The sequence below is a fragment of the Gobius niger genome (assembly GCF_951799975.1).
Source record: "Gobius niger genome assembly, chromosome: 24".
NCBI classification, from domain to species: domain Eukaryota; kingdom Metazoa; phylum Chordata; class Actinopteri; order Gobiiformes; family Gobiidae; genus Gobius; species Gobius niger.
The window spans coordinates 11,159,710-11,231,587 of record NC_136875.1 but is presented as its reverse complement, the minus strand read 5'-3'; the positions used below and the strand labels follow the sequence as shown (position 1 = coordinate 11,231,587).

Sequence of the window (71,878 nt, the reverse complement as noted above, 5' to 3'; positions counted from 1 at the left end):
TTAGGCTTTTCCTGGTTGTCAGCGTCGGGCGAGGTACTAAAGCGGGGGGAAAGGAAACTAATCTGCGCAAAAGACGTGTTTTAAACGGAGTTGACAAAGTATTGGGTCGAAGCTAAAGCGGTTATAAAGCTACGAGGAAGATGCCAGTTCCCAGGGGCGAGGCGTTCTCGGCTTGAGGGCGGAAGGGCATCACTATGGGCTCACCAGCTCGCGTTTATGTTTCTAAAATACACATTTATACCACAATCCGAGTCAGTTTATCTATAGTAGACCTAAATAAAGTCACATCAATCTTAAATGATGTAAGTTTGACTTGTCTAATGGCTTGTTGGCTCATATTTGATTCTCTAGTTGCCCCCAAAAGTTGATCTCTACTAATAATGTAAGTTCTGGCTTTGTAGTATAATCGTAAATAGTGCTTGATAATAATAAAAATCGTATATAATCATGTATAGTGTCTGATCGATTGAATTAGCTGGACTTTCCTGACTCACACTCACGCTTTGCACAGATGTTTACGATCAGTCATCAGGCCACTTGAGTGTGTCAGCTGTGTTTAACCTCTGAACCCCCACCTGAGCCGAGAACATTTTCTCTAGTTCAACATTGACCGAAGCTAAAACTTCTTGGAGAAAAAGTGTCCGAAAAGTGATGGCAACAAAAACACAACAAATACGTGACAAAAAAGCACCAAAAGTACGACCACGCAAGGAAAAATCTTATTTGAAAGCTAAGACCGACAAAGAAAAACTCATCTGAGACGTTACACTGGCCTACAGGCTGTAAGATCCAGTTATGAAGCTTTTAGATTTGGGTAAAGCTGAACTGGAGAAAATGTTTAAGGCAGGGGGTTAAAGCAGTACTAAGTAACTCTTGCCCCTAGAGGCCATAAGCACAACTGCAGGTGTCGTAGCAAGCGATTTTTTTTACTTATTAATTGTCCGTGAGAGTAAATACTACGCTGACAGGAAAGACATTGGGACAGAGGGATATTGTACATCTAATTACACAATGGAAATATTTTTTTTCACTCAAACTTGGCTGTAAATACTGTTAAAGTGGCGCTAGCCCGCAGTTAGCTTTGCCTGTTAGCTTCTTCGTGATTCTATTAGTGTGTATTGGTGACTCTGGTCCGGTGGCAGTCAAGTTGCAATTGTGGTTTTCTGGCCAGAGACACCAGGGGGAGATGAAAGACCCCCTAATCATCCCATAAACACTTGTATTACCCCCAGAGGGACTACGGGAAGGATTTATTAAGAGGTTAAACTTTTTTGAGTCAGGAATGAGGCTGGTATGATAATTACTGTCACGGTTAATCGACTTATTGTTCAATAAATGACACATAAACAATGTCATTTTGGGCTCAATATTTATTGTCAGTACATTTTCCTAATATCTTTTTTACCCAAACTAAGTTGTGTTGTATTGTACTTCATGTTCATTGTGGGATAGTTTAAGATTAAGTACTTTCCTAACAGACCTTAAGCTTTAGCGTTAGTTTCTGCGGTATTGTAAGGTTTTCAATGACATCGTTTAGCCCAATAGTTTCCGGCCGCGATATATCGAACTTCACACTTTGTTATTGTGACTGGCCTAGTGAGGAAGGTCGAGCTAACTTTACAATTTATCAGCCTGGATCTTTTTGAGAAAGCATTGCTTCTCCATATCACATGATCAGTTCTCCCCTTGTCTAGTTTTATTATTCTGCGGATGATATTGGTAGGAGATAATTAATGCCAGCGTACTATGTTAAGAAGTATCAGAATGAGTTTTTTTTGCCTTTGCAGTGTAACACCACGTTGGACTGAAGGTGTGAGTGCCCTGTTAGACATTCAGACAGATCAGCCATTGTCTAAATTACGCAAATGTCACATTATAAAGACCATGAGCTCATTCAAAACATTGTTCATATGCTTTAAAGAGAAAAGATCATTCAAAGGATATGAAGTTAAAATTATATGACGATAATAAAGGAATACATTGAGCTATTGCTATAAACAGTAGCATCAATATTATTGTAAAAAGCCACACATTTTTGCATATTTCTCTTTTAACTTCTGTTTCCGTTTTTATAAATGGGCAGAGCCTATTATCTACAACAGCCGCTACAAACCCTTCTTTATGGCATATCATATTACGGACGTGGCTGTGGTGGTTAACCTCCTATTATGAGTGTCCATTATTATCTCCGTCTCCCTCTGGGCTCATGATTTCACACTTCTGTTTGTGTAATATCCCAAAACCGTGAATGAAAAAGTAAAATCCCAAACTAGGTTCAGTGTTGAGCAGGGCTGGGTACCGTTAAACAATACCAGTTTGGTATCGGGGGGAAAAAAGTGTAGATACTAAAAAAAATTATACTATACTATAAAAAAAAAGGTACATCTTTAGGTCTAAGTTTTGTAATCCCCACCTGAACCGAGCACATTTTCTCTCCAGTTCGGCTTTACCTAAATCTAAAAGTTTCTTACAGCTTATTGGCCTGTACCTCCTTTGAAAACCTAAACAGATCTTTTTCCCTGCATTGTTGCCATGTTGTTGTCTTCATACTCGTTTTCACCTCGTTTTTGTCACTATTTGTTACTATTTTTGTTGCTCTTTTGTGGCTTTTTCGGTTGTGTTTTCATCTTCATTTTCCTTTTTTGTCGCTATTTTGATGCTTTTTATGAATACATTTCTATTTGGGTAATGCTGAAGTGGAGAAAATCTGCTCGGTTAAGGAACAGGCCACCGTTTTTACATTCTGAGATATGTTCTTACCTGAGCTTAGACGAGTTCATGTGTACCTGTCTGGTCTTCACGCGTGCCCTCAGTCACGTAAACACAGCACAGACGGCGTTAGCATTTAGCCTCTCCTCCTCTATAGCTCCAAACCAGGTGAAGATAGAAGCTACCAAGCTCTTCCACGTTTTTCCTATTTAAATATGTTTACGTGAAGTGTTACATGATAAAGTATAATTACACAAAAGTAAACAATGTGGATTTTCTAAGCGTTTAAAGTCTAAAAGAATGGGACGTGTGCGGGAGCTTTTGTTAGTTAGTAAGTTAAGTTGCCCTGCACTTCTGCGGAGTGTTCCTTAGCCACTCAAATACAAGTAAAAGGTAGTGACCCGCATAAATACTCAAGCAAATATAAAAAAGTACTTTGAAACAATGTCCATTACTGTGACTGTTTCTGCTCCTTGAGGCGTTGCAGCCCGTCCTGTGGCGATGCTGTGTCATAAGGAGCACAGAGAAACCGGTGAAGGTCTGCACTGGGACTCTTGTTTGCAGTAGAGATCTCGGAGTGAAATCATCACCGACAAAATATCCCCACAAGAAAAACACTGAGATTTGACCCTGGAGGTGCTCATGTGCTGCGTGTTTGGAAGTGTATGCGTGGAATGCAGTAGTATCTTCACTTTACTGTGCGGAGAAGAAAATCCACATTGTAATTATACTTTATAGTGTAACACTTCACGTAACCATATTTAAATAGGGAAAACGTGGAAGAGCTTGGTAGCTTCTATCTCCACCTGGTTTGGAGCTATAGAGGAGGAGAGGCTAAATGCTAACACCGTCTGTGCTGCCTTTACGTGACTGAGGGCACGCGTGAAGACCAGACAGGTACAAATGAACTCGTCTAAGCTAAGGTAAGAACATGTCTCAGTATGTGAAAAGAGGTTTTAAGACATCCAACATTATAAATTTAATGTTATGGGCAAAATCTGCCACGATTGTTGACATCAATCCACGCAGCCAGTCTATCCTAAATATTGTGGTTTTGACTCTTAGTCAGTGGTCACGTCACATTCATATTGAAGTGACTTTCTGTTTTTTTCTTGTGATTAAATTTACCTTCGAATAATACCCTTGCTGAAATCATAAATTAGTCTTAATATAATTTACGTGTTTCCCCATGAGCAGCCGCCACATTGACTGCTGTGACTTGGTTTATGACCGAAAGGCAAGCAGAACAGCGTGTTACAATAGGGTCTATCAGGTACACACCTTGCTCTCTTGACTTTTACCTTTGTATCCTAGCAGCAGTATGCTAACGTTAGCCTCTCATGGGGAGCACAACTAACCGGGCTGATTTTACTCTGTAATTAAAAAGAAGTGAGGGGAACGACATCCATATAATAGCTTTACAAGTGCTTTGTTTCCATTTCCATTGGCTTCTTTTTGTTAGCTGACATTTGGATATTCCACAACCTTCTTACTGGAAAGCAGGAGTCATTTCGTTTAGTAATAATTCATGAGCAGCTTGTTGTGGTAATGGCGCGTCGCTCTCGTCACTGTTTTGTCTGTGCGTGTCCATTTTAAAGGGCGCTCCTGTCAGCTGTTTTCTGTCTGTGAGAATGTGACGCAGTGGCACTATCTCTTCTATCAGTCCGATTACGCAACTTTAGCGTCAACATGTGAGCCCGAATATTGCATGTTGCAGATTCGGGCTGTCTTAAAGGGACTGTACGGAGTTTAAAAATGTTGAAATTTAGTATTTTCCTCCCCAAACATGCACAAGCAATGTCCAAATGTGACCCATTCACCATAAGTGCCTCTAAAACCCTGCACTGTCACTCAAAAAGGTGTTAATTCGGGTCCGAAGTGCAGTTCCGCTTAAGGCCTGAGGTGGCAGTAGTGAGCATAAAATGACCAACTCGCATCTAGTCCCTTTAAGATCGAGATTCTGCTCACAAAAGGCAAGGCAAGTTTATTTGTAGAGCACAATTCATACACAAGGCAATTCAAAGTGCTTCACAGTTGCATAAACATAGGAAAACAAATGCAATCAATAAAAACATCAAGATAGAATTAATCAATTACAGTAAGAGGCAAGAGTGCAGATAAAATACTTTCAGTTATATGCATTTTTAAGTCTTGTTTAGATTCGCTCTTTTGAGAACTATTTTTAAGTCTTGTTTTGACTCCCTCTGTCTTGAGCACTATTTTTAAGTCTTGTTTAGATTCGCTCTGTCTTGAGCACTATTTTTAAGTCTTGTTTAGATTCGCTCTGTCTTGAGCACTATTTTTAAGTCTTGTTTTGACTCGCTCTGTCTTGAGCACTATTTTTAAGTCTTGTTTTGACTCGCACTGTCTTGAGCACTATTTTTAAGTCTTGTTTTGACTCGCACTGTCTTGAGCACTATTTTTAAGTCTTGTTTTGACTCCCTCTGTTTTGAGCACTCATTGAGAACTCATTTTACAACATGTTGAGCGGAGTATCAGGTTCCGCCTCTCACCTTAGAAGCTCCACCAGCAGCTTTACCCAAATCTACAGCCTACAGGCCAGTGTTTGAAAGCTAACACCTACACTACTGATCTAGTAGACTAGTAGACTAGTAGACTAGAGACTTTTTCTTGCTTTTTCATTACTTTTTTTTCCGCCTGTTTAGTTGCTTTTTTTGCCACGTTTTCATTGTCATTTATGTCTCTCGTTTTTGTTGCCATTTTGAAGCCTTTTCAAGAAGCTTTTAGATTTGGGTAAAGTTAAAAAGCTCGGTTAAAGGTGGGGTTCAGAGGTTAAACCACTGGACTAAAGTACAAATGGGTGATAAGACTAAAAAACTTGAACTGCTAAAAACACACAAGAATCTCATGTGTTTCACAATATATTTGTAAGTAAAGTAATGGGATTGAACTAGAGCTGGCGTAACATTATTAGAACCCGTGGAAACATGATAGTAGTTTTAGTAGTTTTTTTTAGTAGTTTTGTAAAAGCCTAAACAACTGCAGTATAAACCTGATTTCATAAAGTAAGTTTTTGTTTAATTTGAGTCATCATTATTTATTTTAGTTGAGTATTTTTCAAACCCTTTCCTCACATTGTTTCTGAAATAAATCTTTCCTTTAATCTCTTGACCCTCACCTGAACCAAGCGCATTTTCTCCAATTTGGCTTTACCCAAATCTAAAAGATTCTTGAAAAAAGCGACTAAATAGTGACCAAAACGAGGATGAAAACCCAACAAAAACCCGACAAAAAAGAGACAAAAACTCTTCCTTAATGCGACAAAGTTATGATCTATTCATTTAGGACTTTCAAATGGGACGGTACACTGGCCTATGTGTAAGCTCCAGTCAAGAAACTTTTTAGGTTTGGGTAAAGTGGAACTGGAGAAAATGCGCTCGGTGAAGGCGGAGGGTCAGAGGTTACACTTGTCATATAGGCCTTTTCCACCAAGGTGTTGGTTCTGGGCTGGTTCAGAGCCGGTTCTGGTGCCGAGTTGGTTCCATACTGACTTGGTTTTCCACCAAAATGAGAGCTGTGCCTATTGTCATAGCAACGCTTTGGGAAGTCAACATCAAAAATGGATAGTAACATCTTACTACAGCCACTTCTGGTTATAAAATACAGAAAAATAAGTTTATGTTCCTGTCACAGCAGCCGTTAACATTTTGATTTCTTCTTTCTAACTGTTCCCTCTTGTTTTAGCTGAAGAGCATAAAGCAAAGCAACAGTTGGTTTCCTCCACAGAGACTGTTTTGGCTTCACCAGGAAGTTCTAAGCACAAACTAACTAATATTGATTGTTTGTTGGAGGAGAGAGCCACACCCCCAGCCGCTGACATCACTGGTGCTCGTTTCTTGGTCCAGCTTTTAATTGGTTCCCAACCGGCACCAGATTTTGGAACCAAGAGCCAGCGTTTTTTTCAGTGGAAAACGGAGAACCGGTTCTGAAACTGGAACTGGCCCAGAACCAGCACCAGCTTGGTGGAAAAGGGCAGAGACCTCATTAAAAACCAGTTTGAAAGTCTTGTTCGAGAGCTGACACAAGAGCTGACACAGAGTAAACAGAACAATCCCCGGGAGCACGGTGTCGTTTCGGTTTACCACACAGAGCAGCGCTGTCAAATAATAGGCCCTTCTCCCGGTGTCTGTGCAGTCCCACGTCACTCCAGATGCCCTGTTTCTGTTCCTGGTTGTAGGTCTATGGGGAAATGGCTCTTTTGAAGCCGGTGCAGAACATGGATGGTGGAAAATCACTGCTTCATAAAGCTCTGGAATTCAGTTACTGAGCTTTAACTTATATAGGTCTGCACAAGCACCAAGTTGGACTCGATTGGAGACAGATGCTGGGATCTGGCGACTGGCCTGGGCCGATTGCAGTCAGATTAGTGCATGTAACCGCTGAGTTGAATCAGATCGGATACGGGTGATTTTACGTTTTAAAGAGGGGGTATTATGCTTTTTTCAATCACATAGCACCAGTCTATATCACACTACAATGATGACCAAACCTTCTGTTGGTCTGTAAATGCAGTAAATTAGAATAACTGCCTTGTATAAAATGTCTCTCTCAAAATGGCTGTAGTGAATGTCTTGAATTAGGCCTCTGTCTCTTTAAGAACCTCTGACCCTTTCCGACACGCCCCCTCCACACGCTGTCTGTGGCATCAGTGGGGAGGGGGTTCTGCTGAGGAGCAGTGGTTGGTTACTCGGCTGGTGACGAAAGCTCGGAGGCGTCTCCAGGAGGTGGGGGCGTTCCTAGGAGGACTCGGGCAAACCTATCCCTAAAATGGCCGCCATCAGAGTTTTTACAGATGACTCAAAAATACGTGAATGTGCCAAGGCAACACTTCAGGCATGTTTTTAATGAGGGAGTGACATAATAACATGATGTAAAGCTTGAAAAAGTCGATTTTGCATAATACCCCCCCTTTAATATTTGATTAAAAATTTGATTAAAATCCTATGTTCGGCAAAAACAATTTCCATAAACGGGGCATTGCTTCTCTTGAGCTGTAACAGATCTATCATGTTATAAAACCGAGTCAGAGGCCTGGATGCATCCGCTGTTGCCGACCATTCACCAAAACATCCGGCGAAAATTGTGGAGGTAAACAATAACAGCGATCGCTCATATTGGATTGGGTTAGGCTGTAAAAAAAAAATGAGACGAGGATAAGAGGAGAGCTAGCTTTTGTGGCTGTATCAATGCAGAGTGTTTGAGGGTCCATGAGACACAGCTGAGATTAGCTCCGATCGATCACATGAAAACAAATAATAAGCACCAATAAAGTCACTAAAACTACCAGCTACATCTAAAGCAGCCCTTTAAACTGTGCTTGTCAAATTTGTAGTTTATTACACAATTCTCTTCCACAAAGAGCCGTTGTCTGTCGTTGCATTGTGTCATACAACGTTAGCCGTTAGCCGCAAAGTGCTAATCGGCCTCTTTATTAGAGTTTTAGGTGGATTTGAGCTTAATTACTGTGAGAAACCATGTTGTAAACTGTGGGTGTTTAGTTTACCTCTTACCACCCGCCAAAACCAAATGCATTCTGTCCTCTTTGCCATTGTCGTCACTTTTTGTTTCCCTTATGTGTTATTGTCACTTTTTTATGGCTCTTTTGTTACTTTTTTTGTTACTTTTTTGATGCATTTTTGTCACATTTTTGCTGGATTTTGGTCACTTTTTTGTTGAATTATTGTCACTTTTTTGTTGCTCTTTTGTCTTTTTTTTGCTGTTTTTTTGTCATTTTTTGCTGTTTTTTGTCATTTTTTTGCTGTTTTTTTGTTGTCATTTGTTGCTGTTTTTTGTCATTTTTTTGCTGTTTTTTGTCTTTTTTTTGCTGGATTTTTGTCAATTTACATCCTCATTTTCTTCTCGTTTTTTCTCGCTATTTTGAAGAACGTTTTAGATTTGGAGAATTTGGAGAACGGGAGAAAACATGTTCAGGTGGGAGTTAAGAGGTTGAAGATCCTTCAGTTAACCCCAAAACAGCACCTTGAGCTAAACGGGGATAACTGGGCTAGCTCTTTGCTAAAAACAACATTGCAGCCAACGTCAACCTGAAATGGTGCACATGACCATCAGCTCTATGTGCACTCTATTTGAGTCTGTGTAAACCAGAAAACGATGAATAAATTGCTACAATAGTTTGTTGTTTCTGCCCCAACACACACAGTAAATACTTTATAAACATTCGAATCATTTTAGTAGAGCCTGTATTTTCTCGGTTTGAAACATCTTCCTATTCTGTCTTTCCTGCAGCGGCTCTCCTGGCCCTCAAGAGGAAAAAGCGCTTCGAGAAGCAGCTGGAGCAGATCGACGGCACGCTCTCTACCATCGAGTTCCAGAGGGAGGCGCTAGAGAACGCCAACACCAACACAGAGGTGCTCAAGAACATGGGCTTCGCCGCCAAGGCTCTGAAACAGGCCCACAACAGCATGTACGTACGGCGGTCTGATGAGTTATATCCCTGACTGTTGTTGTGTTGGAGAGTTGACCGTCGTCCCTCGTTTCTGACAGGAATGTAGACGATGTTCACGACTTAATGGACGACATCGCAGAACAACAGGAGCTGGCCAACGAGATCTCCACGGCCATTTCCACCCCCGCGGGCTTCGGCATGGACATGGACGAGGTCAGGCTCGCTGCACACACGCCGCTCTGGACCGGGTTTAGTCCTGGTTCTTTAGGAGCTGTTTTTAAGGGTTCGCACCAAGGGAACTTCAGGGTTACACCGGGTTTAAATTCTTAAGCACATATTCTCGAGTTTTTCCCAAATCTATAACCTTCTTGACTGGAGAGTTCACAGCCTACAGGCCAGTGTAACGCCTCATTTGAACGCTAAGACCTACAAAGCTGATCTAAACTGATCGTTTTCCTTGTGTTGTTGCCGTCACCTTTTTGCCTCTTTTTCAGCGCTTTTTTGACTCTCTTTTTTCACTTCTTTATTGCTCTTTTGTGGCTTTTTTATTTTGTTTTCGTCGCTTTTCTTCTTGTTTTTGTCGCTATTTTGACACTTTTTATCCAGGAAGCTTTTAAATTTGGGTACTGCCAAACTGGAGAAAATGTGCTCAGTTGAAGTGTGGGTTAAGAGGTTTACTCTTGATACTTCAACTCCCTTTATTTTACTTTATAATAGTTAGTGTAAAGTTTAGTCTCTGGGTGCTCACAGAGAACATTGGAGCTTTACAAGTACGCATCAGTTTTGAGATTAGCTTCACAATGTCTGAGTTATTATAAACACATAAAGAAGGAGATGCATCACATATGTTGATCTCTCCAGGTCCAAAAAAATCATTCAGTTTTAGATGAGAACTGTCCTTAAAGGCCCTATACCTGATATTTTGATTGCCAACAATGACGGGGGAAGCCACTAAATTAAAATAGTAGTTGTGGTCCAAACCCATTCGTAGCTTTCCTAATATCTTTGTAGCATCCAAATTCTTTACAGGGACAGGTTTAAAGGCACATTTCACAACTTGCAGGGTCACTTTTCAGGCTCACAAACATGCTTGAATAATAGCCTGAAAGTTCATGAAATTGATACAAATGTTTTATAATTTGATGCACGCCGTTTTCCCTACAAGGATTTGAGTTTGCAATATACTAAAGGAGGATAGAATAATTTTCATTCCAGTTCTAAAAATCAGGTATAGCTCCTTTTAAGTGGCATCAGACAAACACAAAACCCTGAGAAACCTTGAACAGACAAAGCTCTAATCACTTTAATCAGTGATATTATTTCAGGAAATGATATGCTTAACCTCTTAGCCCCCACCTTTTCTTCTACTACACCTTCTTTAAGTTCTGTCTGTGTTTCAGGATGAGTTGTTGGCTGAACTGGAGGAGCTGGAACAGGAAGAATTGGATCAGAACTTACTCACCATCGACACAAGCGTGGACACTCTGCCCAGTGTGCCCTCCACCTCACTGCCTTCAAAACCAGGTAACTGTTATAGTCACTTACACGGGCCCCCGGGGGAACCTAGATGTCATTTCTGTTTCCTAAAGTGGATGCAGCCTTTTGACACATTCAGGCTATAAAACCGAATGGAGGACGTTTTATAGGAGACGTCACACAGGGATCATTTCTTTGAGTTGCCAAAATTCCGTCATGAGCTATTTTTATCGGTCATGAATTAATATCTCACTATATGCTTTTTTTAGGTTTTTAATGAAATATATACCTATTATTTATGCAGAAACTTTGCAACAAAATTTTGTGTGTAAAAGTCTCAATCAATATTTGGGTATTTCACTTAAACAAATGCAAATTCCAAAAGTCAAATGCTGATCCCTGCACTGAAAGAGTAAGATCTTTTGTAAGAACCAGTATATCCATGTAGCACCTCCTGCATGTTTTAGTTTGCTTAAATGCAAATGATTATTTGCAGTTCCTCAATTTCAGCTATTGTTTTAAAAAAAAACGTTGGCGATCGGGGGAATATTCAGTGATTCACATCGTGCGTTTGCATTCCACACTCGCGCTCTGTGGCTTATTGTTAGGGACGCTCCGATTCTGATATCAGATATCGGAGCCGATACAAAAAAAATACGATATTGGCTACAAATATCTAATACTGAATCAATACCAGGTTTTGCTTTCACCAATTTCAAAACACAACTTTCACCGACTAAATCTGAGTGGATATGGACATGCTGTGTCTTTCTGAAGGGAAGAACCTGGAGAATTAAATCACTGAGTGAGTTTTAACCATAGACTGTAAAAATAATGGACGTCTTATGCTCACTCCTCCCCGTTTACCATAATGACCACGCTCGTGGGGGAATTCATGGAGGATTTACAGACTCCCCCTCCCCAGCTCTGATGAAGCATGTTCCTAAAAAGGGCATAAGGGCGGGATTTTCACCGTAAACTCGGCCCTTGCGTGACGTGTAGCTCGCGCTGCTCCAATGCTAACAGTCCGAGCCTCATTAAGTACGAGATTTCAAAAATTCTTCTTACGAAAACCAGCCTGGTTTCATATATTGTGATTAACCCAGCGTTATCTCAGGAGGAATATTTAGCCTAGTCTAGTGTTGAAAACATTGAAACCAGGCGTTAAATTTGTTTTTAAGGCGTCTAAACTCCAATGCTTTTCAATGGGGGCCTAGTGGCGATATGGAGGTACTGCAGCAATGGCGGCCCCCAGTGTCGTGGTCATAAAGCAGCGTCCATTGGTTTTAACTCAAAAAATGCCACAGTTAGCAACAGTATGCTAAAGCTAGCGGCCGCATGCTAATGCTAACATCAACTAATCAAGGCTTAGACAGAAACTATGACTGGATCACCTAAAGTAGCCTAATAAAATAAACGTCAGTGGCCAAGTGTTTGTATTTCAGTTTATTAAATGCTGTCTAACTGGTCTAACATATTTGTTGTGCACAAGTTATGCTGTTGTGCACGTAATGAACCTAACCTAACCTAAATAGCTGGTCACATATTTAGACAAGAATAATTGGACTTTCTACACTAGTGTTTTTCCATTACAGTTTATTAAGAGATAGCCATTATTGATAATTGATACAAAAAGTCAGACTTTATTGCCGATGGTGAAAAGAGGACCAATTGTTTCACTCACAGCAACTTCTTCTAAGAAAGTCTCTTGGTATCGGTTAATATCGGATATCGGCAGATACTCAAACCCCCGGTGTTGGTGTCGGATTGGGGTCCTACAGGACACAGCTCCACTGAGGAGAGAAAATGGCAACAAACTGGAGAATTCTTTAGTGGAAATACAACATAGAAAAAAAGTGTAGCCTACTTTATTCAAGGAAATGTAAAAGAGTAAATTAAGTAATTACTAACCAATCTGCTGTGAAGAAAATGCCTTGTACTCGTATCGTATTTCGGTATCGGCAAGCATCAAAGTACTCGTATCGGTTTTAGAAAAAGTGGTAACGGTGCATCCCTAGTATTGGAAGCAAAAGGGTTGGATCACCACGCCTCCTCCTCTCCCTCTCTGTTCTATGCAGATTTATCCACATCAATGCGCTCTCAGCTCCACAAGTGACTCATCTTTAATCGTAAAAATAATCAGCAGATTAGTCAATTACCAAAATAGTAATCGTTAGTTGCAGCCCACGATTTCGATTATTACGCTAGACGATCACAAAAATAGCATAATCGAGAACAAACGATTATTAAGGATGCCCTCCCGCTCGTCCATCCAAAGCGCAAAAAGTCCGTCCTGTGGTTTGTGTGAGGCGTCTGATCAGATGAAACACCAGCGCAGCGTGACAGAACTGTAAATAATATCGTACTAATATTTTTTATACCTAACTCTTGAGATAACGCCACTGTTAAGAGCTCACCTTGTGCTGAAAGGAGAACAGCTGTGCAGAAGCCTCGACATCCTTTGCTCAGGCACTGGTTTTGTTTAGTAGAAAAGTCTAAAACTCTTCTTCAGGAGCAGATCAACGGAACTCAAACAAACTCTTATTATTTCATGCTGCTGAGATGATTGTTTCTATTCCCTTCATATTTCACGCGCTAAAGGCTCAGGCTTTGGTTTGACATAAAAACATTAGCGCTGTGTGATGATGTCATCAGGCCTCGCGGCTCTGTTGGGCAGGTGTGAGGGCTGGCCAGCAGGGGGCAGGTGTCCCTATAGGACTAGTTTAGAAACGTGAGCATATTAAAAAAAAAATGCTTTTATTGTCCAAAGAAAATGTAGTCCATAGTTGTTGTTTTTTAAATAATAATAAAAATGAATAAATAAAATAAAGATTTTTTTTTTAAGGCAACAAATAATCGTGATTTCAATTATTACTAAAATAATTGTGATTTTTTTTTTTTTCTATAGTCGAGCAGCCCTTGCCCTACCTCAAAACTTGGTATCCTTTTTAGTTTGTGATTCCTATTTTTTTCCATATTTCCATTATTTTTTAATGGTACCCAGTCCTAGTATTGCTTTTCTAATAAAGTGACTTTGCATTTTCAGCAGCCAGCAAGAAGAAGGAGGAAGAGGATGACGACGACATGGCCGAACTGGCGGCCTGGGCGAACTAAACCTTCTCCGGCCTTGTTTTTTTTTTTCCACCTTCGAAATCTCTGGAAGTGGACTCCGCTGCTCGACAACCACGGAAATCATGAGACCCGAAGTACGCACATATGTCCCCAGTGGAGAAAGAAAAAAAAACACACACACAAAAAGACTTCTAACTTTATCTTCTCTGTACCAATCTCGCTGCTTATACTCAAAGTCTGAAATAAAATAAAGAAAAGTAGGAATGGAAACTACGATCATGACATATAGTGCATACTTCGTCGGTTTCGGGGGCTCGAGAAAAGTTAAATCACCCGAGCGGGACCGTAAACGAATGCAAGCGTTTGCGGCGATCATTTCTGCTTCCTGCGTGTCTTCTATAAAAATTAAAAAAAAGTGATATGTTTGAGAGTTGTGTAACAGCAAAAAAAACCTTATAGAGTTGAAGGTTTCCTCCGGCACGTTGCGATATATTAGTTAGCGAGAGGGTAAAGTTGGGTTCTCGCTGGGGGGGGGGGGGGGGGAATGGCCAAGTCTCGAGAAAATGAAAGAAATGTTTCAAGATTGCGCTGGATGATTTGACGTTGGATGTAAATATTCCACTGGAGGAAGCGATGAGGTCAGAGCAACGGGAGCCAAACAAGTGTCATTTCAAAGATTGGAAAACGATGGGAGACTTTTCTTGTCGATGCCAAATGAATGTAAAAGAAATCAAGAAACAAAAATGCCAAGATCTGAACTAATCGCCTTAAAAATCCTCTTAACCTCTACCTGAACCCGAGCACAGTTTCTCCAGTTTGGTTTGACTTAAATCTGAAAGCTTCTCGGAAAAAGTGTCAGAATGGCAACAAAAATGAGACGAAGCCAGAAAAGGGCAACAAAAAAGTGATGAAAATGTGGCAAAAATGTGATCAACTACAAAAAATGACGATAATGCAAGGAAAAAGATCCATTTCGACAAGTTTTGTAGGTCTTAGCTTTCAAATGAGGCGTTACACTGGCCTATAGATACAGACGGCATGTTTGAAAACAGTTAAGGGGAAAAACAATTTTGAAAAAATGTAATCTTTCTCTAATTATTAAAAAACTGCTTCAAAAAATGCAGAATTATGAATAGTTTTCTACTAAATAAAGATACAAAGACATGGAGAGGAGCAAAGTGGTTCAACTGCCCATAAATACATATATAACAGAGAGTGCTAACTTGATGCTACATGTTAGTATCGGGCTAATGCTAACGGTTAGCTAGCGCTAGCTACAACTGCCGTTTTTTCACTTCTACTGAACAATCTGCTGTGAGAAAAAATCCATATGGGCCCGATTTACACTTGACTTTATTTATGTGATAAATACGTTGATATTCCACCAGAAAATGGCTAAAAAGAGTGAAAAATTGTGTTTCCCAAAAGATTCTATTTTCCCCCTCGGCGAGGCCACGCCCCCTTCTATGACGAGATGCCGTCTGTATCTATAGATACATACGGCTTCTCTCGCCCATATATGGTCATGTTTGAAACAGTTAAGGGGGAAAACAAAGACGAGGAAAAATCTTTCTCCAAATATTCAAAAACTACTTTATCAAATACAATATTATTGATATAGTTTTCTACCCAATAAAGATACATGGAGAGGAGCCAAGTGGTTCAACAGCCCATAAATACATAAATAACAGCGAATGCTAACATGATGCTTCATGCTAGCATCATGCTAATGCTAACGCTAGCTAGCAATAGCTACAACTGCCATTTTTTTGCTTCTACTGAACAATCTGCAGTGAAAAGACATCCATATGGACCTGATTTGGACTTGACTTTATTTATGTGTGATAAATAATAATAGTACCATCAGAAAATGGCTAAAAAGAGTGAATCTTTTGGGAAGCACCATTTTTTTCATTTTTACCCCTCTTCGAAGCCACGCCCCCTTCTATTACACACTGCTATCTGTATCTACAGGCTGTGACCTTATGGATTTGGATAAAGCTACACTGGAGAAAATGCACTCGGGGGTTAAGAGGTTCAAAAACAATCAACCCGTCTATAATTTACATTTATTTAGTTAATTTATTCCGCTTCAAATCCTAGGACATGTTTTCAGTCACAGCCGTCGTCGTTTGTACCGGGTTTTCTTTCCATATAAGCGGCTTTGCTTCTCACCGAGCAACAGTTGAGCAAACGAAGCTGCTTGGATGATGAGGCGGAGACGTCTTTAATCCAAAAACAAATAACTACTTGGCAAACCTTTCCACAAGGGCAAACTCTGGCACGACTGACTGACAACATCGAGTCAAAGAAGTATCCTACGGCCATTGATTATCCTTCAATTTCCCACCGCACAGTCTTTAAATATTGATTTACTGGAGCGAGACTCGGACATTCCCCCATTAGGAATTTATAAAACGGGAACCCACTGATTTTTGCACTGGTTTCGAGTAACATACAGGAGCAAAAATGCCAAAAGTGTGCTCCTTAGAAGGTACTTTCACATTTATATACACTTCTGGTGTTTTATTATCATTTATGCAACACTTAATCTATTTCCCGAAGCGCTCCTTTTATAGGAAATACCTTCTTTGGAGCTCACACTCATCTGTGGCGTCGCTCCAGTCCTTTTACAAACTGGCAACACTATGATTAATTATTCACTTTAAGTATATGGGGTCAATGGCTCCATCTGCTGGCGAAAAGGCATAAAGCTTCCTGATGTCGCTGAAATATACTCCCTTTTTTCCATTCTTTTGTTAAATTGTCAAGCTTTAATAATAATAATGCGTTTCTATTGTGTATTTCATTATTCTATTTTGCATTTTTCAGAAACGTAATAAACATTTGTATCGTTTCTTTTGTGAAATATCCATCCGTTTACATCAGCCTCTTTTCCCCAATAAATGGGACAGAATAGGAAAAACTACAAACGTGGCTCTCGTTGACAAATATATCGCAATGCAAAGGTATAAATTGGAGAAACCTTGTGGAGTTTTTGGAGGTTGTGTGATTCTGAATGCGTGACCGTTTTTCAGCCTTTTGGACGCTGCGACCTCGGTTGAACATTTAGTCCAATCCACCTTTTTACTTTGAATCTTCTGACTGTAGCATCAAGACCAATAGGATTTACACACACATATGTTATGCTGGTTTATGAGAAAATAAAAAAAGAACTTGTGCTACAAGTTGTCTTGCCCTTTTGTTGTCTTTATTTGGATATTTTTTGAAAGAAAAAAGATATCGGCGGCTGCACAATGTGAGGAAAAACTGATGAGAATAATATTAGTAGTATTGCAACATACAGTACCAGTCAAAGGTTTGGGAACGCTTTTTTTATGTATTGATTTTTCATTCATTGTTATATTTGTACACAGTAAATTTCCCAGAGTAAAAATCCCATAGTAAAAGTATATTCACTCGTTAAGAGTTTAAATTACAAAAGTGTGAGTAAAACTCCCTCTAGCGTCCTTGTGAAAACACAGAGCAAATGCATTGGAGTGAAAGGCAGGTGGCTGGTTACTCTGAGAAGCCCCGCCCATGACTCCACCTCTTCAAACTGTTCGAAGAAATTTTCAGTCCGCCATTTTTCTCCTCGCTTCACAAGTTTCTTCGTTCGGTAAGTGTTTAACACGTCTTGCGCACGTACTAGTTTTACACATTTTATCAACATTTCAAATGCAACTGTGTCAAAGATATCGGGACTGGTATGTTTTTGTGTTTTCCAAGCATTATTTAAGACGAACGATTTGCTTTAGTCTACACTGCCAAGGGGAAGATTATTTACCATGCTAGCTTAACCAGCCCGCCAAGTATACTGCATCGCCGACTTTTATATATTCTAAGAAAAGGAAGGTTTTCAAACTTGGGTTTTTTGCGTGTGGGGAAACGGTGAAACGTTAGCTTCTACACGTTGTTTGTCTGCATGGTACATCAGCCCGCGCAGAGAGGGGGCAGTGAACGGTAGCGCTTATATCCCTTCGCTTTTTTCTTTTCTTCCCCTGTTCCCATTTTATCATAGACCACGCACGTAGATATTTAAACATATACGGTAGATACGGTAGATTAGATTGGCCCGTGGTTCAGTTCTACATTTCCTCGTTGTGTCCGTGGGCCGGGGGGGTTCATGTTCAGGGGCTGCGGTGCTCCCGCACTGGTAGCTCCATGAGGAAATGTGCATAAGAGTCGCATGTACATGTACCCTTTACGATCCGAAAAATACTTTGGAGCGGGGTTATTGGGATATCCGTTTTCTCTCAGGGTTATTAACTCGCGGTGGTTTAGTGAAGTAGTTTGATATGTGATGTGCAGCTTAAAAAAATTCAATAAACACTGGAGCACGGTGCGTCGTGGAGAAAGACAGGCGGGAGAAATAGGCGCTCAGGAGAAAGCTACAGGATGCTAGCTTGGCCCCGTGTTTGCTGTGGGAACACTCCTGATCAAACGTAAAAAAGTGCGCGCAGTCATTTAGGTTTGAGCCCAAGCATCCAGATATTGCTTCCAGTATGGGACTGGGACTAAAATCTGATCAAAATCATTGATGTGTATGTGACAGGGATTGAAGCAGGGTGTAATTGATGACTGCCTGAGTTTTCACACATGTTGTAAATATGAATAAATTAAAATATAAATGGCATTTGTTGAATTGTCACCTGCTATTCCACTGTATTTTAACAGGCAAGATGCGACTGAAAGTTAAAATGGGCAATGCCCAAAAATTTGTCATTGTAGCTGAACTGAACCTGAAAGATTTTCTGAGTGCTGGTAAGTATGGTATTTCAGTAAAATGACACACACAATGGAAATCCCCCAAATGTATTGTCATCACTAATTGTAGTGTATTTTACTTATTGTTTTTTATGCTTTTCTGTGTTTTTTTATTAAGCATTTATTAAGTTTGGCATTCCAGCTGTGACCGAAGGCGTGCGCGTCCTTGACAGTTCTGGGACTGAGCTGGATGATGAGGTGTTCGAGGATGTCGTGAAGGATCCTACTACTGGTGTTCTGACCATCACATTTGATACTGGTTTGTTTTAAACTATAATAATAAATTAGCTCAAAACACACATATCCATCCATTCACAACCATCCAAACACACATATCATAAAAGTAACTACGCATGCTTGATCTAAAATGAATTAACTGAGAATGTAAAAATACCTCAAAAATTACTTGTTGCTTAGCGTCATAGCTAAACGTCACTTTTGGTGATGCTAAGCAATACATTTTCCATTTTCCATTTACAGTTCAAACTAATAACTAACTTCTTCAAGCTGTGGTATTCAATTAAGCATCTTTGTGTGTCCATATAAAGCTCTATACACATTAATTTGGTTTCTTGCCACCACAAATCTACATTGTAGATGCAACATGTCTGACGGAAAAACAGACCATGTGCACCGTTGTGAGTCTAAATATTGCTCATTTTCCTCCAAAGCGAACTAGGAAGTCAGTTATAAACTACAAAATACCCACACATAATGCTGTAAATAAAATATACAAAATCCTTTTTTTTTTGCAAAGTGGATGTTGGGACTGCAGCCTCTCCAGGACTGTCCACCTCGTCACCCAGCAGTGGTGATTCTCCGGACACAATCATCCTGCCTGTTAGTCCCTCTAGGAAGCGCCAGAGATTGGATGATGAATCTAAGCAGGTATGATTTAAAAACATCCTTTTTGGATACTTGTATGTACAAATATGCTGATCATTTTAAAGTCTTGATAGTACAGTTTTTTTTTTTTTTTTTTTTTCCCAAGTTGGTGGAAAAGATTCTTTCCCAGAAGCCCGGAGGCGACAGGATAATAATGGAGTACAATCGTACCAAGTCTTTGGCTGATGACTCCAGAAAGAAACTGGTGAACATCCTAGCAGCTGACTTGACAGAAAAAAATGGGTAAATTTGTTCTCATCATCAAGCTTTTTTGTTGTTGTTTTTTTCCTCTCTTTTTCTCAGGTCAAATATTTCCTCTCCTTTTGTAGAACATCTCCACCCAGACTAATGAAAGAAAAATATGCCAACGGGATTGTGACCTTGTTTCCATATCTCAGGGACCCCTTTAAAGAGAAGGGCTATGTAAGTTGCACATTTGACAGACAGATCTATAAAAAGCTACTTGATTTGTTTAACATCCCATATTAACGTCCAGGAGCATTATTATGATGGTAAATCTGACACTGGCTACCTGGCTTGGAGGATTAAATACATACAAAGAAACATTGCCCAAGAACGGAGATCACTTGAAGGTAACTCCATGTACAGGTGAAAGTCAGAAAATTTGAATATTGTTAAGAAGTACATTTCTTTCTGTAATCAAACTTAAACTGTGAAACTAATATATCATAGACTCATTACATGCAACGTGACATATGTATAGCCTTTATTATCATTTTGATTATGACTTAGCTTGAAAAAAAAAAAAAAATCTCATAAAATTAGAATATTGTGAAAATGGACTGTAAGCCATAATAATCAACATTATAAGAAAGGCTTGACATATGTCACTTTGAATATAATGAGTCTATAACTTATATTAGTTTCACATTTTAAGTTGTATTACAGAAATAAATGAACATTTGAACGGTACTCTAATTTTCCGAGTTTCACCTGAAGTAGTTTTAAAATATTGTGAGATGGACATTTTGATTGTTGCCACTGTGGTCTTGACCACATCTTTTATCGGTATGTGATAGCCTCCACAGAAGAGAAGTCTGGAGATGAACTGTCAGGAGGACCAACAGCCAGACGTGAGCTCCAGTGTCCAGAAGTGCACCTGAGTGAAGAAGAATGCCTAGAGGCCATGTCCCTGATGAGACACTCAGCTGACGAAAACACTGTAAAGAAGAAAATGAAACAGACCTTTGCTCATCGTCGCAGCATGGTTCTGGACCCCCAGGAGTCAAGCAACATATTGTCACATTTTCCACGATTCAAAGACATCAAAGGCTTGGTAAATATTTCAACTACATACTGATTTCAAATGTTGATTAGAAAATGGTGTTTTTTTTGTTTAATCGCTTTAATCTTCTCTTTGTCAATGCAGATTGAACAAGATTTTGTTCTCATGTTTGGGGAGGACACAACAGGCAGGCTTCTGGAAAAATGGCCAACAACACTCAAGAGGAAGATAATAAAGCAGTGCGGAAAGCTTCCATCCACCAAAGAGCTTGAAGACCTCTTATTGGCAGCAGATCCTCAAGAGGGGGATGATGGTGGTGCTGAATTTGGTAAGTGGTTAAATGGGCTACATGGACACAAGCGACTTGTGAGTGAATCCTCAGGAGACGCTGCTCTTCCTGTCTTGTTATTTACCTATGAGTTGGTCACGTCATGTCCAAATTAATAGCTCAAGATTACATGGCAGGCATTTAGTTACTGGTGGACAGTCACTAGCATCATGTTCAAAACATTGCATCAGGAGCGAAAACTTAACTTCAGTATGGCGTGATAAACACACTTTTAATAAACAGTCAAATGCGGAATGTTTTTTTTTTTTAAGTTAATCCTACAGCTGCCAGCAGGAGGAACACCTGTCAAGATATTGACCAGCTCTTTCATCTGTGATTTACTGTTGCCATTTAATGCTTACAGAGACCTAATTTCATATTATAAAAAGTTAAACAATAATTTCTGAGACTCCAACACATGTAAAACCACCTATGCATGGTATGTCCTCTTTTGACACATAGCCAATGACTGTCTACCAATGCCTCTAGGGGAAATAGTGAAAGAGAAAGGACAGCAGCCTCTGGAGATTTCACTCACAAGTCACATGTCCCTCGTGTGCATAGAGCCTATTGGAGGAAAATTGGTTTAGAGAAAAATACAATGCACAAAGATTAAGGGACATGCAACAACTTGCATATTTTTCAATCTTGTTTACAGGTTGGGATAGTGACTTTGCCTCCATTTTGCTACTCCTGCATCTTATTCCACCCACTTCTCAAGGCCGTAGGAGACCTGGAAGAATGTCAGCGTCCCAAGCAGAGAAACACCTTGTGGTCTTCAAGAAGGTGAGCCTTTGGTTTTGTCTTTTTTGCTGATTAATGCACATTAATTTAATGTTACTTTTGTTTTATTATGTTAGTACTTAATTAGATAAACTTGAGTGCATTGGTATGTCATTTAACAATAATTAATGTAAAGATCTACTTTCCAACATTATCTTTATGTTCTCTGTAGAGTGGAACAAGCATTGAAGAGCATCTTGACTCCATCACCACAAGCACTCAGCCTTACCTCCTGGCGGTTGGCAAACAGAAGAACCGGATCAGTCAGTACTTCATCATCCTGGACAAGACTGCCATCCCCTGTATGTCCAACTCATCCTTAAGTGCTTTTGATGAGCTGTTCAAGGCTCATTTTGTTTTTGGTACAGCCTATCACATCATGTTGTACAATGTGTTCACGTTCATCCAGACTACCATTTACAATATTGATGTTGGCAAAGTAAGGGAGAGGCCTCGTATTGCAGAAATAAGAGCAAGGTTACTTCATTAGTGATAGCATGAAATGCTATGTGTGCCAAGCTGTGTTCATGAGTTCAAACATTCTTGTTAAGCATATCAAAATGTTCCATGGGTTTCTTCCAGGAAGAACCCTCCGTCTTCGATGTGTTGAGACTGGATGTGGTCGTGTTTTTGGTTCCTTTTCTGGGTTCAGGAAACACTTGAATAGCAAGCACACTGAGCATACTGCCACAGCTACAGAATCAGCTGATGCCAGGGTTATGTCAGATGTGTGTGTAGACGAGGCACACATGGTTAATGTACAAGACATGCCCTCAACTTCCGATCAGTTTCGGCCATCCAATAAGAGCACTTTGGATATGTGTGCATCTGCAGTCGCACAGCTCAAGGCAGCTGGTTTAGGTCAGTCCACTCTGAATAGCTTTGTCTCCTGCATGGAAGAAGCTTTTTCAGAGATTCATGCTCAGGCTAAAGATGCAGCTTTACAGTGCTTATCTTCAGATAATGATAATGAAAATAGAAACAAGATTGAGCAGTCTTTTCAGATAATTGAGAATCCTTTCACATCCCTAAATTCTGAACGGAAACGACAAAAACATTTTGCAGACAAATGGAAAATTGTTGATCCTGTTGAAAAAGTTCTTGGCACACGGTTCGACAGTAGAAGAAACAAAGCTACTGGTACTTATGAACAGGTTGTTGTTACGGATAAATTTGCATATATCCCAATTTTGGAAACCCTGAAAACAATTTTCTTAAATCCCAATCTATCTGTAGTTTTTAACAACCAACAGGCTGAAAAGGGAGGCTTTTATAAAGACATTATGGATGCTATTTACTTGAAAGAAAATCCCCTTTTTTCAGAGAAAAAAGATGCTCTGCAAATTCAGTTGTTTTATGACGACTTCGAAACTGCAAACCCATTAGGTTCTAAGAAGGGTGTGCACAAATTAGGTGCAATTTATTTTACATTAAGGAATTTCCCCCCTGTTTATAATTCCTCATTATCAAATATTTACTTGTGTGCTCTCTTCCATGCGCAGGACATCAAGCGATATGGCTTTAACTCAATACTTGAGCCTCTTGTCAGTGATCTGAAAACTCTTGAGAAGCAAGGCCTTCAAGTTCCCATGAGTGATCGTGTCATTTATGGAACAGTTGTTCAGGTTACAGGAGATAATCTTGGCTTGCATAGTATTTTTGGCTTTGTAGAGTCATTTGGAGCTCGTTATTGCTGTCGCTTCTGTCTCCTTGAAAAAGAGAAGTTCCAAACCGTTTTCTGTGAAGACAATCCTCAAGTAAGATTAAGAACTGTAGAGCTGCATACACAGCATTGTCAAACTGTAGACACAGATTCTTCACTGCCTCATGTTTTTGGTGTGAAGCGCAGTTGCTTGTTGAATTCCTTACAGTATTTCAACACTGCCAACAACTTTGCTGTAGACATCATGCACGATATTCTGGAAGGTGTGGGTCAGTTCGAGATGAAGCTTGTTCTCCAGTACATTCAACAAAACTACATAACTGCTGAACAACTTGAGCGTAGAGTACATGCTTTTGATTATGGTTACAGTCAGCAGAGAAATCGTCCTCCAAGAGTGAAACTGTTTGATGGAAGCAATGATTTGGGATTAAATGCGATACAATCTTGGTGTTTATTGCGCAATTTGCCATTATTGTTTGGGGACTTGATACAGAGAGAGGACAAACATTGGGAGCTTCTGATTTTGCTTTTGCAAATTGTGAACATAATATTTTCTCCTGTTGTTTCTGAAGGGATGACCATATACCTGAAACATTTAATCTCTGATCATCATAAACTTTTTAAGCACCTGTTTCCTACAGTAAATCTCTTACCGAAGCATCACTTTATGCTACATTACCCCCGCAGCATAAGAAAGGTTGGTCCACTTCTCCACTTCTGGTGCATGCGCTATGAAGCCAAACACAACTTCTTTAAAAGACAGGTGAAAAGCTTTAAAAACATCACATTGACTTTAGCAAGAAAACACCAAAGTTGTATGGCATTTTATCAAGAGTCATTCACCAAAGAAAGATTGACTTTAGGTCCAGGAAAGATCAGCGCACTCTTTGAAATCAGTGAAGGTCCAGTCATTGCTTCTAAATTGGAATGTGAATTGTCATCAGATGTTCTCTCTACAAAGTGGGTTAAATGCCACGGTACAGAATATCGTCTTAACTCTGTTGTTTGTACTGAGGTAGCTTCAGAATTGCCTGTGTTTTGTAAGATCAAGACTATTGCTGTGATAAATGACACTGTTGTTTTTTGTGGCAAACTAATGGAAACTGTCTATTTTGATGAGCATTTCTTTGCCTTTAAGATAAGACTACATCCAGACAAAGTTTTAAAAGTGTTTACAGTTAATGAGTTGTGCTACTACAAACCATTTGATGTTCAAATGAAGTATGGAACGTTTGATCTATCGCTGTATATTGTCCCATACTGCCATTTTGTATTTTAAATGTTTAAACATTTTCTGTAAAATAAAAAAGAAATGTGTATTTCTAATTTGATTTGTATTTATTTTTAGTAATCGTAATTCACACTGCTAAATAACTCTTACGAGAGTAAAGGTTTACTCCGCATTATATTAAAAATCGACTCTAATTAGAGTAATAATGAAAATAAGAATTTGCACTGAACAGAGTTTTTTTTACTCTATATAGTGTTGTACACATTCCTGAAATCACACTGATAAGAATAAATATTGGCACTGAAGCAGAGTAATTCACTTAACACTAATTAAAGTAATTATTACCCTGTATAGAGTAAATATTCATCCAGAGTAACATCCTACTTACTCTGCACAGTGTAAATATTTTACTCTATTAGTGTGAAATTTACACTGAATTTTTAGACACTGAAGAAAGAGTAAATTTTACTCTGTACAGATTGGGACCATATACAATCGGAAATAGTGTCAAATTTTACTCTTTAAGTGTCAAATTAACACTGTAAAATTTACTGTGTATTCATTTTATTATATCTTTCAATCCGATCCATCAAACTTTATAAAGCGCTTTTCATACCGAAAGGCATATCAAAGTGCTTTACAGATTACAACATTTAAAAACGATACGCTGTCCTATGATATACATATTAGGACTGAATAAATAGAAAAAGCTAAATTAAAAAGGCGGGTCTTGAGCCTGCTCTTAAAAACATGAACGTTCTCTGCAGCCCTGAGCTCCTCCTCAGGTGGTTCCAGAGGCGAGGGCCGTAATATTGGAAAGACTCGCCGTGAGTCTTTTTGTTGACTTTAGGAATAACTAGGAGACCCCTGCCGGAGGAGCGAAGGGGCCGTGAAGGTTCGTAAGGTAAAAGCAGTTCTGAAAGATAAGAAGGGCTGGAAAACCAGGCTAGTGCAGTCCTAAACCTCCCAAGTGTCAATGCAATGCATTTAAAACATTGATTAAACACATTTCATGATTATAATTATCAACAGCATTTAGCCTCTCCTCCTCTCCTCTATGGAGGAGGTGAAGTTAGAAGTGACCAAGCTCTTCCACTTTTCCCCTATTTAAATGCAGTTACATGAGTAGCTACACGATCCAAGTATAGATACACAAAATTAAACATGTACATTTTCTAAGCCGATATAAAGAGCTACTATATTGTACTATATTGTAATAACACCTTAGGAGCACTTCAAGTAATGTAACGTAACAAAGAGGTCACTGTATTTAGTGTCATGTTACTGTCATTCATGGTGTCTGACCTAAAGTCTAGTTCTGAAGAAAGTCAATTTGCATTTACGCTGAGAAGGTTGGAAGGGCGCCCCCTTGTGTCCAAGTGCGTCCAACTGCCCAGACCAGTTTTTATTTATTTTGGTCCCACTGGTGGGACCGTAGGGCTTAAAGGAATAGGCCACCGTTTTTACATACTGAGATATGTTCTTACCTAACCTTAGTCGAGTTAATATATCCCCGTCTGGTCTTTGTCCGTGCGCTCTGTCACACAAACGGAGCACATACGCAGCCTCTCCCACATGTCAAATAGGTCCAAAAAAGCTCACGATAGAAGCTACCATGCTCTTCCACGTGTTCCCTATTAAAATAAAGTTACGTGAAGTGTTTTCATGCAAAGTATATTTACACAGAAATGTAGCATGTCGATTTTATAAGCAGATAAAAAGGGGGTACTATATTGTGAGGCGTAATGATACGAGGAGCACAGCGTCCGCGCAGTAACTCCTAAAGGTTATTGATGGAAGTGAGCGGGGGAAGTCTTTAGGAGTTACTGCGCGGACGTTTTGCTCCTCGTATCATTACGCCTCACAATATAGTCCCCCTTTTTATTTGCTTATAAAATCCACATGCTACATTTCTGGGTAAATATACTTCGCATGAAAACACTTCACGTAACTTTATTTAAATAGGGAACACGTGGAAGAGCTTGGTAGCTTCTATCGTGAGCTTTTTCGGAGCTATATGACATGTGGGAGAGGCTGCGTATGTGCTCCGTTTGCGTGACAGAGCGCACGGACAAAGACCAGACGGGGATATATTAACTCGGCTAAGGTTAGGTAAGAACATATCTCATGTATGTAAAAACGGTGGCCTATTCCTTTAAGTCTCTTATCACATTTTTTTTTATTGCAGATGACCCTGAAGAAGCCCAAGCACGACCAGTGGTACATGCCCCACAGTTTGCAATAAATGTAGTATAGCCTTGTAGATAAATTAATGACTAAGTGTTGCAAACTGTTTATTTACATACTAGAGATAAGGACAATAAACATTTCATAGAAATATAGCTTATTAATGTGAATAATTGATCCAATGTGGACTTTGACAATTGTAACCAGTGTCAATATAATAACTGATTTTTTTTAATTTTATGAATCCAATATTTAATTCTGCAGCTTCAGCATCATTTCTCTCTGTCCATTTTTGTTGTGGGATTTCTTCACTTGGAATCCTGAAAGATAAAAACATGACAAACTGTTAAACCCCGCACACATTCTAGCACAAAAAGTCAGATTGTCCAGATGCACATGCGATTGGGGCTGGGTACCATTGCACGATACCACACCTGGCCCACCTCTGGCTGACATTCCACTTGCCGTACCAGATGTGAGCCAGTCGTGCCGGTATCGTAAGTATCGTAAACAAGTGTAACGGCGCCCAGCCCTACATGAGACTGAACAATTGTGTTACGTTCTGTTAACTACTCAATTTAAACAGAATGGATAAAAATACTCACAAGTCTTTTCCGTCGATTGTAGTCGCCTCTGTCTCTCGAAAAGCTGTCGCGTGGCCCATCTTTGTGAGTCGGGTGATGCCTTTCTCCCTTTAATCCCTTTTCTTCCATATGAGGTTTTCTGTACCTTGTTCTTTTTCTGTCCCGTGCAGATTCATCAGCTTCATTGCTATATTGACCTGTATATCTTCGTGGTAGTTCAGAATGCCTCTCATTATTTGCCACTTCATGCGATTTTACGGCTTCATGACTTTCCCCTTTGTTTCTTCTTTCAATCTCACCACCGTCGTCTTGCCGCGTGACCTTTTCGTGCTCGACGTTAGTGAAAAAATACTTCCTCTTTTGCAAATTTGGCGCGTCGTGATGCTGTGTGGCGCGCAGCCATAGCCCAAAAGCATGCGCATAAATACAAATCTCCAGTGTGTTATTCCAATACATGACGCGCATCAGACGGGTGAACTTGCTTATTATACCGTCACGCGGCTTCCTCTCCCTGAAAATTAAGTGCGGGTTTGCGCATCCAGTTAAAATGTTTGTCATCCGCTCCCAGTTTACATTTTTAGCCTTGTTGACGTCCGTGCGCCGACCGTCACTTCGCACGGTTTTGATCACTATCTTCGACCATTTGTAGATGCTTTCTTCCTTTTGATTGAGTTCAATTGTTCGTGAGTTTTTGTCGAAGAAGTGCATCTGTATATCTAATAAAACTGGCTCTTTTATTTCTCCACGCTCTTGAGCACAGCTTGGAGATTCAAGACCGGGCATTCTAGCCAAAAGCATATTCTTGCTAGCATTCTGGCGTTCTCCTTCCGTTCTTGGCGATATTCTGGGAACTTTAGTCCTTTCCTCGCGATCCCAGTGCTTGTCGAAACCCCGTGGATGCGGTGGGGCAAACTCACGATCTTCATGCGTCTCAGAAGGCGGCCTTTTCCTTTTAACGTTCCTAGCATCACTTTGGTAGTCTTGGTTTTGGACCCAGTGCTCTTTTGACATGTTCTGAAGGTGTTGACTATGTTGCCTCGGATGCGTTTCCTCTACGTAAGCCGGGTTTCTCGGCATTGCACGGTCGGGGATGAATAGTCTTTCTGAAGCTGGATAAAACCTCATTCTTTGTGCTTTAACAAAGACGTTATCAACACAGATTTCCCTTTCTTGATTGCCAAATCCTTTTGAATCTTGTATGTTTGAAGAAAATGCGCCCCTTTTCGACATGGCGTTAAAATCTGGATATGGTTTGGGATTCCATTCTTTTTGCAAGTAGTGATAGTTGAATGGCTTTTGAGTTATCATCGGACTTGTGTTTTTCTGCCTTTCCACACTTCTTGCTTTTGCTAGATTTTTTGCTTCATCAGGAATAGTGATTTGAGACTTTACTTTTTGAACAGGAACTGTGATCTGTTGTTTTGGACTTTCCACTTCTTTGTATGTTTTGCTTGGATTTGTGTTCTGCTGCCTTTCAACACTTCTTGCTTTTGCTAAATTTGTTGCTTCACCCGAAGTACTGTTATTTGACTTTACTTTTTGAACTGGAACTGTGATCTGTTGTTTTGGACTTTCTCCTTCTTTGTATGTTTTGCTTGGACTTGTGTGTTGCTGCCTTTCAACACTACTTGCGTTTGCTAGATTTGTTGCTTCACCCGAAGTACTGTTATTTGACTTTACTTTTTGAACTGGAACTGTGATTTGTTGATTTGGACTTTCCACTTCTTTGTATGTTTTGCTTGGATTTGTGTTTTTCTGCCTTTCCACACTTCTTGTGTTTGCTAGATTTGTTGCTTCATCAGGAATAGTGTTTTGAGACTTTTCTTTTTGAACTGGAACTGTGATTTGTTGTTTTGGACTTTCCTCTTCTTCGTATGTTTTGCTTGGACTTGTGTTTTTCTTTTCATCAGGAATAGTGTTTTGAGACTTTACTTTTTGAACTGGAACTGTGATTTGTTGTTTTGGACTTTCTCCTTTGTAACCTTTGCTTGGACTTGTGTTCTGCTGCCTTTCAACACTTCTTGCTTTTGCTAGATTTGTTGCTTCATCGGGAATAGTGATTTCAGACTTTACTTTTTGATCTGGAACTGTGATTGGCTGTTTTGGACTTTCCCCTTCTTTGTATGTTTTGCTTGGACTTGTGTTTTTCTTTTCATCGGGAATAGTGATTTGAGACTTTTCTTTTTGAACTGGAACTGTGATTTGCTGTTTTGGACTTTCCCCTTCTTTGTATGTTTTGCTTGGACTTGTGTTCTGCTGCCTTTCCACACTTCTTGCTTTTGCTAAATTTGTTGCTTCACCCGAAGTACTGTTTTTTGACTTTACTGTTTGAACTGGAACTGTGATTTGTTGATTTGGACTTTCTCCTTCTTTGTAACCTTTGCTTGGACTTGTGTTCTGCTGCCTTTCCACACTTCTTGCTTTTGCTAGATTTGTTGCTTCATCAGGAATAGAGTTTTGAGACTTTACTTTTTGAACTGTGATTTGTTGATTTAGACTTTCTCCTTCTTTGTAACCTTTGCTTGGACTTGTGTTTTGCTGCGTTTCAACAATTGCTTTTGCTAAACTGGTTGCTTCATCTGAAATAGCTTTGAGAGACTTTACCTCTTTATTCAGGCTTGGAGTTTTTCTGGTTTCGTGTAACATTGTTTCGCATGTCTTTAAATCAAGAGTGTTTCCCTTTTCCTGATTTTGATGCATTTGCAACTTTGCTTTATTTCGCTGGATTGCAACAGAACCAGTGGCCGTGTGGTTAATCTGTTCCTCTTTTCCTTCTTTTTTAGAGTAAAATTCAGGTTTTGCAATATTTGTTTGCCCAACTCTCAGCTTTTCAACATTTTTAGCATTTGCCAACTTGCTCACATCTTCTGGACAGTTCAAAGGTTGCACTTCTGCCTGAGCTTCACTGATTTCCTTTTTACAACATTTACTGTTACTTTCTTGTACTTCAAGCTTTGGCTTCTTGGCTGCAATTTCAAATTCCTGATTCTTAAAGCGGGTTTTCAATGGGGTTTTGTCATCTTTAGAGCTTTCAGAGGAATGTGTTTCATTGTAATCTCTTCTTCTGCCCAAATTTCTTCCCAATTCTGTACTTCCAAGGGATTTTTCATTTCTTAACACGACTTCACTTGCCTTAGCTTTCTCCAACTGAACTGCTGTCGGTTGATTTCCATAAACGTGCGCCGATTTGAAAGCTTGAAATGACTTATGTTGTGGAGTAGTCAGTGTTTTGCTAGCTTGCGTCAAGTCTTCTTCAGGTTTCTCTACTTTCTTTTGACAAGGCACCATATCTGGCATTTCCACTTTGAGTTTTTTGCTGATTATCTTGGGATCAGTGTCTTCCTTTGGGAGTTTTTGGTCCTCGATATATTCAGTCCGTGGGTTAATTTTAGTTAATTTTCCTTTGGTTGCACCACATTTGATATCTTTCTCCAATGAGACTTTGCCAGATTTTGTTGTCATAAGCGATTCAACTTTCTGAATTGTCATAGTAATTTCTTCACCGTGAATTTTCTTGTCCCTTGCAAGTCTAGATCTTTCAAAGTCATGCGATTCATCCGTACCGATTTTCATTGTGTCCAGTTGCTCCTTTTGCTCTTGGTTTGGTTTCTTTTCTTTTATACGAGGCATTGTTAAATCCATTCCTTCATCTCTCAAACCTTTTGAGCCCACATTTACCTCCTTAATGAGAGTTCTTTTTATTTCTGTGTGAATTCTTGTCTGGGTTTCATGGTGCTTATTATCGTTGGAATTTGATGTATTCAGAATTGTGCTTTCCTTATTCGGACAATCAGCGTCTTCCAAAAGTGTATCCTTACTTCTTGGATGTGTAAGGTCGGATATGTCAGTTGTGGCAGTTTGTTTTCCCCTGTACTCATTGTCAGCCACATCTTCTGCACACACCACATCACATTTTGGTCTTGTTAATAATCTCTTAAGTTGTTTTATTATTGCCCTTTGGGTTCTGAGCTTATGTCTTTCGATTTCAATGGCACTCTGTAGTCGGTCTGTGTTCTTATCTTGCACCCAGATATCGTCAGATTGATTTGTGACTTGTTCATTCACTCTGATAGCGGCGCAGTTTTGTTGATCAAAGGCCAGCGTCGTCGTCCCGCTTTTCCGCTTTTGAGGACTTTCAGCTTCCACAATCTCACTTGTTTTATCTGGAAATGTAAATTCGAGATCAGACATTTTGGGATGATGGTGTGCAAGGCAGGGTCCACTCCCCGTGTCTTCTTTCTCCGAATCTTTTTCCTTTGTGCTTACAGAAGTTTTTTGCAGATTCGGTTTATTACTCTGGACATTATTGTGGGATGGAAACTTGTGTGTCTTGATGGCATACATCAAGTCGTCAATCGTGTCAAATACATGCAGTTTCCCTACAGAGGTTATGGCACAGGGATTTCTTTCCGTGTTGGTTGACTTGCTGGCTTCTTCAATGTGTGGATTCTTATCTTCAGAAGCAGTTTGTTGTATCAAGTCGGTTCCTTTTTGTGGCGAATTTGCAATATCTGGAAAGGGCGCTGTCTTTGGCAATGTGTCAGGTTTATTCGGCTGGTTACAAGGGTTGCTCGGAGGTTGCATTATACCAACGTCCTTGTCGCTTGAAATCTCCTTTTGGATTTGAATATAGTTTTCTTGTGTCGCCATCATGAATGCCATTTCAACCACATCTTCCACCGGCGTTACTTGCGCCGTAGAAACTGGATTTGGTTCACCGTTAGCCACATCATAAATGTTCCCAGAATTTAACACAGGTTGATTACATAGCTTCTCTAATTCAATTAGCGCCCAATTTTCTGTTGTTGCACTGTTGGAAGCCATAGCGGTCCCATCTTGTGTCGGCTTTCCTTGCTCTGTAGCGGTTGCCATTGGTGTAGGGTCCACCAAATTAAAGACACTGTACGGGTAGCAAGAGCTTTGTGTTTGTCGGTTGCCTAACTCCACTGGTTCAATTTGAGAACACTTTTCTGTTGTTGTGATCTCAGAATCCACGATTATCACATCGTCTGTGAACTTTCCTTGCTCTGTTGCGGTCGTTTGTGAGTTTGGATCAGCCAAATTGCTACTGAAAATGCTACAAGGGTACAAGATGTCCACTTCCTGGTTGCTTAGCTTGGCTGCCTCCATTTGATTTTCTTCGGTTGCCATCTTGTACATTAAGTCCATCGCTTCTGTTGGGGATTGAACTTGTGCTACAGACGTTGCCTGCTGTGGCAATTGTCTAGGATCGACAAATTCATTGCGATAGACGCTGTTAGAGTTCATGTTTTGTTTGGGTAGAGTCTTGGCCGGCATTTGATTTTGCTGTGCTGCCATCCTGCCAATCCAGTTTGTGGCTTTTACTGTTGTTTGCTCGTCTGCTTCAGGCGTTATAGAACAGGGAAATGCTTTCTGATTAGGCAGTTCGCAATGACACTCGCTTCTTGTTTCTGCGTCACTAGGAATAATATGGTGTGTTGCAACTTTGTACGGCCAATTGTTTGCACTTGGTGGGGTGACATGTTCTGTTGAAGTTGTAAATGTGGGGGGAAATGCATTACATTGATCAAATTCGTAAGAAATTATGTTGTTCTGGTGCCAGTTTCTCAATTCATCTTCATGTAACTTGTCAAACTCAGGATGATACACGTTTTCTTGTATTGTAACTTCATACGGGCAGACCGTGACTCCTTCTAGTAGCCTGACATGCTGTACCAAGTTTCCAGCCTTAGTTAAACTTGCATGTTGGGCGTTTATAGGCACAGCTTCACTTCGGATACGAGAAGCATCTTGGGTAAATGTCCAGTTTGTCTCATAAGCTTGCCCGCAGCAATCACTCCACATGTCTCCGCAATTTTGAAGAACAGATTTCTCCAAAGCGCAGCACATGTTCGGTGTGTGTATTGTGCCCACACTCTGGATGCCGTTTGCTTGCTGTGAGACCATGTACGTATTGCCATGCTTTCTCTGTGGTGGCTTTGTATTTAGTCTATACCCAGGCACTGTTGTAGTTTGGACATTCTCTACCATTGCTTTAACCTCTTGGTTATGTCTCCAGTTTCTCACATAAGCATCACGCACGTTCATTCCATCGTTCGGCTTCCTCGAGTCTCTCACTTTTGAGACGAGATGTTTCAGCACTTGCTCTTTACTGTTTTTTTCCAGAAGTTGGGCCAGGCATGACTTCTCAACAAAGCTCTCCAGTTGTTTGGCACGATTCTCTGAAACGACAAGTCTTGACACGTCTTCTTTGCTGTTTAACAGCTTTATAGTCTGTGGTTTAGATGCCAAAAACATTTTGTCACTTGGATGCACGTGTACATTGTGGGACAGGTTGGTTTGCTTACTTGTCATTGCACATTTTGTTTCACCTTGAGTGATGTTTGTCGCATTAGCCTGGCCCAAATATTGCATGTTACACTTCTCAGGTTGGGTAGTTGCATTTGGCATTTTAAACTTCGCAGCATGATTATTCAATGTATTCCCACTGCGTCTTGGTAGTTTATATGCCCCGGTTTTGTAAACTATCAGTATTTCTCTACGGCCAAACACTTCTTCAAGTACTGTGTATTTGGGATGTTGGACAATAATTCGACATGGTCCGATTTCGCCTTCAAACGGACCGCCTCCGGACACCACGACTCCACCCTCGGGCCAGTTTTCTTGCGGATTGGTCCATGTTGGGTCGACAGCGCAGTCAACGCAAACTGGCAGTGTTTTTAGCAATCCGAAAATTAGGTGGCTCTGATGAGCACATCTGGGACAAACGGGCCGCATTCCATTGTGTGAATCCATCCTCACGAGCTGCGTCTGTGGACACAATAGGAGATGCTTTGTTAGGTTAAAGCTGAAGGTCATCTTTTGAATGAGCAGATTTAAGGGAAACATTGTTTAGATTTGTCTTTGTCAAACTTTTGGAAGGTTTGCTAATCCATAGATAAAGTTCATGTCACTGAGACATTTTATTATCCAAGGTTAGTGTATTGTCTCAGTCACACTTCAATCTAATCAGTGAAAGAATGTCATGTTTGTTGTTTTTTAAAAGCATGGCCTGCAATCTTTATTAGACTGACAGGGTGATACCCAGTCGTCCTCCTCCTAGTGTAAATATGAGGTCTTGTCTAGTTTGCTTCTCAGAGCTTGCTTCTTGCTTGCTTCTATGAGTTTTCCATCCATCCATCCATCCATCCATCCATCCATCCATCCATCCATCCATCTATATCAGTCCATCCATCCATCACTTCTCAGAGGCAGTATTACTCAAGTTTTCTTTCAGAATGTAAGAAAAGAAAATTATTGATCCATTAAGTAATTGAGGCCAATTATTTGGGTGTGACCGTTACCTAGTGAAATTATTCTAAAGTAATGTTTCTCTGACGCGAGTATTTTGACACCACTGTAATTATGTTTAAGCAGTATTGGGAATACTTTGAAATTGTTGAATTTACAGTGTAAATTATTATTTTTTACCTGGAATTCCATGAATAAATGTTAATTAGACGACCTACGCGCTAAGGCTGAGCAAAAGTATCTTAACTACTTTGTCTTTGTGGTGTCACTACTTAACAAAGTCCTCCCTTATTATGAAGGGCTGGTTTCTGTGTATGGTGGAAATTACTGTATGTTATGAGGAGGCGTCAGGTTTTCCCATAGAGACTCAACTCATCTCTTCATCGTCCACAAATTGACATTAATATAGTGCAATACATTTCTCACCAAAGGTCCTTTATAATCATATCTGCGCTGCTGCACCTTTAAGTGGCTCTGCAGCATGGCACTAACACACTCAGTACAGGCAAAACACTGCTGCATACAGATAAAACCCCATAGATTCTCAGTGGGGTTTAGGTCCGGCGAGTTGGCTGGCCAGTCACGCGCTGTGATGGCATGGGCATCAAACCAGGTTTTGGTGCTTCTGGCGGTATGGGCAGGGGCCAGGTCCTGCTGGAAGATGAAATCTGCATCTCCTTACAGATCCTCAGCAGAAAGAATCATGAAGTCCTCTAAAACATTCTGGTAGACTGATGCGGTGACCTTGGATCTACAGTTTTTCTCCTTTGGTTTGGCTCATTTCTTGAAACAGAAATTACATTCTTAAAACTCTAAGATCATTACAGTTCAGCTCAACACTATAGCTCACCTGCAAAAGCTCATATCTCTCCCAAAACGGTTCACTCATGCTTCAAAACTAAATTTCCTTCTCATTTAAGCAGTCAGTGCCCCCAAAATGCGTTGTCCCTTTGGCATTGTGTGAGCACTGCAAGTCTAAATGTTCAGATGTTTTGTCACACTGGCAGAGGACCTTTGAAATGTCCCTCATGTCCACCTTTCAGCCGACTGTAACTTTTTTGTCATACAATTGTGTATAAAACTGAAAAAGAAACAAAGAAATAGGATTTGAGGGTAAGAGTAGCCTCCAAGGTTCGACTTCACACGGTGCACTCACACTGCCAAGGAAATTGAAACTATTATCGTTCACACAAATAAAGTAACATACATCAGAGAGAAAAGAAGATTTTACATTGTAAGAGGAGGGTGGGTCGGGAGTGCTGTACACCTAGTACAGCAAATGTTCTAAAATGTTTCAAAATCATTAAAAATCAGGTGCTCCTCCAAGATGAAGTGGAACATGGAGTTATAGCAGACAAGGCAAGTCTGCTAAAACTAAAGAACTACTAAGAAAATGTGTTGTTCAGCATAACATACTGTAACATAACACACAAACAAAAAACTATTAAAATGATATGCAGCCTACAGTGCTGTAAATAAAGCTGGAGTTTCACAACAGATATGGTATTCATGGTGTTGTGTTCTTGACCAATTTTGACAGTTTGATGCAATTGTGCATGTGACGACTTATACAATGAAATGACGCTGACACGTTTTGGAGCGAACAACCATCAGACTGAGAATCAACAATCAGGAAATTGTGCTAATTGTCGGCTACATGTACTTCATCATTTGCAAAGATGTACTGAGACATTGAGACATGGACTTAGACATTTGATGAAATTCATGAGATATTCAATTCTGTTGTGAAAATTTGCCAAGCGGTTTGGAGATTTGTCCATGTTGTTTTGAGAATGTAATTTCCGTTTCAAGAAATGAGCCAAATCAATGGAGAAAAACTGTAAGAAAGGAGAGTTTACCAACACCTGCACTGGACATTGCCCCAAATCAAGACTGACTGTGGGTATTTCACACTGGACCTCAAGCAGCTTGGGGTTCTGTTCTTCACCCGTCTTCCTCCAAACCCTTGGACCTTGATTCCTGAATGAAAGGCACACTTTACTTTCATGGGAAAAGAGGACCTTGGACCGCTGGCCAACAGTCCTTCTTCTCCTCGGCCCAGTTGAGACTCTTCCTTCGTTGGCTCAGGCTCAGAAGAACCTGACAGTTGTCTCCCGTCTCCCGGATACGTCTGAATGTGGTGGTTTTTGAAGCTGTGACTCCGCCTCATTCCACTCTTTCTGGATCTCTGCCAGATTCATAAATATTCACCGTTTTAAAATCCACTGAAGCCCACGGTCAGATCTTCTGCTGGTGCATCTTCTCCTGCCACATTTTGCCCTTCCACTAGACTTGCCATTGATCTGCTTGGACACAGCACTCTGTGAACAGCCTATGGAGGGTCTCAATGATGGTCTTCTGGCCAGTTGTCAAGTCTGCAGTCTGGGAATCTGGGAAAACCTGTGCAGGTGCTTTGAGTTCAGTAGATGAGTCGTGTGTGACACTCAGTTTAAAACATTTATGTAAAGTTTGGGCTGATTTCTTCACATTATTCTATTTTTTGGAAATCCTGTCTTTGTGGGTTTTGTGAAGCCCAAATATATACAAATAAACAACTAAATACTTGAAATGGTTTAAGTTGTGGGCCCTGAATCTATAATCTATGGAAGCTTAACGTTTTGAATGTAATTATGGAAATAAATCAACTTTTCCATGATATTCTAATGTTTTGGAAAGGATCTGTATATCTAAATCAGGGGTGTCCAAACTTTTTTCATGGGGGGCCGCATGTTGAAGTGTACACGGGGTGAAGGGCCGTAGATCAGTAGTTAGTGCCGCAAAACCTTCGACTAGCAGAGCTTTAAATTGTGCCCCATACCTCTCTTTAAGCTTAAAACCTTCATGCCAGCTCTGTCTCACAATAAAATGTTAGTTGTTAGGTTAGAATTGTATAGAATTATTACATTTCAAATAAAAAGGTCCATCTCTGGTGATGTGTACCGGTACAGCAAGAGGCCGAGGGCCACCATAAATTGGTCTGAGGGCCGCACTTTGGACACCCCTGATCTAAATAGTAAAACACTAATAGGGTCTAAATCCACATATAGAGGGACTCCACTAATTGGTCAGGCAGCTCAACAGGTGAAAATGAACTTAACCACATATTAAAGCAGTACTAAGTAACTTGTTTACCTTAATAAATCCTTTCCGTAGTCCCTCTGGGGGTAATACAAGTGTTAATGGGATGATTGGAGGGTCTTTCATCTCCCCCTGGTGTCTCTGGCCAGAAAACCACAATTGCAACTTCGCTGCTCTGGGTCGGAGGCCCCAATACACACTAAAAGAATCACGAAGAAGAAGCTAACATGCTAACGGGCAAAGCTAACTGCGGGCTAGCGCCACTTAAACAGTATTTACAGCCAAGTTTGAGTGAATAAAATGATCTCCTGGATGAACAATATCCCTCTGTCCCTTTGTCTTTTCTGTCAATGTAGTATTTACACTTACACTGACCGATATAGGCTGTCAGCTTCAGTCGAGAAGCTTTTAGATAGTTGACGTTCGCTGCAGGATTAGAAGCCGACAGTGGGAACAATCCTCATGTTAAAATCGTGTTATCTTGCTTTTGGAGGGCACTCACAGCGTTGGCAGGTGGTCCATGTCCCACGGCTTGGTTCATGGTTTTGTCTTTCCCTCGTTCAGTCGACGTGTCTCCTCCACGTAAAAGCCTGTGACACAGACACATTAATATAGGGAGTGCATTTTCATAAAACCCTCCTGGACAAGACGCCATGGAGCGAAACATGTTTGATATGGACATAATTGTTTCCTTTTAATCTGCTTTTGGACACTTCATTCTTTCACGATTTATTGAACAAAATCCAGAAAACAGATCATATATGGAAGAAGATGCAACAAAATGAAACAACTTAAAGGGATATCTCAGGATTTTTGACATAGGGCTTCCTAGTTATCCAGAGTCTTGTTAATTTCTGGAGATGTTTTATACATTTATTTAATTCATGCAGTCCTTATATTTGAAGAGTTTAGTGGCGCTAGGCTAGTGCTAAGCTAGTGCATGTCTATGGTAACTAGTAGCCTGCATTAAAAACAGTCTGACCCAAGCACAGTGCACCTGAGGCAAATCACTTATAACACCAGACTAACCATTAGGGATGCACCGATACCACTTTTTCTAAAACCGATACGAGTACGAGTACTTTGATTTAAGTACTCGCCGATACCGAATACCGATACGAGTACAAGGCATTTTCTTCAACATTCTGACTTTTTTCACAGCAGATTTGTAATTAGTTAATTTACTCATGTACATTTCCGTAAGTAAAGTAGGCGACACATTTAAGAGCAGTTGTATTAGAATTGTGCTGATGCCATTTATTTATTTTATTTTCATTCAATATAATTTTTAATTTTTATTGCACCGTCCATCATAGACAGAAAAGCCCATGTCCAAAAGCTCCTCAATGCCTGTGCTTTATTCATTTATGTATTTTTATTTAACAATAGTATTGAGATGTTACTTAAATGGTCTCTTTTCGTCTATACTTCAGCTCCTGTAGATTTCCTTGTGTTTTTGTAGCAACTTAGCGAGTAGCTACAGCGTTTTCACTGTTCTGCTGCAGCTCATTTTCGCTCAATATAAACATGCTGTATGTCTTTAATTTGGATTTTCTGAGGACTTTTTAGTCGCTGGTTTAGTTTTTCAGATGAATAAACCCCTGGGCATAAAACGGCGTCAGAATGGCCAAAACTGCTAGCCGCGAGTTAGCAACATTAGCCTGTATGTTGTAAACACTGCAGACGCTGCAGCACTAACAACATTAAGCTCTGGTTAAATCCAGCTCAGACTCTGATTTAGAGAGCGCAGTCTGTAGTAAAGTCAGCTCTATGTGGATTATTGTATTTCCACTAAAGAATTCTCCAGTTTGTTGCTATTTTCTCTCCTCAGCTGATATCGGTATCGGTATCAGCTGGTATCGGTATCGGTATCGGTGCATCCCTACTAACCATATTATATAATATTAAGAAATGTAGATTTAATGCGTTTTGATTTGCCTCTGAGCCGAACGAATCGTTATTCAAACTCATTTATCCAATCTGAGAGTTTGTGTTTTTACTTTGTCTTGCTGAACCGATGTGAACTGTTGCGGCACAGACTTCAAATGTTTGTTCTGTGTGTCTGTATGGCCGGGGCTGCTGCAGAGAATTGCTCTTCACTGGAATGAATAACAATAACGTTTTCTCATTCTCGTTCATTTTGGCACAATTTCTTTAATGACTCAGAAAACTGGACAACACTGGAGGGTAATTTCTCATTCTCTGTGTAAATCTAGAGTTAAAAATGAAAAGGTGGGACATTAGACTGGGGGGCGAAGGTCTAAGCGGCTGTGCAGCGCAACCAGGAGATGGACATTGGTCACTCTCGTTTACATTTCCTTATGTCACGTCTAAGGCAAACAACGCACCGTGCGTCATGTGGGGTTTTGCAAAGCGCTTCTTGGTTTTCCTGATCAGAGCTAAATAAGTTCACACCAGACTTTTCAACGAACTTAGTCAACATTTTAACACTTTACATTACGAGCCGGTAAGTCCTTGGCACTTACAGTGGTAATTACAGTGGTAATTCTAGGTACTTATTGTGGTACTTAAAGGATACTATAGTGACAATTACAAGGTATGTACTGCGATACTTAGATGCGATACTTATGATCGTTTATCTTTGCAACAGCCTCTGGAATGAATAAAAGAGGCCCTGGCCCGACGAATTCGAGTACAGGGCATTCTTATCCTGCGTCCGGAGGGGAGTAAGTTAAACTCCTGAAAAAGCGGATGATCCGGACACCCCATTATCTCTTGGGCTTTACGTACAACCCTTTGGCTGTAAAGGTCATGCCTTGTAGATGCTAAATCCAAATAAATCCACACAGTCCAAATCCAATGCAATAAGGGTCCTTTTACTTAGACCGATTTGATGAGATTACATCCAAATACAAGGATGCACGACGTCTCCCAAGGCAGATCCAGATGGAAAAGCCCCAAGCTTCTTCTTTTACTCACACATTTTATAATGACTCTACCTAATCAAAGTAAAAATGTATTTGTAAAGCACATTTAAACACATTGATAAAAGTGCTTCACAAAAAGGTCTACACTTCCAAATAAAGACAATATACAAGCAGCACTAGCAGCTCCGATTCTGGCCATGATATGTGCTAGACAGTGTTAAAAGCTTTGGAGTAGAAATCTGTCTTTAGTGGGGTTTAAAAATGATCGAGCGTCTGTGCAGCTCCACAGTTCATTGCACCGTTCAGGAGCTGCAACAGAGAAAGCCCTGTCACCGCCGGTCACAGGGTTGGGGGTAGGAACCTTCAACAGTAGCTGATCAGCAGACCAGGCTATTGTAGCCAGGGTTGGCTATAATAGTTGACACCGTGGGTAGTTGTGAACTTTGACCAGAATATCACCCCGCATGCATACTGACAATTCTGATTTGGCTTATTCTTTTATATTTATTTAAGTTGCCCCCTAGTGGCTGGAATGAGTATGCTGGTTATTTAGTTTAAAAAATCATAACTCTGCACATGTGGAATGGGCTAGAGACTTACTTTCTTTTTTTTGACATACTCAGGGATTTGTGCTCTTCAAGTCAGGGCCGGGTTAAATCATCTCGCGGGCCGTAGTTTGATGACCCCTGACTTAAAGGGGCTAGATGCAAGTTAGCCATTTTATACTCACTACTTCCCCCTTAGGTCATATGTGTAACTGCACCTTCTTTATTAAGCTCGGGCATGACGGCACTTCAGACCCGAAGTAACAACTGTTTGAGTGACAGTGCAGGATTTTAGAGGCAGTTGTGGTGAACAGGTCTGAGCTCATTCTACACACTAGGACATGGCTGGAACATGTAGGGGGAGGAAAATACATAATTTTAACATTTTTAAACTCCGTATAGTCCCTTTAAACCTTACCCTATAACACACAGGAAGCCGATGTAGAGCAGCTAACACAGGGGTGATTTGCTGTCGTTTTTTGATCCCTGTAAAGAGATGAGCAGCTGCGTTTAGCGCCCCCTGGAGACGACGAATTGAATTCTGACCAAGACCAATGTACACAGAGTGACAATTATCAAGTCGCAAAGTTATAATTGCATGAATGGCGTTCTCAAAGTCACAGGCAGGTCGATCATTGTGGTTTGTCTTGGGCAGTAAATTCTCAACCTCAGCTTCAAGACCTTTAAACAACAGAGTTAGAATGATGTTCTCTCCAAGTGTCATAATGCCAACAGGCCATACCAGAGATTTACATTTTTGTGTATTCAGCCGTGCCCTCGTCACCCTCCCCATTCTAAATCAAGCACTGCCTACTTCATAAATGATATATTTGGTTTCATTTGCATTGACATTTACATTTAGGACTTTCCCCACATCTGCATTCCTGAGTCCTGAGTGACGCTTTGCTCGGCCTCTGCCCTTTTTGGGACACGCCCCCTTCTTCTTCATCCACTAAGATTCCCCAGATTGTCCCCCACGTGTAGCTTTCACTATTGTCCTCCCCATAGTCATTCCTAAGCATGAACTTTTCCCTTTGGTATCGTAATAAGTATATGATAAAAGGGTTAGTCAAAATACACTTTTCATGATAATTCCTTTATTGTTCGCTCTATCACATTCTATATGTAACGGTGCCGCCTACTGGGCAAGTTTCCAATTTCCTGTGGGGTGGCCGGGACGTTTGCTGGGCCCACACATGTGTTTTAGTGCCTGACAATCTGGTAAATATAGTTTTTAAAGGAACAGGCCACCGTTTTTACATACTGAGATATGTTCTTACCTGAGCTTAGACGAGTTCATTTGTACCTGTCTGGTCTTCACGCGTGCCCTCAGTCACGTAAACGCAGCACAGACGGCGTGAAGATAGAAGCTACCAAGCTCTTCCACATTTTCCCTATTTAAATATGGTTACGTGAAGTGTGTTGTGACAAGTTTAGTTAAAGTTAAGCGAGTGACCAAGCTGGCGCCAGCTTGGTTCCCTGCTGGGTGACAAGACCGGCTTCTTCCTGTACTCCAGACGAGACCCTCACACTTCTAGACAATAGGGTCCAACTGGCCCGTTTCCTCAACATGACAAAGATCTCCTTCTGTCTCCAAACGCCACCTTGATGCATTACCATGCAAAGCGCCTTTTGGTGGCCTGCATTGACATCTCCAACTGTATTACCATTTCTATGTGTTTCTGTGCTTCCCTTTGTTGTGTGACCTACTGTATGAACCCTGTCATGCTGCTCTGTCTTTGGTGGGCTCACCTTTATAAGGTGATGCCAAAGCTGAGCCGGGCAGAGCTTACCCGGAACTCGCGTTATGTGTAACCTCTCCGCAATGCATTGTGTAATAAACTTCACATCTTGACTAGACAAACATCTCGTGAGCTTTATTAAGCAAGAAAATCCACAACAAGTGTTAAAGTATAATTACACAAAATTAAACAATGTGGATTTTCTAAGCAGATAAAAAGGGGAACTATATTGTAAGGCGTAATAATACCAGCAGCAGTTCGACATCCGCGCAGTAAAATCTTCACTTTGCTGCACGAGCTTAATATAGAAGGTGCAGTTACACGCATGACCTGAGGTGGCAGTAGTGAGTATAAAATAGCCACCTTGCATCTAGCCCCTTTAAATAGGGAAAACGTGGAAGAGCTTGGTAGCTTCTGTCTTCAGGCTAAATGCTAACGCCGTCTGTGTTGTGTTACGTGACTGAGGGCACAAGTGAAGACCAGACAGGTACACATGAACTGGCCTGTTCCTTTAATATTGTGACTGTATTTGTAAACAGAGCGATCAAGTAATATTCTACGGGAACCCTTATCCATGTTGAGAATAAATAATTGCCTAACTTTATTTCTGAGTATGTCATCTCTTCCTCCCTTGTAACATATAGTAGATATTTCCAACCTTAAACTTCAGCACAAACACACACAAAGTGACCGATAGTTGGTATATAAAACATATTTCATTCATGTTACTTACAAATTAGTAAAGACACAGCAATCTCTACATATCCTCCAGAGTATTTTTTGTTCGCCATATGTCTAGCCCCGGTAGTGACACCATTGTAAGGACAGAATAATGGGTTCGAGGTTCACGCAGTATCAAAAGTAAAGTAAAAGTACAGCATTTGAAAAGGTTTATTCTCTACTGATAATAATAACAAAAACAACAGGTGCGTGCTGGATTCTCTGCTTTACCCTAGGTGCCCAAATTAAAGATAGAAGAATCACTTTAATCATCATTAAAATAGCTCCTACAGTTTTGCAGTCTGACTTTAAATACTAGAGCCTATGAGAGAATAAAATACGCAGCTTCTTATTTTCATATATTCCATTCCACAACCAGACGTTTTGTTTAAGCCCTGTTGAACTTCCTCCTGTCACTCTGCATTGTGCTTTTAAAGGAACAGGCCACCGTTTTTCCATACTGAGATACAGTGCCTGTCAAAAGTACTAATACACCTTGCACCTTTGCATATTTTGTCATGTTCACAACCCTAAACATAAAGATTTTAGTTTGAATTTTGCACTGAAAGTTCACACACAAGTAACAGACAACTGTGAAGTGAAAGCAAAATGATACATGATTCTGTTATTTTTCCAAAAAGTGAAAAGTGGGGCGTGCATAAGTATTCATACAGCATTTTTCTGAGTGCATTAAATTGCCTTTATAACATTCCTAATGACTCCAGAATGTTCACACCTTGGCCTAACGGTTAAATAGAGGTCACCTGTGTGTAATCTACTCTCAGTATAATTACAGCTGTTCTGTGAGGGCCTCAGAGCAAAGGTCAGAGTGTATTGGTCACTAAACAACATCATGAAGGCCAAGGAGCACCAAAGAGGTCAGGGATAAAGCTGTGGAGAAGTTTAAAGAAGTGTTAAGTTATACAAAGATTTCCCAAGATTTAAACATCTCCCGGAGCACTGTTCAATCCATTGTTTGGAAATGGAAAGAGTAAAGCACCACTGCACACTTACCAAGACGTGGTCGTCCACCTAAAATATCAGACCGAACAAGGAGAGCACTGGAAAGAAACCAGTGCCCCAAGACAACTCTGGAGGAGCTGAAGTCCTGCCGCTGAGCTGGGGGAATCTGTACATGGGACAACTATAAGTCGTATCTACACAAATCTTCATGGACGAGTGGAAGAAGAAAGACATTATTGAAAGGAGGCCATAAGAAATCCTGTTTGAAGTTTGTAGAAGTCATATGGAGGACACAGCTCCATGTGGAAGAAGGAGCTTTGGTCAGATGAGACAAAAATGTAACTTTTTGGCCCAAATGCAAAACGTTATGTATGGAGCAAACCTGACACTGCTCATGGTCCTGAGTGCACCATCCCCAGTGTCAAATATGGTGGGGGGAGCATCATGCTGTGGGGCTGCTTTTCCTCAGCGGGGACTGGGGACATTGTAAGAATAGTTGGGAACATGGATGGAGCCAAATACAGGGACATTTTGGAGGAAAACCTGCTGGAGTCACAAGAGAACTGAGGCTGGGGCGGAGATTCACCTTCAGCAGGACAATGACCCTAAACACAAAGATAAATCTACAATGGAATGGTTCGATAAAGACATATTAATGTGTTAGAATGGCCCAGTCAAAGTCCTGACCTAAATCCTATTGAAAATCTGTGGAAAGACCTGAAAACTGCTGTTCACAAACGCTCTCCTTCTAATGTGACAGAGCTTGAGTTGTTTTGTAAAGAGGAATGGGCTAAAATGTCAGTCTCTACATGTGCAAACCTTGTAGAGTCAAACCCCAAAAGACTTGTGCTGTTATTGCAGCAAAAGGGGGTTCCACAAAGTATTCATTCATGCTGTATGAATACTTATGCAAGCCCCACTTTTCACTTTTCTATTTTTTGAAAAAAAAAAAACAGAATCATGTATCATTTTGCTTTCACTTCACAGTTGTCTGTTACTTCTGTGTTAAATTTCAGTTAAAAAAAATCATATGTTTATGGTTGTAAACATGACAAAATGTGCAAACTTTAATGTGTATTAGTACTTTCGAGAGGCACTGTATGTTCTTACCTGAGCTTAGACGAGTTGATGCGTACCTGTCTGGTCTTTGTGCATGCAAGTTACCACTTTATACTCACTACTGCCACCTCAGGTCATACGTGTAACTGCAGGTTCTATATTAAGATCGTGCATGACGGCACTGCGGACCCGAAGTAAAAACTTTTTGAGTGACAGTGCAGGATTTTAGAGGCAGTTGTGGTGAACAGGTTGGGGCTCATTCTACACATTAGGACATGGTTGAAGCATGTAGGGGGAGGAAAATACTTAATTTTAACATTTTAATCTCCGTATAGTCCCTTTAAGGTCACGGAAAACAAATTGCAGATAGTCATTTCTTTTCTAAGCTCAAACAATGTCCTCTCCAAACTATTTCTTGTATAAAACATGCTACCCCTGAAGTTTAGTCGAAGGACAATCCTTTAAAGTAACACAAATACATTACACATTTTACCGCACCACCCACAGGTTCGAGATACAAGCCACTACTTCCTGTTCAAAACGTTTTCTTTAGGTGGTAAATCTGTCAGCGAAGAATGGCTCCTTTTCCTTTCACACTTAACTTGATGCAAAGACGGCAAAGCAATCTCAATCTTTAATGGCATTTTGCGGCTAAGAACTCAAAAATGTGCAGTCTTGACACTCGATATCCCGACTATAGCTTTAAAAAGTAAATCAATTGCATTATGCCATCTTACGAGTGTCACATTGATCGTTGCACTTTACATTCACAGGATCTCAAACTTTATTCTTACTTCCTGATCAGACTTTTTAAAACTTTTGATTTCTTGCTGCTGCTGCTTGCACTGATATTGTACAAACCCATGCACGTGTCGATATGTAGATTTTTTCCAGACAAGCAAACAGCAACAAAACATCCTGCGAAAATCACGGAAATAAACAAAAACAGACCGATCCGCACGACTGCAGCACATTTGTTTATTGACTTCAGTCTCGTGCGCTTCCATGGCGGTCTCCACGCGGGTTTACGACGCTTAAACAAGTGCAGCTTTTGCGATTTGAGGCGATATGTTACGAGATTTTGTGAAACTTCTTCGTGTGAGAGCATTTGTCACGTTTAGGGCTGCACGTTTTCAAGCTTTTCATTCACCGTTATCTCGGTTAACCATTAGTGTGCCCTCGGTTACGCACTTTTTAACGGTTAACCGGTTAACCATGGACAGTCTCGTGGGGAAGATGCAGACAGGAAAAACAAGTGCAATCAAACAAACAAAAAAGAGAGATAAGAGTAAAGATGTACTGAATCTTGTAAACTTAAATGAGTGGAAAGTTTCTCTTGTCTTGTCTTAGAGTGTTGTTAAAGCATGTGCTGTTTTCTTACCTTTGTGTTGAATATGGTTCTGTCAGTCTCGACGTCTTGAAAGAATATCCACTGATGAACTCTAACCTGCAGTTGTTGATCCTTCTCTCTCTGTCTGTCTCTCTCTGAGCTTCCTCTTGCCTCTCACATGCTGTTCACAGCCCCTCCCACTCCTGCCCCCCCCCCCCTCTCTCTCTCTCTCTCTCTCTCTCTCTCTCTTTCATTCTTTCTGAATAACAAGGACATTCTCTATCTCCTCTCCACAGACAAAATAGAATAGATGTTTTATGTATGTTTAGTGTGACATGACTCATAGTAATAGAGCTCAACAGTCCCACCCACTCCTGGTCACATGTCGTAAAAGTCAACTATTAAGAGTTTGGCTAATCAGCTCTGTGCTAACTCACGGACATGAAACATACAAGGTCAAATTTATTTCAAAAAAATAATCGTATTTTCAAGTATTGTTTGTTTCTTTCTTGTAAAATACCCGCGCAAGTCAAACTCTTAATGCAGAAAAGCTGAGCCGACTTTACTGTTAAGGCCTATTCATACTCCACAAGACGCGAGAACTTTGAACATTCTTTTTGCCTCAAGAACAAGGTTCTCGCGTCTTGTGGAGAACGAATAGGCCTTTAGACTGGGCGTCATTTCCGGACTATAAGCCACTACTTTTTCACAGGCTTCAAACCTTATACAGCGATGCGGCTAATGAATATTGTGTCATGTGATCAATAACAATGCACCTTCAATACAAGTGGGTCCAAATACACTCTGATATTTCTATTGAAAGAAGTCCAACTTGAGAAAGATACAATAACAGCTGCCTGGTTTTACAACCACCACACTTTGATATGTGTGACATGTGTCACCCCATGCGGAGACAGGGTGGTCTCCTCAGATCAAAATAGAGGCAAGGCAAGGCAACCTCACCCCACAGGTCTATGCCATTTGGCCTGAGACACAGTTTCCCATGGCGACATAGTAAGTTCGTTCCTGGAGGTAGGATCTGAACCACTCGAGAGCCTTTCCAGAGATTCCCACCCAGGTTTTTAACCTCTCTAGTAAGATCATATGGTCCACTGTGTCAAACGCAGCGCTAACGTCCAGCCGAACTAAAACTGTGACCTTTCCTGCATCTGTATTTAGCCTGATGTCATTTGTCACATAGGCTGTCTCAGTACTGTGACAGGGTCTAAAGTCTGACTGGAACACGTCAAAAACATTATTTACAAGAAGAAATTCCATAAGCTGTAGACCACTTTCTCCAGGACTTTACCTATAAATGGCAGATTTGATGTAGGCCGATAATTATTCATTTCTGTCGCATCAAGACCACTCTTCTTCGGGCCTTTGGAAGAGCTCCAGTCTGGAGTGGGGCGTTAACTAAACGCGTGAGTTGTTGTGATAAACTACTCAGCACAGACTTTAAGAATCTAGTTGGTAGTTCATCCAGGCAGCAGGTACTCGAGCTCAGACCAGAGATAACATCTTCCACTATTGCATTAGTGACCGGTGTAAAAAATGTTAGGTCTTACTGGTTGCAGTGTTACCATTTGCTTTGAACAACTGTTAGCGTTTTTAATGGCCTGGACCTTGTCACAGAAAAAAAAGTTTGCAAATTTTGCGACCTTACACTCAGGTCGCAAAATTTGCAAAGCTGGAGGGTTTGTGAGCCAAGCCATTACAGTCGTAAACCCAGGGGCCTGAAGGACTTCATTTCGGCCCGGGAATGTAATGATTAATGGTTAAGATAAGATAAGATAAGATAAGATAAACCTTATCTTAGAAGGGATTAAGACCGGCCCTTGGCTTCGTAAGCCAACGATTCAAGATTCAAACACCACACTAACAATTTATCTTTTCAAACGGGCACAATTATTATGGAAGATCAGGCAAAGATTTGAGATGATGTAATGTTTTTTAGTGAGAGGGTTCCGGTAACTGTTTTGGCCTGTTCCCCGAATCCATCCCATCAGTCCAAAGGTGTTCCTGTCCCAAAACTACACATTTACAAATCAAGCACAGCCAAGTACACAAGGACAGTCTGTCAGAGCTGAACCGCCAACCTTTGGATTATTGGTTGTGTCTTATATGTGATGTGTGGTAATGTAACACATATTTAATTACATATAACTGTAGTATAAATGTAATCAATAATATTTGAATGTATCAAATGTGACCAAAGACTGAAATGCCCCCGGTTATACTTAGATGAGCTCAGCCACGGTGCCCACCCCTGCCTCCGGGGGACAGTGATGCACATCTGCCCACAGACAAAGGGCTCTATGTGGAGAGACCATTCATGACAATTAACTTAGCGGCCATTGAAGTCTGGACCCTGACTCAAGAAGCAGCATCTTGTTTTATGAGGGGACCGCGGGATGACCACAGGCTATGACCCACATGAACTTTGACCTTTGGCCGCTATTTGCAGTATCAGCAAATGCAGACACGGCTCAGCTCAGGTTATCGGGAAGTCACAAAGGTGAACAAAATGGCTATCTATAAAGAGCAAACTAAACCAGTAAAATCAAAGCACACAAAAGTAAATAACTGTATTTACCAAATTAGGCCAAACCAATGCAAACAAAGTCATGACTAGAACGAGTGTCACTTAAAGCAGAACTAAGTAACTCATCTAGAAGTGCCACTGCAGGTGTCGTTTTTTCACTCATTAATTGTCTGTGAGAGTAAATACTATGCTGATAGAAAAGACAAAGGGAGAGAGGGATATTGTACATCCAATTACACAATGGAGATCATTTTTTCACTCAAACCTGGCTGTAAATACTGTTTAAGTAGCACTAGACCTCAGTTAGCTTTGCCTGTTAGCCTGTTAGCTTCTTCTTCGTGATTTGTGTGTATTGGTGGCTCCAGCTCGGAGGACGGGAGCCAGGAGGCCTGGGGCCTTATAGAGGGGGTATTAAGCTTTTTTCAATCACATAGTGTTACGGCGTTTGGCAAGGGCCCGCTCACGCCTTCACTCCGCCCTATATGTTCTAATGTCGTGTACCTTGTTATGTTGATGCTGATGTTGGAGTCCTCGCCCCTGATTGGCGGATTGGTTTCCCTCCCCGGATGATCGATTGGTACAGCGACTCTACGCCTCTCCAATCAACTGGTCCCACCTATCAACTCGGAGGACCAATAAAAGACTCTCCTATCTGGGGTTCGAGGCGGCTGGAACTCAACAGTGCAGTGCGCCTTAGTTGATTGTGTCTCTTGTGTGTGTTCCGACTGATGTAATTTGTGAGACACTAGTTTAGTAAAATTGTTGTAGCTATTGTTTTTCGTTTGTACCTATTTTTGTGCTCCAGTTAGAGCCTTCTTTCGTTGTTATTATTTACCTTATACATATCAAAATAAATTGTAAGCTTTCCTAAAACCCACCAAAATCTGGGTCTTGTGTTACTTCCCTTCACCCTAGAGAAGCAGGTCGTAACACATAGCACCAGTCTATATCACACTACAATGATGACCAAACCTTCTGTTGGTCTGTAAATGCGGTAAATTAGAATAACTGCCTTGTATCGCTCTCTCAAAATGGCTGTAGTGAATGTCTTGAAATAGGCCTCTTTAAGAACCTCTGAGCCTTTCAGACACGCCCCCTCCACACGCTGTCTGTGGCATCAGTGGGGAGGGGGTTCTGCTGAGGGGCAGTGGTTGGTTACTCGGCTGGTGACGAAAGCTCGGAGGCGTCTCCAGGAGGTGGGGGCGTTCCTAGGAGGACTCAGGCAAACCTATCCCTAAAATGGCCGCCATCAGAGTTTTTACAGATTACTCAAAAATACGTGAATGTGCCAAGGCAACACTTCAGGCATGTTTTTAATGAGGGAATGACATAATGACATGATGTAAAGCTTGAAAAAGTCGATTTTGCATAATACCCCCCCTTTAACACTAACGGACAAATAAAAAAATAAAAAACTTAAAACAATGCTTGAACTGCCTCTTTTCCATAAAGCAGATCAGAAGTGTCCACAGTTCCATCAGACTGAGTGAAAATAGCCTTAAATAAGAGTTTGACTCTGTTAACACCCGCTCCTCTGGGGAGTCTTAAGCCTCTGTGCTGGTCCAGTAGAATTAGATTGAAGAGTAACAGAAGAAGAAGCTGAGATCTATAGTGAGCTGCAGGCAGAGGTGGGTGACACACAGTTACATTTACTCGAGTACAAGTACTTTTGTACAAGTAACATTTAAGAAACTGTACATAAACTGAAAAAAGTTTCAAGTCGACCTTTTGTAGTTGTGTTTCGTGCCCCTTTTCTTCAGATATATATATATTTTAAATCATTTTTATGGTGTTTATTACATGTTTTGTTTTTCATAATTTCTGTCACGCCTGAAACGTAAACCATACTTTTACGCTCAAACAGTTACTCAGTTACTCACAGTGCTCAAGTAACATTTTCTCTCCCCTCAGGCAGGAGGCTACGGCCACTTGAACAGTTTCATCCCCTCCGCCATCAGACTCATGAACGATAAAGAGACCTACTAACTCAGTACAGACTGTAATCTGCTCTACTGCACTATGTGGTGTGTCCACACTTAGATCCACTGCTGTCACTTATATCACTTTAGGCAAGGCAAGTTTATTTGTAGAGCACAATTCAAACACAAGGCAATTCTAAGTGCTTCACAGTTGCATACAATGACAAGAAAACAGATAAAATCACAATATGTAAATCCAATCGCATTGTTGTCATTGTTGTCGTCTTACCATATAGTTCCTAGTTTGTGAACCTGTTTACAAACAATGGCAATAAAAAAAATATTCTGATTCTGAAAACCTGTCCCGTAATCTGCGTTTTGTAAGTCTGATGTAAAAGCAACCACCGTGTTATCACATGCTTTGTTGCTTTTCAGTCCTTTTGAGTCTTTGAAAGTAGTTGCTTTACTGATGTGCCAACAGTGATTGCATGAGCCCCGCCCACCGGGTTGGCTTTGAAGCGATAGGCAAATAGTTTCTTACCAGCAAGTCCTTAAGAGTTGGAGCTGTTCCCCAAATCACACTGCACCAGCCTCTTCTGGCTCCTCCTGCAGGTGGTGGGTCCACAGAGGGTCGGCCTCATGATTCTCAGGCCTGTTGGTCTCTCATAAGGGGCGTCGGAACCGCTCTTTGTCTGACCCGTCACCTGTAGGACCAGTTTGCCATGGGAGACCCTACTGGGGGGAACAAAGCCACCGACAACAGAGCTCCAGGATCATTCAGGCGCTCAAACCCCTCCACCACGTGAAGGTGGCGGTTCCAGGAGGGGTATGTTTGCCCCATTTCATCTATTTTTTCTTATTTTTCCCAATTTTTTTCTTGTTTTCACAATTGTTTCTCCTTCTTACTAATTTTCCCCAAATTGATTCTCTATTTTTGCCCCTTTTCCCCCCAAAAAAACACAATTTTTCCTTATTTTTAGCCACATTTCCCCCATATTATTCCCCATGTTTCACACATGTCCTGTCATTGGAGATGAACCTGATATTGTAAATGTGCAGATCTTCCACATTATTGTTCTCTTTTCTGGTTCTAGACGACACATATTTTAGCATAGATATCGGATGAACAGTACCCAGCCCTATACGTGACCTAATGGGACGTTTTGTTTAGACATTTTGAAAGATTTGACTGTATTGTGCACATTTTTACAGAATTCAAACAGGCATTTTTTCCTCTGATTTGTGTAATAACATCATCTTCAAAATCATCCAGAGCTTCTATGCTGGAGGACTGGATTTGGCCCTACCTCTGCTCTATAGACTCGGGCAAACTGGGTGAAGTGTCTTGCCCGAAGACACAACAATCTCCACCGATTTGAGGTTGCGGTGACCGTAGACTCTGTCACCGTCACAGCTTCACGTCTCTCTCTCTCTCAAGGACATGGGCGCCTGAGGTCTTCACATTGATAACGTGTTTTCCCGATTCCAGAGACAAAACAAACGCACACCGGCAAGGTCTCACTGCGTCTGAAACATATGCAGAGCAAATCCAAGCTTTTTTCACTTCAAGGCATTTTCTGCACTTGCTGTGTAATTGAGTTATTGTACAGTATTGTCAAATTATATTTCAAGTTATACTTTAGTTAGCCCATACTGATTTCAAAGCTTCATTGTTGCGTAAATGGCACAAGGGAAAGTAGATCGCACGTGGATGAACAATGAATAAATAATGGGTTTTGTTTCCCTATAGCACCTCCCAGTGGACACTTAAAGGGATATTTCAGGATTTTTGACATAGGGCCTCATTTCCTAGTTATCCAGTGTTGCTGATTTCTGGAGATGTATTTTTTTTTTGTAATTCAAGGAGTTCTTATGTTTGAAGAGCTTAGTGGCGCTAGGCTAGAGCAAGGCTAGCGCATTTCTATGGTATCAGCTAGCCTGCTTTAAAAACAGCCTGACCCGCTCCACAGAGCACCTGAGGCAAATATCTTATAACACCAGACTAACCATATAAATGTCTGTGTCCATAGAATAATTTTGACCATTTTGCATTTAAAATAACTTATATTTGAGCAGCATCAGCTTTGTGGTTGTATAACCTACGCAGCGGCGGAGTGATCTGCTAGAAAATAGTGCCTCAAAATGCGATCATTCGTGTGATGCAAGGTCAGTTATATTCCAAAAATTATTCTATCGATTTATATGGTTAGTCTGGCGTTATAAGTGATTTGCCTCAGGTGCTCTGTGGAGCGGGTCAGACTGTTTTTAATGCAGGCTAGCTGATACCATAGAAATGCACTAGCCTTGCACGAAACTTCAAATATAAGAACTGCAAGAATTACAAAAAAATAAAATATCTCCAGAAATCTGCAACACTCTGGATAACTATAGGAAATGAGGCCCTATGTCAAAAATCCTGAAATATCCCTTTAAAGTAGTGCGAGTATGAGTCCTGGATGCCGTCTTTTGCACTATGATGGCTATCCTTTCCAATAAATCTGGCAAAAGAGCTGCAACTAGTCTGTATGTTATATTTACGGGCAATGTATCAATGGTTTTGCTGACACAGGAGCCTAAAGTGTGTTCTTCTTATTGGGTGAAAATGTAGTCACTGAAACTGAACTTGAGTTGCTTTAAAGCAGTGGTTCTCAACCTTTTGGATCCGCGACCCCCATTATAACAGGTAAAGTGGTTCGTGACCCCCAGCCCGGGTCACACCATGAGAAATAGGATTCATTAGCCTACATAATTCTTAAAAAAAAACAAATAGCTGAAATAAAATTCAGGAAACTACAAACTAATAATAGCACTCTGATACAATAAAACATTAGATTTTTTGCTGATGAAAATATGTATATTTTATCTAAATGATCTGGCGACCCCCCAAATTTGTCTCGCGACCCCCATGGCGGACCCGACCCCCAGGTTGAGAACCACTGCTTTAAAATAATGAGAGCAAAATGAGGAGAGAAATATTGTATGTAGACTTTTGCACATAATTTTGTAACCGTAAGAGACGGAGACTTGCTGCTTTTTTGCTTTAGAATCTGTTGCTTTTTGCATTTCAAACAAACTCCCTCTGATCAGCCCTTTGCCCGCCATACAGCGCCCCCTGCTGTCAGGGTTCTACACTGACATGTTTAGAAGCATCATACACAGGATTATAGACCAGACATTTTTAAAAATTTGGTCAAAAATATCAGCGGTGCATATTGGCATCGGCTATAGAAAAACCCACATCAGTCAACCTATACTGTATATATATTATTTATATATATTATATATTTATATATATATTTCTATGATTGAAACCTTTACTATAAAAATAAATGTTTAACTGGAGGCTATTGAAGAAAAACATCAAATTAAATCACTTAAAATCCATCCATCCATTTTCTCCCACTTTATCCGGGGCCGGGTCGCGGAGGCAGCAGTCTTAGATGCCCAGACTTCCCGAAGCGACACCAGGCCAGGCATAATATCATCTTCAAAATCATTCAGGCCCTCGGGCCTGACGTTGCCTACCCCTGCCCTATGAGTTCAAAACCACAAAGTGCAACCAACCATCGCAACAATATTTAACAAGAATGAAATGCTTTTATAACTTTACGTCAAAATGTGTTTTTTTTATGCAGAGATGATGCGAAAACACTCTTCTTCTATTTAACCTTGTGTGTTTATGTCCATGAGTTATGAGTTATTTTATGTATAAAAATGACATATACTGTAAAAATGAAGACTATGATTGTTGGTACACCTGTTCTAAACCACCAATAATTAATTATTACTCTTGCAGGAGCATCAGATACAGCATCATGTGCAGTGTTTGTATGAACTGTGGCATAAGGCGTTTCAAAACAGGTCAACATTAAAAGTTCTTTCTTAATAATGTTGTTCAATATGGAGCTAAAATACAATGATTGGTATAGTTACTTTCATTCGTCCATCCATCCATCCATTCTGGGGGGACCCCGAGGCGACACCAGGCCAGCTCGGAGACATAGTCCCACCAGCGTGTCCTGGGCCTTCGACGAGGCCTTGTCCCACTAGGACATGCCTGGAACACCTCCCGCAGCGACCAGGAGGCATCCGGAACAGATGCCCGAGCCACCTCAGCTGCTGCTTTCGACGTGAAGGAGCAGCGACTCTACTCCGAGCTCCTCCCGGGTAACTGAGCTCCTCACCCGATCTCGAAGTGAAGGAAGGAAACTCATTTCGGCCGCTTGTATTCGTGATCTTGTCCTTTCGGTCGTCACCCAAATCTCACGAAGATAGGTGAGGGTGGGAACGTGTTTTAGCGTTTTTTTGAATTGCTTTGTCCATGTCTTAAATAAAGGACTTTTACTTTTTTGATAACTACAGAGTGCCTCCTAACCTTTTTTGAGTGCTTTCCACACTCACAGCCAGTCATTTTTCTGTTTTCCCACTGTGAATAGGTTATTTACAGAAACACTTACACTTAGATACACTTTCTTTAATTACTTCATCTTTCATTTCACTTTCAAAATTGGATGTACTTCTTGTTCTTGAGTGTGTATTTAGTAGCATGCAAAGGTTTGGGCAACCAACTTTACTACAATACTAGGCCTCGCTTTAGGTCACTTTTTCCCCCCTCCACAATTTGTACATTTCACCTGAAGCATAACATGTTGTGCAAGTCCCCAAACAACGCTACCTTTCTCCAACTTCTTTCCTAATTCATCCAGACTGTACTTGTTCCAACCATTCCCTTCGCCCGCTCGGCCAATCACATCTCTCACTGGCGGGGCGGGAGCCACTGCGGTCCAATCAGAGCCCGCGCCGCGCCACGTAAGACCCGCCCCCCGCGTGAACTGGTTTGAACGGGGCTGCCGTGGTGAAAACTGCCGTGCCGCGTTTGTTGCCCTCCCTCTTTGCATCTGCCCCTCGGCCAGGCTGCTGCTGCTGCACTCTCCCTGCCTACTGAAAACCTCCAGAAACCAACCATGTCCGAGAAACTCCCCTACAAAGTTGGTTAGTAATGTTTTTCCTAGCGTTTGTGCGCGTTTCCTGCAAGCTAGCTGTGGCTAAGAGGCGGAAATAGCGCTTAAATTAAGCTAACGAACGTTGTCAGCTAAAGATACGCGTTGAAATATCCCAAAACCAATGCAATATCAGCATAAACGCAATCTTTATCTATTATTTAGACTTTTCCCTCAACTCATGTACCTGCAGATGTGTTGTAATGATCGTTATATGCAATTCATGCCATTATTTTGCAGCCACGTTCGTCTTTTCCTCACTTGCAACAAAACTAGCAACGCATATTTAGCTTAAACGCTCGCAAATGTGAACTTTCAGATTCCCACTCTTCTGCAAAACTTTGCTCACTGTCAATGAATCGACATGTAACAGCCACACTTGCTGCGAGCATGTGCTGGAGCGATCCAACATCCGCCCCCCAAATGTTTCTGGGTGTTGTAGTTTATTTACCGAGCTAGCGCCGGCTCGCCGTACGCGTTTCGCACTGGTCAAAGACTTCATTTCCCATGAGCGCCCGCGCCTGCCCGCACGATTTAGCTTGAGTGACAGGAGCAGATAAAGCCGTGCATGTAATTCACGCCGTAGTTGTAAAATGCACGTGGTGGTGGATGAAACTATCTGCAGAAACGCATCAAACGCTTGAATAAATAGTTTGTTATTGTTTTTTTTATTTTTTATAATGAGCTGAAGTTCCAGTGCTGAATTGTTTTACTTGATTTATACTTGATGCAGGATTAGGGTGACCAGATGTCCCAGTTTGTTCAGGACACTCCCAGTTTTGAAGCCTTTGTCCCATATCCACTTGCATTTCTCTAAAGCCATTAATTTGTCCCAGTTTTATACAAGCTCTGTCCCAGTTGTCCCCGTTTCTCACTAGTGCAATGCCAGAAGCAGCTTTTTTTTCTTCCTTTTTTTTCCTTGGTGACTTTTGGCCATGTGTGCATCAAACATTAAATGCCTATTGCGAATGAAAATATATATTTAAAAAAACAGCTCAAAAGTCTATAGTCCATTTAATTGACATGGAAAGTCTCTTTATCTCCTGTTTCCCGGTTTTTAATGTGGAAAATCTGGTCACCTTTTGCATAATGAATAAAGCACAGGTGTTAACTTGGAAATGGTGTATTTTGCACTATCCCTTCATTGAGTAACCACAAATTGTAGAGTAACTTGCAGCAAATTTATTCATAAACTGGTACCATGCAAAACCAACACAAAACATTGGATATTGTGTCTATACAAAAGTGGGAAATCATGTTTAAAACCATCCTGGGCAGGGAGAACTTTATTCACCATAAGAACACGGTGGCATTTAAGATGATTGATCCTTTAGGCTTAGCTATATGGACTGTATGTTAAACAAGCATGAGCTTGTTCCAAACTGTTAACTCTTTTCAACATTCATCTTGCTTTGTTTGCGTTGTAAGCCTTTTTATACAGACTTTAAAGGGACTAAACGAGTTTAAAAATGTTAAAACTAAGTACTTTCCTCCCCCTACATGTTCCAGTCATGTCCTAATGTGTAGAATGAGCTCAGACCCGTTCACCACAACTGCCTCTAAAATCCTGCACTGTCACTCAGAAAGGTGTTGATTCAGGTCTGAAGCCGTCAAGCACGAGCTTAATATAGAGACTGTAGTTACGCGTAAGAGTAAGCAGTAGTGAGTATTAGACGACCAATTTGCATCTAGTCTCTTAAAGGGACTCGATGCAAGTTCGTCATTTTAGTCCCTTTAAGGTCTACATCTCTTTGTCATGTTGTCTATAATCTTAGGGTGTTTCTTGTAACGCAACATGGGTTTTATGGGAATAGCTTAAAAAAACTCCTGTTCTTCATCACTTTCACATATGAACAACATTGATTTTGCAATATTAAATGTGTCCTTGAGTAGATATAAATTGTAATTGACGGTTGCACAAAGAATTACAACATGCAATTATGAGAAACAGTGCACCCCTAAAGGCTAATGCTTCGCCCGACCAAAAGCTAATGTACATGATGTGGTTGATAAGGGACAGTCTGGTTTTGGCAGAGCCAGATTTAATTTACTGTAATGGTTTAACAACTCTATTTGACTTGAATTTTAAGTCTTAATGATATTTTCTCGAGACGAAATGCTATTTTTATACTTTCAGGGCCAACAGGTTTGAACTAGACCTGGCAGGAGATTTTAGTTGGGTTCACACAAGGCTACTTTATACTTTAACCTCTGGACTTTGGAATTTGACCCCGGCATTTTGCCAATACTGCAACCATTGCAATACGCCGGACAACCTGATACAATCCGTGAGTGACCGCAGGAGATACAGGGAGCCACCTAAAGATACTGAGCAAGGATCTTTGTCGGGACTGGAGTTGACAAACAATCCAGACATGAGGAGAATATGCAAACTCGATGATCCCACCTCTCCAGAAAGAGTCCCGTGTGGAGTGTGCAAAAAATGAAGACTAGAGATTCTGTGACGCTTGTCTGCCTGGTTGTATGTGGTTTAATATTCAGAAGTCTCTAAGGTTAATAAACTGCTCGTAGTAGATATGTCCAGTCAAAGTCCACACTGTCCATTGTTTTTCACCTTTGCCACACTTTTTAACTTGGAGTCATAGGTTGAGCATCAATTGAATACAAGTATTTGACGGTTGACCTGATTTACGTAAGAATGCTGTGAACTACAATCGTTTGTGCTATATTAAAATGCGTATATGTCCTTGATCTGAATCCTATCAATGTGTATATAGCGCATTTTGGGACCATTGAATAATTTCTCAAACAGAGTTGACTCATTAAAAGCTATTTTCTTCCCCCCCAATCTTGGTAATTTCCCCAGAATTGTCTTAATGTCGTCTTTTTCTTTAATTCGATATGTCTTTCAGAATGTGCCTGAATACTAAAGTAAAATGCATTGGTCCAAGTACGAAGCCCTGTGGCACTCCCCTGACTCTTATCATTTTATGCCGCCAACCTGTTTGCTCTCCGCTTTGTTCTCAGCTGACATCAGCCTGGCCGAATGGGGGCGTAAGGCCATTGACATCGCCGAGAACGAGATGCCCGGCCTGATGAAGATGAGGGAGCTGTACGGCCAGTCCAAGCCCCTGAAAGGAGCTCGCATCGCAGGCTGCCTCCACATGACCCTGCAGACCGCCGTGCTCATCGAGACCCTCACCGCGCTGGGGGCCGAGGTACGATCCATTTCATGTAGTTCAATTAGAGTTTTCGCCTGGCTCTGAGAATCAAGTTGTGTGAAATATTGAACAAATCTGAACTAAACTTGAACTAATTAGAGAAGAGCAATAAAAATGGTGGTTCTTCTGGAATACCATTTGGCCTGGATCAGGATTGTCTTAACTAGACAGAAGTGGGTCTAAAATGCACAGAATTGAAGATTTACAAGTATAGTATATGTTTAACTTTGGTTGTGTTCACATGTGTCCAACTAAAACAAACTGTATACTGCAGGAGTGAGCCGGGTGAACATAGAACCCTGCTTTGTTAATCCCCAGGTCTTGTGCTGTTTTTATCTATTCCTCTGGTCCGTCTCTACAAGAACAGACCAGCCTCAGTCCAGTTCCGCCCAAAACAAACTTTCAAAAATACACCATGTTTACTCCATTTGCTGTACCTGCCTGTGGGGACCGAGGAGCCCCTGAGACCAGACTTAAATATCCCTAAAATGGCAACCACAAAGCTGCTCTTGAGTACTTGGTTTTACACTTTGGGCTAAATGAAGACTCAAGACCACTGAGAGGGGGAGAGTAAGAGAAATTATTAGTCGAAGCAGGATAATTACACAAGAGCAGATGACTACATTCGGGAAAATAAGTAAGTAAAATGTTTTTGTGGAGTAAAGGTCCTGTACAGTGCGACTATTTGTCTGCTCAGGTCTCTTCTCGTCAGCTCATCTGCTCAGAGCAACGTCTACATTGAAGCGACCCAAACTCCAGACCAACCCGACGGCTACACAGTGCACATGATGATATGGCTCTCTGTGAAATGTTTTTAACTCGCGTCTCGCTGTGAGTTGTCAACAAAATGCCCCAGCCCCTGTTCACACGCTGTATGGTGGTGTGTGAATTGTATTCTCTAATAAGTCCCATCGCCTTATTTTTCTGTCTGTTATAAAGATGTGTGTATGCTTTTATTTAGTTGATGAAACGGTGACTCTTGTAACTAAATTGGCCTGAGGGAGCCTAACTTGGTGAGTCCCACAGCTCAAAAACAGTGCGGTGACAGAGACGCCAACGCATCTCTGACCTCCACAGGCCGCCATCTACGACTGATGGTGCTGTTCTCTCCAAACACACACGTCCCGCCATCTGCATAAAACCTGCTCGACCACTCCTGATGTCATGGGGCATAAAAAAACGTTAAATCATTTAATGAATTGTGCCAAAATTAAGACATTAACCGCTTAACTCCCACCTGAACCGAGCACATTTTCTCCAGTTTGGCTTTACCCCAGTCCAAAAGCTTCTGGAAAAAAGGTGTGAAAATGGCAACAAAACTGAGACGAAAACAATGATGGAAATGTGACAAAAAAGTGAGAAAACGTTGACAAAAAAGTGACGAAAAATGTCACAAGAAATTGACGAAAAAATGACGAAAAAAAGACAAAAATGTGACCAAAAAAAATTACTAAAATGTGATTAAAAAATGACAAAAAAAAGTTACAAAAATGAGTTGAATACCCAACAAAAAAATGATCTGACGTGAGGAAAAAGATCCTCTCTGTTCAGGCGGGAGTTAAGAGGTTAAAGGAAATTTAAAAAGTGTAAAATCATATTCGAACTGGCATTAAATCTACATTTCTTGGAAAATAACAATATGCTTAAGTTAATATAAAATACAAAACTGATCCCCCTCCTGTGGGTCTTGGAAAAATTCAAGTCTGATACCCGTCCATATGAGGAGAAAGGTTGGGGACAAATGCTTTACAAGGTGACCAAAGTAAAATCAAACCGTAACATTAGAATAAAGTAATGATTATGAGAGTTACTGGTTTACAAAAAAGGACACATTGCCAGCGACACCATTTTTCATCACACATTTGCTGATTTGGATGGAGAGCTTTTCTACTAGTTGGAACATGCAGGACTTGGACTGTTTTTGTTTGTTCTACAGTTTGTAATGTCAAACCGCTCCTTGAGGCGTTGCAGCCCGTCATGTGATGGTGCTGTGTCATAAGGAGCACAGAGAAAAGGTGGAGGTCTGCACTGGGACTCTTGTTTGGAGTAGAGATCTCGGAGTGAAATCATCACCAACAAAATATCTGCACTGATGTATTTTTGACCAAAATAAGGTCCAAGGGTTTGAATAAAGGTGGATGTTGGACCTATTAAGGTTTAAAATGGCAAAAAAAATTGTTAAAATGTTCCGTAGTTATCAACATATCCCTGGTCTCTCCCACAGGTGCAGTGGTCAAGCTGTAACATCTTCTCCACTCAGGACCACGCTGCCTCCGCCATCGCCAAGTCCGGTGTCCCAGGTATTATCCCTCATCTCACTGGATTAATGCACTAAATTCAGTGTTCCAGTCTTACTACTATAGTAAATTAGAAATCAGAAATGTCATGATGAGTTTGTGAGATATTGTTGTAGAGGGAGTGTAAAGTGAAATGGTTGGTATTAGTTTAAGATTGAACAGTGGTTGCTCCTTGAGGCGTTGCAGCCCGTCCTGTGGCGATGCTGTGTCATGAGGAGCACAGAGAAACCGGTGAAGGTCTGCACTGGGACTCTGGTTTGGAGTAGAGATCTCGGAGTGAAATCATCACGGACAAAATATCCCCACAAGAGAAACCTGATGTAGAGATTTGAGCGTGGAGGTGCTCATGTGCTGCGTGTTGTGCAGTGTACGCGTGGAAAGGGGAGACTGACGAGGAGTACGTGTGGTGCATCGAGCAGACGCTGTACTTCAAAGACGGACAGCCCCTCAACATGATCCTGGACGACGGAGGTGACCTCACCAACCTGGTGCACCAGAAGTACCCCAAGCTACTCTCAGGTACAAATCCTGCTACTATTACTACTAGAAGTACCACAGCTATTGCCAGCCTAGCTATCATAGGCATATTGGAAAATAACTCTTGGGCAGTGGGATATGGCCTAAAGTTTACTTCATGATAAAGACAAATGTAAACCTATTTCATTCTTTTTAAAATGGCTTGAAAAATGCTATTCTAAAAAGAGAAAAACAGCGCGGCAACAGAATTTTTCAGTTTCAAAACATCCCACCATTTCTCCTCCGCCGTGTCTCACTGATATCGGTGCCATGGCAACCAAGAGCACACACATGCCGGGTTAAAATTAAGGCCTTTTTAAAAGTGATTTAAAAAGCATTCATTTGGATTCAAACTGGCATCAAATCAAAATTTCTTAGAAATAAAAATTTGTCGGAGACTAAGCCATAAGCCTCAAATATTTTTACTGCATACATTACATATGTAAAACACAAAACAATGGTCGACACAAATTCCTCTAGAGTTTTCACAGAATTTCTGCACATTCTTTTGCCCAAAACTTGCCTGTTTTTTCTAATTTTGTTCCTCTGTTTGACTGAATATGCCAAGATTGTTTGCATTTGTGGCATCAAAGATTAGTGTTTAGACATTAACACGGTATTACATTTGACTTGTTTCCATCTGAAGAAACCTTGAAATTTCACAGCAGTATGTTTGTGTCGTCTACTTCAATGCATTAACGACACACCACCACTAGATGGAGACCTAGTTTTAAAAACTTCTGCCGTAATTGATGCAATCAGATGGTGTGGGGAAGATCCAGACGACCAGATGCTCTGAAATGGGACTAAAGTGATGTCTTTTTACCTTATTTCTTATTGGAAAGGCCCCAGATCCTCACAATAAAAGCCTGATACAAATCTCCAGGTGGAGCTTTTAGAGCAGAAACCCGAGCAAAGTGCTCCTCGAGGCGTTGCAGCCCATCCTGTGGTGATGCTGTGTCATGAGGAGCACAGAGAGACGGTGGAGGTCTGCACTGGGACTCTTTAATCGTAGAGCTCTCGGAGTGAAATCGCCACCAACAAATGAATCTGAATGTGTCTCATCGTGCCACTGGTGTGAACTCCTTTTATTAAAGTAGTTTGAAATGTTTCAGGAATCCGTGGTGTTTCGGAGGAGACCACGACAGGAGTCCATAACCTGTACAAGATGATGAAGAAAGGAGAGCTGAAGATGCCGGCCATCAACGTCAACGACTCAGTCACAAAGGTACGGTTTAGTTTGGCTTAAAATGGGCCAGGAAAATTCACTTGAGGTCAGGTCGTCAGTGTGTTTGTATAATCGATTTCATCTGATAATATGTCTGCACTAGGGATGTGTGGTTCAGGCAGTTTATAATCCGCCCGGGCCCTCCTGCAACTTACAGCCCGCCCCGCAACCACTAAAAACACTGCATTATGAGCGTGATGGGTCTGAAAATTCTCAAGCTGAATCTGAACAAAAGCTCCTGCACATCGTCTCACTCGAGCCTGACGAAGGCCAGTTTAAAGTCTAAAAGAATGAGACGTGTGCGGGAGCTTTTGTTCATTAGTAAGTTAAGTTGCCCTGCCTTCTACGCACCTGTCGCCTCCCGTGTGTGCGGAGTGTTCCTTAGCCACTCAAGTACAAGTAAAAGGTAGTGACCCAAATAAATACTCAAGCAAATATAAAAAAGTACTTTGAAACAATGTCGATTACTGTGACTGTTTCTGCTCCTTGAGGCGTTGCAGCCCGTCCCGTGGCGATGCTGTGTCATAAGGAGCACAGAGAAACAGGTGAAGGTCTGCACTGGGACTCTTGTTTGCAGTAGAGATCTCGGAGTGAAATCATCACCGACATAATATCCCCACAAGAAAAACACTGAGATTTGACCCTGGAGGTGCTCATGTGCTGCGTGTTTGGAAGTGTATGCGTGGAATGATTTATTGACATGAATGATGAGAAACAAAACTTGTAATGTAAAAATACCCAAAAACTTTATTAAAAATATGTAATATTTAAAAATATATTTAAGCATAAGTTTAAAATTTACTCACTGAGACACAAGTAACAAGTTTTTATTAAGTAAGAGTAAAGGGCACTTCATAAAACTTTCTGAAAAAAACTTCTTGATAGTAGGGCTGAAACGACTAATCGATTATTGAAATAGTCAAGAACTAATCGATTAATCGTTTTCTGGTTTACACAGACTTAAGTGGAGCAAAAATGACATAAAAAGTTTAGTATTTTTGATGAAAACCTATGTGTGTTTATAGTTCGGGCCTGTAGTTTTTGTGCATTGTAAATTTCATGAATAGAGCCTCCAAACATTTCCCTTTAGTTTACTCCATCAACACGTCCTCAAGCAGCGCCGCTTAAGCTATATGTGATTAAAAAACATTTTCCTACACCATTCACACCATTCATAAAAATAATCGCTTGATTAATCAATTCACAAAATAGTTGCAGCCCTTCTTGGTAGCTATGCCATTGACTGAGGTACAACACCTCTGCATATCATAAAAGCAGTCAATGTTAGGCGCCATAAAAGCATTCTTTGGATCACAAGCTCAAAACGCTGCTTGTTTTATTAAAAACGTGTCAAAAAGCAGCGGTCGGAGCAAGTACGTTAGCCTGGTGAGACTGATTTTCCTCTGTACAAAATAAGAATACAAAGGGGATCATTCTGGTAGGTGAGTTTCGTGATTCATATTCCTGTGCAAATATTCATGCAGAATCGCTAATAATGCCGCATCAATCGCCGGTTGGTTTTTTCCGCTTCCTGGGGCATCTTGGACACAAATCTGACCAACACTGGCCTGCTGGCTCATCCTAAACACTATCATTACAGTACAGTCAGTAGAATTTAAACTAATTTGTCTGCAGTTTCTCTGCTTCAAATATTGTCAACAAGACTTGGAACCAACACAGAGCTGGAATTGAACAAAATCGAAAAGTCATGAGTGAAGTGAACGTTTGCACATTTTGAAATTACTCTGCGTGCTCGGCTGTGTTGGCACAAAATGAGTAAGTCTCTGACAGATGGAAGTGATTTTGCAAAATGATGTGGATCTGGCGATGTAGGCATTTCATCACCTTACACTGCGGTGTTTATTTGTGCAGCCATATGGCATGTATCTGACAAAACGAACACAACGCAGCTGCGGGGAAAAGGACAAAGAAAAAGCCTTGAGTTTTGCTGTTTTGTCTGAACTGACCTTTCACCTCAGTCGTAACGAACGGCGCGTGTCTCGTTTTCCGCAGAGTAAGTTCGATAACCTGTACGGCTGCCGGGAGTCCCTGATCGACGGAATTAAGAGGGCGACGGACGTGATGATCGCCGGGAAGGTGGCGGTGGTGGCCGGGTACGGAGACGTGGGCAAAGGCTGCGTGCAGGCCCTGAGGGGCTTCGGCGCCCGGGTCATCGTCACGGAGATCGACCCCATCAACGCCCTGCAGGCCGCCATGGAAGGTACGCGGCACGTCCTCAAACTGAAAGTTGAACTGGACTCACTCTGTGCAGTTATAAACCACATCACTGAAATGGCTTTAATCCCTTTACAAAAGATGCCACAGTTTTAGGTTTGTAGAAGAATTAAAACGGTCTATTCTACACACTACTTACATTTATATATTGGCAGGCATTTTTGGGATTATATCATTTTAGTTTGAAAGATGAATGCTCTTTCTGTGATTTAAGCTTTATTTAGTAATGAATATTTACTATGTGACATTTAATTATCGAATACTTGCAAAACATTTCTAATTTAATTTCATATTATAGACGTAATAGTCTGCCTCTGAAGGCTGCTGCAACATATAACCATTTTGTTCCTGGTCCTCAGCATCCGGGCTGACAAGTTCATCCTTTGCAATCTGATGCAAAAGCCTAAGGGACAAAGTTCTTTAAATATAAATATTTGAAAATTATTCACCTGCAGTAACTGAGATTAAAGCTGTGGGAATCAATACTTTCTAGGAGTGGAGTACATTTTTTTGTGTGTCACCATCAGTGTTGAAAGTTAATTTAGTTGCCTAAATCTAAAATCAATTTAGTCAACTTTACATTTGCAATATTTTATATGATCATTAAGGTCCTCTGCTTCATGATTGTTCTCTCACATGAACAAAGAGCTGTTCCTTTGGCAGTGAACTTAAAGCTTGTCTTAAAGGGAGTGCATAGCGATACAGTCGGGGAAGGTCTGTGAGAGCGTGAAGCGCTTAGCCGGTGCTCGCTCTGACTTTCATGATTTGACAACAGAGTAATTCATGTAGCGCAGTTTTAAGATATTTGTTCCTCTGTAGGTTATGAGGTGACCACAATGGATGAGGCCTGCAAAGAAGGAAACATTTTTGTCACCACGACCGGCTGCGAGGACATCATCATGGGACAGTACGTAACGTTGACTTTGATTTAAATGAGCACATGTGTAGACTCTGCATCTCAGGCTAATGAGAACGTTAAAGCTCAGCACACATGATTCCCCCCAATTTTGTTATAATTCTCAGTCGCACTGAGTCATGACTGGATTCGCTTTCGAATTGTGTAATATGGGCAGGAAATCAAACCTGTTGGTGTTCATTTTGGGACAGTAAAATCACAATCTTCTCCTGTGCGTCCAAAATTGAGCTTAAAAATCATGGAAAGCAGCGGCCAATGAGAAATGCAGACAGAAAAACACTGCATATCCTGCCTTTTCATTTCTATCACAACAGCGGCACAAATGACTAGTTTCATGGCCACAGCGAGCCCCTCACAGGCCACGCCAAACAGCTCAACATATCACCAGAAGTTAACAAGAACCACCTTTTCCAGCTACATTTCAACCAGAGTTTAGCTGCACTGACTGTTTGGAGTCGGACTTCTCTCCTCTGTTTCGGGGCTGATGTCGACCTCCTTTCCTGGTTAAATAAAGGTCAAATTAAAAAAAATAATTTTATCCACTAGAAATATATCCTGCTTCTTCGTGTCACCGGCCTTTTCCTTTTGACGGAAAGTTAAACAAGTTGAAGACTTGAACCCAGGGCTGCTCGATTATAGAAAAAATTATAATCCCGATTATTTTAGTAATAATTGAAATCACGATTATTCAAACGATTATTTGTTGCTATTTTTTTTTTTTATTATTATTGAAAAAAGAGACTATTCACAACATTTTCTTTGGACAATAAAAAATAAATAAATATGCTCACGTGTCTAAACTAGTTGTGATCCAAACTCATTCGTAACTTTCCTAATATATTTGTAGCATCCAAATTCTTTACAGGGACAAGTTTATCGGCACATTTCACAACTTGCAGGGTCACTTTTCAGGGTCACGTTCACAAAAGTGCAAGAAAATTGGCCTGAAAGTTTATAAAATTGATACAAATGTTTTATAATTTGATCCACACTGTTTTCCCCCACAAATGTTTGAGTTTACAATATACAAAAGGAGGACAAAATAAATTTCAATCCATTTCTAGAAGTAAAATCGGGTATAGCTCCTTTAAGTTGTCATGATCTCTAAATGGATCTCACTTCTCTCCAGTCACTTCGAGCAGATGAAGGACGACGCCATCGTGTGTAACATCGGGCACTTCGACTGTGAGATCGACGTGAGCTGGCTCAACAAGAACGCGGCCGAGAAGATCAACGTCAAGGCACAGGTGACGAGCGTCTTACATGAGCAAAATAACATCCGTAGAATGTAGAATGCTGCAGTCCAGGAAAGTTCTGGTAGCTCTTTGAGGGACGACTATTCCAGATGGAAGTTGTTGAAGGATGAACTGCTCTTTGTGAAACAACAGATTCAAACATGTGTTTTGTTGGCCCCGTAGCTTCACTTTGTTGGCTTGAAGCACTGCTCCTAAAATGATAGCAGTCATTTGTTCTTGTTTGTGATGCAAATGGCGATAAGGGCGTTGGAGCAGCTCCTAAAGCCCTCTTGTTTTTTCTTTCCAGGTGGACCGTTACCGCCTCAAAAATGGACGTCACGTTATTATTTTGGCCGAAGGCCGCCTGGTCAATCTGGGCTGTGCCATGGGCCACCCGTCCTTCGTCATGAGCAACTCCTTCACCAACCAGGTACTGTACATATCAACCACTAATACTACAAGGAGGTCTCTTATCTTTTGGTATTTTTAAACTTGATTCTTTCATTTTTTTTGTGAAGGTTCTGGCTCAGATTGAGTTGTGGACAGAAACTGAGAAATACCCCATCGGAGTCTACTTCCTGCCAAAGAGGGTAAGAGCACGTGTTGCATGTTGTTCTGAACAGAGTTGATTGATTTAACTAGTGGAATGTGTTATTTTAATGTCAATAAAGTACAATATTCTTTATCAGAAAATGAGTGAAAAGTTTAGACATGTAGAATTCAGTCAACATTGCCGAAAGTGCTGCACAAGTTTCAGATGTCCCATAGTCAAAACTAGTGATGGGCGAGTGAAGCCTTGTAGCACTTTGAGGCTTTTTTAGCAAAAGTGTTGTGCTTCGAAGTCTCTGAGCCGTTTCATTCTGTCTGAACACTGACCTCTTGTGAACAAACTTTATTATCGTGACTTCTCATAAACGCGACTGAAGCACCGACACTGTCATGTGGAAGTGAAGTTTCAAACAGACGTGTGGCAGTTTTATTATTTGCAGCCTGATATTGAGGTTTGATCAAATCAATCATAGGCCGATAAATAATAATTTTCTTCTGCTCAAAGGCAGGATATCAATGTTCGATCTTTTTACTTCATTCAGTCAGAGCTAATTTTGACACTATTTGCTGTAGATGCTCCTTACGTTTCCCTCGCCTGATCAGCTCCACACCTGCATTTGTATCTGTTAAAAAAAAAAGGCCTTTGTAAAGAATAAGAAAATATATACCATATGAAATGTATTCTGGCTCACAGCCACTTTCTCCACATGAGCGCAGTTAAATGGGGGAAATACAGCACATTTATTCATCACTAATGATTTACATCACTATATGGACGAGAAAACATCCGCTGTTTACGCCTCGCCGCCTTAGGCAGCTCAGTGAGACGCTCTGAGCCACAACACGCAACTCACAGAATGAAGCAGTTTTCGAGACGGTCACCTGACCAGATGTTACTGAAAGAGGAGTATCTGCTTCAGGAAGAGCGATACAAGCTCCGAAGAGCCAAGTTTTTTGGCCACCACAGTCCTGTACAATTCAGAATGGACTTATTCCATTGAAACCTTTTTGTCCCTCTTTAAGTCGGTATTGAACACAGGCTTGTCTGTCCTTCTGACCTCCATGTCTTTGTCTTAACATGTGCAACATTGCCTCATTTTATCCTTTTACTTTTGCCTTTTTTTTTTCTAGATATTTTTTTCCCCATATTTATGTCGGTAATCTCACTGCAAAAGTTCCCAATTCACCTGCAGTCTCTCGCCTTGCACTGGAGTAAAGTGTCTTGTTCCTGTTCTAATGTTTTTTTTTTACACAATGTTTCTGTCTTTCAGCTGGACGAGCAGGTAGCAGAGGCCCACCTGGACAAACTGGGCGTGAAACTGACCAAGCTGTCCGAAAAACAGGCCAAATACCTGGGTCTGCCCCAAGCGGGTCCCTTCAAACCGGACCACTACCGCTACTGAGGAGCCCCCGCCACGCCAAAATCTACCGAAACTACAATCTATGAGAGGAGAGAGGGAGAGAGGTGAGGCAGGGACAGGTACAGGGCTGAACAGACTATTGGGCGACACTAGGGTTGTTCTTCTTCACGGTTTTTCAGGGCCGCCATATCCAAAGTATTCATGTTACCTCTTTGATACCTTTTTGGTCTTAAGAGCGGAGGAACGGCTTTAATGCTAATTCTCGGTATCACATCAGATCGAAACAACCCCAGATGTCAAAAGTATGAAATAGGGCAGTCTTCTATTTTACAGATATGAGAAACCTGCAAGGAAAGTTGATGCTTCCACATGTGCTGGCTCTTTAGCGGCTCATCATCGTTTTTGGCGACTACACAAGATTGTAGCTGCACTTTTCTCACCTCAACATCATGTAAAATGTATCTGTGGCATACAAGTCCTGCCTGCAAAAGTGATAATTCATTCTACAAATTTGTTTGGCTCAAAGGCTCTCGTCTCTCATCCAATCCTCCTTTTTTTTTTTCTCTTCATTTTCTGTCATTCCCTGAACAAATCTCAAACCTTTTCGTGACGTTGGTGACTTGCTCTTTGTCTGCTTGCCGGGCAGCGGCCTAGTCAGTAACGCTGCCTTTAAAAGCACTTACTTGAAAATTGAAGGAGGGGTTAAAAAAACTATAAAAGCACCAAAGCTCGGCCTGAATCAAAAACAAAAGTCTTATCCTTCTCGCCTTGTTTTTTTTTTTATTCTTTTGTTTTACTGTAATTATTTAATTTGACTTGAAGGTCCAAAAAACATATCGGGGTGCCCCTGGTCCAGCCGTGAAGACATGCTGGGAAGTGTTGCCGGGGCCGAACAGTAGGGGGCGGTGTTGCGTTGGTGACAAACGGTTACAGTGGGTTTTTAGAAATCAAGTTGTGTGAAAAATAAAGTTGGACTGTTGATGAAATGTGGAATAAAAATGCCTGTTGAATCGAGTTGTTTGGTTTATATTAAAAACGCACAGTATAGAGTTAAACGAATGCGGGATCAACTTGTGGAGGTAGAAACAAAGGTTGAAATGTTTTGTTAATCTCAGTATAACCAGAACTATATTATAAATTATGGATCCACGATGTAAGAAATCCTGTAAACTGAAACCTCTAATATCAAAGCTAAAAATGAACATGGAAATGCCTTTAAAGTAAAAGGATTAGACTGCCTGCTTTTCCTGTTGCTCGAACCATTGTGCCTTTTAAAAGCATTTTTTTTTTTTTCTTCCGTCGTCGTACTTACTAAATACCACCGCTCGTAATGCCACATTATCAGTCTCTACATTCTGCATACTGCATGACAGCACGGGCCCAGACCTCACCCTCGGCCACAAAGCTGAAGGCCAATCCGCTGTAATCGGTTATATCCATGAACTATGAATTTCCAAACTTTTTGAAGCGTTTTATGCTTTTCTCAAGCGATAAAGCAGCAGCAGCAGTTACCGGCGGATCCTAAATCTGAACGGTCAGATCCCACACGGCGGGACATCGTTTGGCCTGTCTGCCTTTTCTTATAAACGTACAAACTGCAGAGCTGTGGAATATATTACTGGTTTGAATACTGTAGCTGTGTGTGGGGATTAGATCTACTTGTGTGAGGGCGGATCACTGGATGAATCGGTGTTCGAAGTTGTTTTAATTTTGCAAATAAACTGTAGAAATGTCCAACCTTGTGAACTAAAGGAAGGGACTTTATTTCTATAGCGCCTTTCATTTTATAGAAGCGCTTTACATTTGACCATTTTACACTGTATCGTATTTTTTTCCTGCAATTTTGTAGTTTAAAACGATTATCTTTTGTGCGACAAAGCAATCTAAATTTAGATGTTTGCCAGCACATTTCCCCCTCTGATAGTTATAAAATATGGGAT

At 40.9% G+C, this 71,878-nt stretch overlaps 3 protein-coding genes and 1 long non-coding RNA gene across 4 annotated transcripts in view; 3 read left to right on the top strand and 1 right to left on the bottom strand.

The window, feature by feature from the left end:
* The window catches only part of chmp4ba (charged multivesicular body protein 4Ba), a 14,274-nt gene extending 359 nt beyond the window's left edge, over positions 1 to 13,915 (top strand). Inside the window, exons 2-5 of the mRNA XM_079582346.1 lie at positions 8,977 to 9,154; positions 9,235 to 9,349; positions 10,537 to 10,660; positions 13,659 to 13,915. Of these exons, the coding sequence (XP_079438472.1) occupies positions 8,977 to 9,154; positions 9,235 to 9,349; positions 10,537 to 10,660; positions 13,659 to 13,726 (485 nt within the window). The 3' untranslated portion in view covers positions 13,727 to 13,915. The remainder of the gene's footprint in view (positions 1 to 8,976; positions 9,155 to 9,234; positions 9,350 to 10,536; positions 10,661 to 13,658) is intronic.
* A 4,587-nt stretch (positions 13,916 to 18,502) lies between these two features.
* Positions 18,503 to 24,466, top strand: LOC306982557 (uncharacterized protein). Its single transcript, XM_079582531.1, has 9 exons — positions 18,503 to 18,710; positions 19,209 to 19,339; positions 19,443 to 19,579; positions 19,666 to 19,759; positions 19,833 to 19,929; positions 20,377 to 20,633; positions 20,727 to 20,910; positions 21,569 to 21,696; positions 21,866 to 24,466. The coding sequence occupies exons 3-9, from the start codon at positions 19,491 to 19,493 to the stop codon at positions 22,181 to 22,183; spliced, it is 1,167 nt and encodes a 388-aa protein (XP_079438657.1). The 5' UTR covers positions 18,503 to 18,710; positions 19,209 to 19,339; positions 19,443 to 19,490; the 3' UTR covers positions 22,184 to 24,466.
* Positions 24,467 to 29,694: 5,228 nt separating this feature from the next.
* On the bottom strand, positions 29,695 to 30,807 carry LOC306982426. Its single transcript, XR_013794203.1, has 2 exons — positions 29,875 to 30,807; positions 29,695 to 29,736 (listed from the first exon to the last, which is right to left on the bottom strand). It is a non-coding gene; the product is annotated as an uncharacterized lncRNA (long non-coding RNA).
* A 25,444-nt stretch (positions 30,808 to 56,251) lies between these two features.
* Positions 56,252 to 70,311, top strand: ahcy (adenosylhomocysteinase). Its single transcript, XM_079582328.1, has 11 exons — positions 56,252 to 56,411; positions 59,408 to 59,598; positions 61,826 to 61,901; positions 62,265 to 62,417; positions 63,530 to 63,642; positions 65,656 to 65,863; positions 66,697 to 66,784; positions 67,923 to 68,040; positions 68,336 to 68,458; positions 68,547 to 68,618; positions 69,849 to 70,311. Exons 1-11 carry the CDS (start codon positions 56,384 to 56,386, stop codon positions 69,978 to 69,980), a joined length of 1,302 nt encoding a protein of 433 aa, XP_079438454.1. The 5' UTR covers positions 56,252 to 56,383; the 3' UTR covers positions 69,981 to 70,311.
* The last annotated feature ends 1,567 nt before the right edge of the window (positions 70,312 to 71,878 follow it).

Coding starts and splice junctions, on each gene's coding strand:
- ahcy (XM_079582328.1), top strand. CDS start 56,384: ATGTCCGAGAAACTCCCCTACAAAGTTG. Junction 62,418..63,529: donor GTACCCCAAGCTACTCTCAG/GTACAAATCCTG, acceptor GAAATGTTTCAG/GAATCCGTGGTGTTTCGGAG. Junction 66,785..67,922: donor GAGGACATCATCATGGGACA/GTACGTAACGTT, acceptor ACTTCTCTCCAG/TCACTTCGAGCAGATGAAGG.
- LOC306982557 (XM_079582531.1), top strand. CDS start 19,491: ATGGAGTACAATCGTACCAAGTCTTTGGCTGATGACTCCAGAAAGAAA. Junction 19,580..19,665: donor GACTTGACAGAAAAAAATGG/GTAAATTTGTTC, acceptor CTCCTTTTGTAG/AACATCTCCACCCAGACTAA. Junction 20,634..20,726: donor TCAAAGACATCAAAGGCTTG/GTAAATATTTCA, acceptor TTGTCAATGCAG/ATTGAACAAGATTTTGTTCT.